The sequence below is a fragment of the Solea solea genome, chromosome 21 (assembly GCF_958295425.1).
Source record: "Solea solea chromosome 21, fSolSol10.1, whole genome shotgun sequence".
Taxonomy (NCBI): domain Eukaryota; kingdom Metazoa; phylum Chordata; class Actinopteri; order Pleuronectiformes; family Soleidae; genus Solea; species Solea solea.
In genome coordinates, this window is record NC_081154.1 from 18,343,873 (window position 1) to 18,415,685 (window position 71,813).

Sequence of the window (71,813 nt, forward strand, 5' to 3'; positions counted from 1 at the left end):
CACACTTTAGAGCGCTGCTGCCTCTGCGCCACGTTTGCTGCGCTTGAAAACCGGTTCCGAAGAAGAACCGGTTCTCGATTCCCATCCCTACTGCCAGGTCAATTCATTTTATAATTCATTTCTTGGACTGCCAGTCTGCTGATAACATGGGAAGGTTGTGTCAAGAAGGGCAGCCAAAAAAATCATCCACGTTGGTGAGAGGGAGTTTTTCTTTGTACTATTTTATTGTGTTTTACTTTCATTTTGCAAAATTTTTAAATGAATTACATCCACTTACATTCTGAGCTTTGAAAAAAAAAAAGTCTTTCTGCTAATGCTAATCTAATCACAACATCTGTAAGGAAATGTACAATTTGCCAATGTTTCCCCTCATCCTTCAGCACTGTTGGCGAGTGAAGTCACATACATACAAATATGTGATTGTGTTTCCTTTTAAAGGGCGTTTGAAGTCACTGATAGTCACTCCACAGGGAAACATGTTATAAAGCACTTTGCTAAATTTGAATGATTAAAAAGGTCAGTAAGTGTTTAAAAATTAGATTTTCTACACTAATGTAACATTCAGCAACATTCTCTGCTGTGAGATGTTGGGGGCGTGTCCACTGAAGGAGCCCAACAACACACACACACACTGTTCATCAGTGTTTGTACAGAATATAAATGAAAGGTCTGGGTACCAAAAACAAAGCAGTCTTAGCATAGACAATGTTATACAATATGCTAAATAAACTATTGTTAATTTAGCTTTCATTTCAAAATGTCAATTTTCTTAAGTCAGACACCGTTGTAAACAGAAAACACTGTCCTGCTCTCTGTCTCCCTCTTTCTCCATCAGTGGTACTGCAGGAGTCTGCTCTACTTCATTTCCTCATCTTTAGGAACTTTAAATAAAGTAGCAGAGCTTTTATTGTGAGGTAAGACAAAGACAATCTCATGATGAAGCTCATGGAGTTATGCTAACTACGGCTCTGGAGCCTCATTCAGCTGTTATCTTTAGACACACCTAAAGGCTAAAGACTTTACCCCATAATTTGCCCCTGACATAGTGAACAATGACATCAACACAACAGACAACAGGAGGACATCCAGCAGCTCTTTGTTTCTACTCTGTTTGTCTCAACAAGACACAGACTGTGTGTGTTTTGCCTGATTGTATCATCACATTAATCTGCTGACTGTTGTGGGTGAAGCCGGTCTAGCTCCCCCATGACCGTGCCGCACCATTTTACTCTGGTACCCCAAAAGAAGGGTGCCAAAGAGTTGGGGCAGGTTGTTTTGGTACAACTCCTCATGGAAACACCAAACCAAACCGTTGCACTTCATGTGTAAGGAGGAAAATCCTCTAAATGAACTGGTTTAATTTTAGTGCCAGGTCATACGTGTTTATACGGCATAAAATAATATTCTTCTTTTTCTTTTTTTTCCAAATAAAGCAGTTTTATTTGAAAAGTAATAACAGTTTCCAATGCAAATCAGTGTAAGTGCATGTCCTCCTAAATGACAGAAACGTGTGTGTGTGTGTGTGTTGTGATGGTGGGGGGATGCAGGAAGGAGGCGAAGCAGTCACATGCACAGCAGACTGTCAAAGAATGACTCCCCACTGCCTCTCTCTCTCTCTTTCTCTCTCTGTGTGTGTGTGTGTGTTCCTCTCCACTCTCTTTATCTTCCTCTGTCATGCCGCTCTCCTCTCTGCTCCCCATTTTCATCTCAACTTGAACTATCCGTGCATTTAATTTTTAATGATACACGTAGAGCTGGCTCTCTCTCTCTCTCCCTCTCTCTCTCTTTCTCTCTATACTCTGCTCCTCTCTTCACCACCTGTTAGTTAGTCTCCCTCTCCTCTCTGCGCTGGAATCCCCTCTTTTTTTATGAGGAGTTTCACTCTTGTGCCATCACTGAGGTAAGTTCAAATTTTATTCAGGTTGAATCTGTGAAGGTTTGAAATGCTGGGTTCTGTGTTTTCTTCTGTGTTATTCTGCTCATGTCACACTTTTTTTTATTTTTTTAAAAAAAATGTTTTGATGTTATTTCATTTCATCACATCCTCATTTTAATTGTGTGTGTGTGTGTTGTCAGCTTTGCCTGAGAGAGTGAAAACAAATGCAGTGAAACCCAGACGGACACATTTATTCTGCAGCATTCTCACGCTCTCTCACTCACACAAACACACACACACACACGCAGACATCAGGTGCAACATGTGGCAGTCTTTGTTTCTATCTTTCTACCTGATCTTTCACCTTTTCTTCGCACCTTTGCCCGCACACACACACGCACACACACTGGAGTTTACTCATCCTTGGCAGCCTGAAAATAACTTGGCTGTAATTGACAGGAGCTCACTGTCACTGTGGTTAACTCTGTGCTGACTATCAAGCTCTAATGAATGGCTACACTTTGCTCCACCACAGTGCTCCACCATCTGCCTGTCAGGCTGAAGCTTGTTATTTAAAGGTGAATGGAAGCCACTGCAGGGGCCCATTGTATGAAGGACACAAGAAGAAGCAGGAAACCAGGCAAGGGAGCGAGAGAAGGATCCTCACACACCTACAGGTGGAATAATGGTGTCAGAGAGAGACTGGCAGAGAGATAATGAAAGAGATAACGTCAGGAGGAGAGGAGAGCAGACCTGCATTACAGAGGTGGAGATGAGATGGTGGAGGTGGAGGGGGTTGAGGGATAGAGAGAGCCCCCATGTCTGTGCTGTGATATGACTCTAATGTAAAGTGAAGGGGCTAAAAGAGGAGGATGGGAGGAATGAGCTTGTCACTCCTCTGTATGTAACCTCACAAACACCAGGGCCACACGAGGGCATGAGATACTGTACTTATACTGTATATGGTTGCATAATATAACAGCCACAGGGTGGATGTATGTATGCAGTCGCAGCGCTGTGTTGTACCCTGTAGGAATTATGTAAAGTATAGTTGGAGCCATTTGCTCCCAGGCTGACACATCTGTACACATAGAAACCTGCAATTTCCATGACTTAATATGTTTGAGTGTGCACTGCCACACTCAACAACAGCAGCAGCAGCAGCAGCATGATGATGAAGATGATGATGATGATGATGAAAGGAGAAGATGAGAGAGATACTCCAGCTGGCAGCACGAGTGTGATCAGTCATGAGCTCCCTGTGAGCTTCTGCTTCCCTGTGCGCTGTGAGCCACCATGCCCCGGGCTGAACGTGTGCTGCTGCTGCTGCTGCTGCTGCTGCCGCTGCCAGGACCGGGAGGCGACTGACTGTGCACATTATATCAACAGACACCCGCTCACACATGTGCACACTGCGTATGTGTAAAGGGATGAGAAGGAAGATCGATCTATCTACCTATCTACCTATCTACCTATCTATCTATCTATCTATCTATCTATCTATCTATCTATCTATCTATCTATCTGCTTCCATTGTACTCATGAGAAAATGTTTGCCCCTGTGATCCCAGTCCTCTTCTGAAATGGTATCACCACCTCATGTGGTTTAGCCCACCTGCTGAACTGGTGTACATGTGAGAGATTATGGATGAGTGAGGTCCAGTGGTGCCTGTCCACCCAACTGATTGTCGGTCGGGTGCAGCAGACAGGCAACCAAGGGTGCAGACCAAGGTACGATGTGCAAACCCGAGGTACAGACCTCTACTTAGAGCCCCACTACACCCTTTTATTCACAAAGGGTAATAACATCTGCTATTTTTAGATTTAGATCCTACAAATCCCCATAAATTAAAAAAAAAATACATATAGGGCTTCTAGAATTCCGGACTGAACGGCAAGTCAATCTGGACCAATAAGCATCCAAAAGTCCTACAATAAACATACAAGGCTTGACTGTTCTTGCATTTTACTTAAGTCTTGCCTTCTTGTGCTTCTCCTTAAGCGTATCACAGACACATTCAGCAACAACATGTATCCAGCACTGTTCGCCTGTTGCACTCAACTGAAGAAAACTAGAAGATTAAGCTTGTGGAGGAGACAGAGTAGGAGAGTAGCACAGCGTGGATAGAGAACCAAGTGCTCACTCTAACGCTGTTTCCCAGAACCGAGAGCACTCACTTATAACTTATTTAACTTAATAACATCACCTGAAAGGAAGCACAGTAACATTTTCTATTTTGAAATACATTTTCTGTCTGACCCATGTGTGCTTCAGTTTCTATCTTCGACATAAGATTTGTTTGCCTGCTGGCCCAATCATAATCAACATTTAATCAAATATTGATTAAATATTAGTCTGTTATCATTCAGCTCTATAATAGCAAAAGTAAAGACAAATGATTATATCATCAAAATAGTGTGTTGTTCATATATTTGATATATTTGTAAGAATTTGTAAAGTGAAATAAACAAATAAAATTATAAGATAAGCTAACAAGCTAACTTGAGCTAGCTTGAGCTAACCTGAGCTAGCGCTAGCTTGCTTCAACAATTAAAGCAACTTGACCTAATTAAACATCTGAAATGTCAACAGTTCAATAATCACGCAGACAAAACCATACTGAACACAACTTTACCTCCTCGGTTGAAGTCCACGTGGACTGCTCTGGTTGGAATGATGACAAAGCTGTGTCTTTTCACAAAAAATGTGTAGCATGAGGAGTTTGATTAATAAAGAAGTGACTTATCATCAAGAAAGAAACATAAGCCCACAATCATCAGTAAGATGCAGATGGATTGTGACTGGACTTGTGAAGGGATGATAGGGGGCGGTAAAGTACAGAAAATACTGTTTTATGCTGTTTAAATTACAATTTTTTATTGTTAACAGAGCATTAACTGTTAATTTACATGCACAGGATGAATATTTAACAATATTATACAATTATCATAAAATACTGTTGTAATCCACTGTAAATTTACAGCAATTCATTACATGGTTTACCCTGTTAAATTACAGTTGTCTACTGTGATTAAGCGACCAATTTAACCGTTAATTTATATGCAAGGGATGAATTTTTAACAGTATTTTACAGTGAGATACTGTTGTAAATATGCTGGTCTACTGCTCACTTATTTTCTAGGTTTGTGTCAATTGGGTAAATCCAAATGAAGGATGTCAAACACAGGCGTCACAATATAATACATTGGATTTACTGATGGAGGCAGCAGTGGATCAACAACTCCTGTGTCCTGTGATGTAAAGACACACATAGTCATAGTAATATTATTATTATTACTTCTCCCTGTAGGGGCAGCCACAGCAGATCATCTGCCTCCATCTTGTCCTCTCTCGTGTGTCCTCACGTCCTCCTTCACAACATCCATGAACCTGCCAGGCAGCTCCATCTTCAACATCCTCTGTCCATAATCACGATTCCTGGTCACCCCCAACAAAAACCTCAGCATGTTCAGCTCTGTCTTTTCAACAGTGCTACTGTCTGCAAGCCACACATCACAGCAGGTCTCGCGACCATCTAATACCTCATACAACCACAATTCAAAGCCCTGAACTATCCCTTAAAATGGGGATTATTTCTCTCCCAGGGCAGCTTAGTGTGACATTTTTGTTGCGGCAGATTAAAACAAATTACCTGTGGTCCATGATAAGCACTGCTTTATCTTCTCACTCCTTTTATCAACCTGTTATTTGTCTTTGAAAAAGAATCACAGACTCTTCTCCAGCGGTGTGTCGAGACTGAAGAGTTATCTCTCTACTGCTTAATTAAACTGTCTTGACCCTTGACCAGTTCATCATTAATTGTACCATTGTGGTCCTTTGTGGGCTGCTGCTGGTTTTCGAAGGGCAGAATGTTTTTTTATTCCTGAGTTCAGTCAAAGTCCGATGAGTCACACACAAGTCTGAAGACTCACAGACTCACATCACAGCGTGTTCCAGACTTTTTGTTTCATCTCTAGCCAAGAAAAAGCTGGATGAGCTGCATCAGTCACCGCTCACAGCAGAGATGCTGGACCATACATGACAAATGACCCTCACTGCATGTAATTCAGCTGAAGGTTAACAGTTGGGGCAACAACCTTAGAACCACTTCCTGTCTGGCATCACTGGTCATGTTGACTCCATCCTGATTTCATTTTCTGCTTTTAATCCCACAAAGATGGGCAACCATGGCCAAGAGGAAAGGTAACTGGAGGTTTGCCAGTTTCAGTCCTCGCCGGGTCAAGGGAGGCACATCCAGTGTCCTCCGAGTGCTAGTCCCAAACCCGGCTAAAGGGCATGTTATTAACAGCATTAACGCAAACCTACAACACCACACTGGAGCTAGCTAGACCGGAAACAACACAACAGGCACGCTGCACACACTTGTTTGGGCCAGAGAGTAGTACGCTAACGTTCCATTTTGAAAATGTGGACACAAACCACCTTCATATGGGCAGCCCATGGTCAAATGGAAAGGAATTGGACTTGTAACAGGATTTCTGATTCTAATTGAAATGTGGTTTCTGTGATGGGATTTGAGGATGTACTGTAGGATTGGCTCACTCAGGATGGACGTTAATACCAGGTCTGAAAAGGTCTAAATAGGTCTTAATATGACAGTTTAGGGCAATGGTCAGCAACTGACCCCCCAGAATCAATATCTGGTCCAACATATAATTAAAAAATATATAAATATAAATAAATAAATAAATAAAAAAAGGTTCATCCAGCTTCACAAGAACAATTATTTCATCCAGAATTCAGAGCCTTTATTCTGAAAAAAATCTGTAATGGAAGTTCACGGAGTAAATTATAATATTAGCATATGTTAGGCTCAAAGAAGCAGTCAATCTCAAAATTTGAATGATGCACAATAACTATTAACAGTATGAAAAGGGAAATCTAGTTTAAGATACTTTTTGACTTTTTATTCTCCACAGCTCACACACATTTGCATCTTAAGAGTCTTTGTAACAAGTTGGTGATTAAAGACAACGTCCACATTATCACAGGACACTATTGTTTTTGTCTCTGACTGAAGACGTTTTACGACACTAGCAACAGTCAGTGGCAAATTTTCTTAATTTTTTTATACCAATATTTATTAAATGTGTCTTTATACAAGACAAGTTTTGCCTGATGAAGATACAATGTTTCAGCCCCATGTTCAATTGCTTAGAAAAACAACCTGGTTTAGGCTTTTTTTTGTGTGTGTGTGGTTTTATTAGGAACAAAGAATTTAAAGTTAAGTTACTAATATCAGTTTTTCCTTGTATCTGGTTGGTTACAGTCCATATTGTTCCATTCTTTGGCACCCTTCCCTTCAGGTAGCAGAGTAAAATGGTACGGTCAGGGTGAAGCTAGACCGGCTCCCCACAGTCTATTCTCATACAAAGCTTGACATTGTCTTGTTGAGACGAACAGCCACGAACTGAGAGCTGCTGGATGTCCTCCATTGTTGTCTGTTGTGCGTTCAATGTTGCCGCTCGGTGTCGTTGCTCCGGTACGACATCATCAGTTACCAAGTAAAGGAGGTGTTCTCAGTCTAAATGACAGTCGCAGGCTGAAACACAGCTTATGTCTCTGCATCTCATACTGCCACGCAAAGTAGAACTATCCCTTTAACCACGTCTTAATCCTGCCTCTGAAACTGTGCCCAACTTGACAGACGCTCAGCTAACAGACGCCACAGAAGAGCTAACGCTAATATTCACTCCTCGTTTGTAATCGATGAAAGCAGCTTTGGCAGAAGGGAAGGGGGTCTGGCGCCCCCTCGAGGCCGGCTGTCCTCAGAGATATCTCTCGTCTGTCATCCTCCTGTTTATTTTGGAACGAGAGTCGGCCTCCTGGTCAACTGCATTCTGCCGCCACAACTTTATATAATCATGAGGACTCTTCAGTCCATCTGAGCAGTGATCCTTCCTCCTGACTTCATCCCATTATTACCTCTCTGTCTACAGAGGACTGTGAAGCACTGGAGGGAGCATGTGTGCCTCAGTGGATCACTGCTGTTTCAGCAGGAATGATGTTCCTATTATCTGTGGCTCAGATGAATGCATTTACATCCTCATATATTGTTGTTGTTTTAAATCACAAATGGGCAGCACCTGCAACTTCACAGTTCAAGCAAAGCTTTCCAAATAGAATGAATTATATTACATTACTTTTATATTATATTGTATTATATTCAGTGTGGGAACAGTTTAAAATAAAAAAAATAATCTTCATAATTAAAGCAATTAATAATCCTCATGAATGTTGAGACGATTTTCTTCAACTCATTATCATGAAAGCTTTGTTTTATTTTTCAGTCGTTTAGAGGAAGGGAGTATTTCATGAAATACAAAAGAAAAGAACATTTTTGTTTAACAGTTCAACAGTATTACTGAAGTACCACCAGGGGAAGCTTGTGTGCCTAGATGACCGCTCAAAGCTGCTGCATGTGACAGTTTTGCCATTCACACACAAACTCATACAGTGCATCCCATTTACACGCTGGGTTAAGTGTTTAACAGTTAACGGGAATCGAACCCTCGATCTTCCAGTTGATAGATGACTTTCTCGATGTGCCTGTTGGTGTGGTCTAACTCATAAACTGCATGTATTTCTGTTATAAAGTGAAGGGATGGAATACTGCAACCTCCCTTTGTCACATTTCTTAGCCAATTTTTAAGTAGGGGGTGGGAAGCTGACACTTTTAGACACTTCACTTGTTTAAAACGTGTCATTACAATGCAGCAACTGTCTACACTTTGTTATGGTGACAGAAAAATGACACCATCCACATGAATATTCATCCTCTGCTGATGTACGGCACAAAGAAATGTGGGTGTTTGTTATGAAACAACACATATTCAGCTCCGAGGAAAAGTACTGCATTCCTACAGGCGTCGTTCATTACAGTGGTCCAACAGGAACCACAGGGACGACAAATGTCTGTAGCCACTTTAAAGTTCATGTTTTTGAAGAGGGGTGTTTGAGTTATTGACACATAATTAGTGCTGACTATGTGACCAGCCTGAGAAATGAACACTCACTCTCATTGAAAACATGGCTCCCACTGGGGAACATGAGGAAAACACATTTACCCACTGAAATAAATCGACACCGTTACCTTTAGCATAGTTATAGGAAGTGGAGAAAGAAGAAAAGTGAGGGGGAGAGATAGAGCAGGACATGACGCAAAGGATTTAAAATGGGATATAAGGCCTTTTTTGAGCTTCTACAGTTGCAAGAAAAAGTATGTGAACCCTTTGGAATTATCTGGATTTCTGTATAAATTGATCATAGATTGTGATCTGATCTTCATCTAAGTCACAACAATAGACCAACACTGTCTTATCAAACTAATACCTCACAAACAATTATATGATTTCATGCTTTTATTGAACACACAATGTAAACATTCACAGTGCAGGGTGGAAAAAGTATGTGAACCCTTGATTTAATAACTGATTGACCCTCCTTTAGCAGCAATAACCTCAACCAAACGTTTCCAGTCATTGCAGATCAGACCTGCACAACAGTCGGGAGGAATTTTGAACCATTCCTCTTTACAAAACTGCTTCAGTTCAGCAATATTCTTGGGATGTCTGGTGTGAATTGCTCTCTTGAGGTCATACCATAGCATCTCAATCGGGTTGAGGTCAGGACTCTGACTGGATCACTCCAGAAGGTGTATTTTCTTCTGTTGACGCCATTCTGTTTGAATGATTTACTTCTGTGCTTTGTGTCGTTGTCCTGTTGCTTCACCTATCCTCTGTCGAGCTTCCGTTGGTGGACAGGTGGCCTTAAGTTCTCCTGCAAAATGTCTTGCGTTCCTTCCAAAAAACTCGACTTTGGTTTCATTTGTCCACAGAATATTTTACCAGTAGTGCTGTGGAACATCCAGGTGCTCATTGCAAACTTCAAATGTGCAGCAATGGGGTTTTTTGGACAGGAGTGGCTTCCTCCGTGTTGTCCTCCCATGAACTCCATTCTTTTTCAATGTTTTACGTATTGTAGATTTGTCAACAGAGATGTTGGCATGTGCCAGAGATTTCTGTAAGTCTTTAGCTGACACTCTAGGATTCTTCTTCACGTCATGCACTTCTGCGCTGTGCTCTTACAGTCATTGTAACAGGAAGGCCACTCCTATAGGGAGAGTAGCGACAGTGCTGAACTTTCTCCATTTGTCTTACCGTGGACTGATGAACAGTCAACAATTTTGCCATCAGATATATGATGTTCATCAGAGCCATAATGCGTGACTGCTGAGATGACTTGTCTCATCCTGCTCAGACTCTCCCTCCCGTCTCTGTGTCTTCTGTCTCACCTGCAGCCTGAATCTGTCCCTCTGCTCCCACATCACCCTCATCAGAACAGAACTGCTACGCCCCCCTCTCTCTGGGATGTTTCTTACCTTACTCTAGATTGACGTTACTGTGTTGCACTTGTTTCAGCCTCATCATCACCTTTATTTTTGTAAAATCCCTCAAGCCTCTACTTTCCTCTTCTCTTCACATTTGAACATTTTAATCAACTCTTCAGTTCAGTGTCAGTGGCCAAACCATTTTCGTGTTGGAAGTGGGGACTGTTTTTATTTCACTCAAATATTGCTTATTTTTCACATATAAATGACTTAATGGTTGATCAGATAAGATTTTAAAGCATCTTCCCACTGAATGTGTATTTGTTGGCATTGGAAGTGATACGCATTCACTTTAGTCAATGTGTCAGCTTCCACCGACGCCGTCGATGCTGCATGCCGGCTCCGTTGTTGTCGTCGCTCCACATAACCACTTGGGACAGAAACAGGCACAGATGTCTGTTGTCCATTTTGTTTATTTTGTTTAGAGTGGACCAGGGCGTGGCCTGTAAGTATAGAAATCCATGTGCAAGACTCGACTAGACAATGTCAATATGGACACATGCAGATTGGATCTGATCACTTGCAATATAAATAATGTGAACTGTTGGTCAGGAGGATCAGATTCTGATCGGATATGCTTACGATCTGATTTGGGCTGCAGTCTAAACAAGGCCTCAGCTCAGCTTGTCCTGAAGAGAAACCAGAAACAGAAAATGGGACATTCTAACTGCTTCTTCTTTTTCTTCCTCCCTGTCTGCCTCTGTTCATCTAGCCCTATGACTGTGCGAAAAGGAAAAAGTCTAGCCATCTCCATCCAGGAGCACATGGCCATCGATGTCTGTCCGGGCCCCATCCGCCCAATCAGACAGATATCTGCTTACTTCCCTCGCCTCTCACCCACTTCTTCCTTTGCCGAGCCACTTTCGCCAAATCATGCAGCAGCTCCTGGATTGCTCAGCCCCGGCCACGCAGGTCAAGATGGAGGGGCCAGTGGAAGAGGAGGAGGAGGAGGGAGCAGTGGCCTGTTGTCCCCACTGTTACCAGGGGGAGCTGGCGGAGGGGGTTCGCTATCAGCCATGAGCAGCATGGACACCTCCATTGAGATTGACAGCTGTGACAGTGATGATAACAGTGAGTCACCTGTAACTAATGGCCTGGTTTCACTGAAGCTACAGGAGCAAGAGAGCAGGAGTGACCTCAGCATCTCCACTCACATTCTGAGACATGACTTTCTTATTTTTAGCCAATAATCAGCTACTGTTAGCACCTGTAAGTATGTTAAATCTTAAGAGTTGGTTAAAGACAAGATAAGATAATGGTGAATTTAGATAACCAGCCACAGTCTTTAAATCAGATTCATTACAGATCGGACTTGATGGTTGCATCTGAACGCAGCTGTCCTCCCAAACAGCAGACATGTGCAAATACTGGGAACACTAATCAACAGGTCATCAGTTGTCACTTATTGAAATGACACTGCTAGTAAACCATAAGTTTAAGTCAAAAGTGCCTGTTGACTATAAATACATGACACAATACAATATGTTATTAACCATCATTTAACTAGTTCTCTGTAGATTAGTTGATTAACTTCTGATTAGTCTGTCACTTGAAAGTTTACAGGATCATGTCAACATATGATCACAAGTATGGTCAATGCTTAGATGATTAATATGTTTATTGTCAGGTAAATAACCAAATCATAGATGAATAGTTTCTTATCTGCATAATAAACAAGTGTCAACTGATTATATGTTGACATGATACTGAATTCTAGTAGAGAGTCAACAATGGACTGAATAAAGTGTTACCCTAGTGCCTTTTTGCATGAGTCATCGTCAACAGCAGAAAATGTCATATTTGTGAAATCACTTAGTATTGCAGGGGAAAGGTCAGACAAGATCTTTTGGAAATGATAGAAAATGACATGGAAGGTTTGGGATTTTTGGGGTTTGGCTCTGTGTCCATTCTCATACATGTAGTTTGAGCACATATAGGCCCACATACTGAAACGACACAAATCTGAAGAGAAAATCAGAATTAATGATCGGATGTTTGTGACAAAAATCCCATCAACAAAAAATAAATCCCAGATGTGTTAAAGGCTCTGATGGCAGAGGAAGAGTTTGTGTATGTGTGCTGGCTGCAGCTGCAGAATTCACCAGTCCCCTCAGAGTAACACAAAGGTGTTTAACACACTTTGCCAGTTGTATCTCGTGCTGTGTGTAGGTTGTATTTCCACCTGAAATAGTTCTTATTTTCAGAATTTTCAGAATACAAATGCATCTTTCACATGTTTTATGAAATGCCTTCCAGCCTCCCTGGGGACTTTGGAGTTTGATCTTCTGTATGAGAGAACCACCAGCTCCTTACACTGCACAGTCCTGAAAGCCAAGGTAGGAGAAAAACTCCACCACAGCCACCACACAATTAACTTTAATCTGTCACAACAGAAAAAAATATCTCATTCTAATTCACCTCGTTTTTTTAGTGTTGCACATGTGACACAAACAGTTGTTTTCAATCCTGATGTTATTATTGTTATTATTATTATTGTTCTGTTTGCATCACTCCACCACCCTGGTGACTAAAGCCTTGTTTAGCTTGCAGGTCATATTGGATTTGTAAGCATACCTGATGAAATGTGTGTTTGAAACCACCTCTGTATGTGGTTTGAATCCACTTCAAAAAAAAATCAGATCTCATGTATGTGTCCAGACTGCCAAAAAATCAAGATGGATACAATCTGGATCATGCTTAACAATCTGATTTGGGCTGCAGTCTGAACAAGGCCTATCATTCATCTACCAACCAGCTTAGCCATTAGCCCTGAAAACCAGGCTATTTACATTAATGCATTTAGCAGACGCTTCTATGGATTAATGGAGTATTAACCTGTGAGCTTGCATTGCTAACTTTGTACAACCTGCCAGGGCTGGAGTTGAACTTGTGACCATGATGTCTCAGTATTTACAACAAAGTGAGCACATTTCATCAGTCAGATCAGTTGAAAGATTGATTGAAAGAGGGACCAAAGTTAAATATACAAAATATTAATGATTAGAACATCGTCACTGAGCTGGATCGTGTTGTTTTCTTCTTCTGACTCAATTTGTGTCTTGTTTGTGACATCATTGTGTACATACACATGTTTATTATTGTTACCATGATAACAAAGGGCCAGTGTTGCTGTTGCTGAGATGCTTCAATGTTACAGATTCCATTATCTAATATTTCCACAACTATTGAAAGAAAGATTTAGCACAGCAACATGCTACGAAATAAGCTACATTCCATTTGTGAGGGGGCAAAGTTGGCTGACATCTAAACAGACACTGCTACTTTTACTGTTTGTTAATCATGTCTGTTAATCAGTAAATCATAGTTCTGTCTAATTTTTGTTCATAGACTTGTGGCTACATCGACTAGGAGGCTATTGCTTACAATGGTTAGCCCAAAATACGTTATATGCTTCTCAGCTGTAACACAGTGAACCTGAATGCAACATCACTCCCAGTTCTATATACCTGGCATGACAGTTGATTCTTAGTCTTCTGTCTCTCACTTCATTTAAACGCTGATGAAAGCTTTTCACTCGTAGAATCCTGACATTTTTAAATTACATTTTATGTAAAAGCTTGTCTCTGCTCCAAGGGTTCCTTTTGTTGTTCAGTTGCAAAACTTGAAATTTGTCTTAGCTGTAAAGAAAATCCTTTTGTTTTTACTAAGGGAAATGTATGATCCTCCACAGAGATGATATTCATCCAGTCCTATTATTGCTTTTCAGATTTCAATCTTTGTATTTTTGGCACCGTTTGAGTCTGCACATCACGTCATCATATCTTCTGTGTGTGTGTGTGTGCGTGTGTGTTAGGGTCTGAAACCGATGGATTTCAATGGATTGGCTGATCCTTATGTCAAGCTGCACCTTCTACCTGGAGCTTGCAAGGTCTGATTCTATTCATTTGTTTTGTTTGAGAAACCAATTTCTGTGGCCTTGAGTGCATACTTTATTAATGTGATCATTTAGGAGTTGCATTATGAAAAAGAGGAAGGCGACCTTGCAGCCCAGTCAAACTAGTTTTTCATTGCGAGATGTTTTGCAGCTCTCAGAAAAGGCTTAGCGTTATATAATCATGGATTTTTTTTTTCCCCTTTCTACTGTGGCATACAGGCCAACAAACTGAAAACCAAGACTGTTCGCAACACGCTGAACCCTGTGTGGAACGAGACCCTCACCTACTGTGGGATCACAGAGGAGGACATGTACCGCAAAACACTCCGGTAAATTTCCATCCTCCTCACTCTCTTTATCCCTCTTCTTTCTTTATTCCTTCTTGTTAGGAAGCTGACGACTGCTTACAAAAGATTTCTTATCATCTATCTCAAGCACACAGTCCTTCATTCTTGATCTCTAGGCCTTTATCCTTAACTGTTTCACTAAGATTCCCCATCTCCTTCTACCTCTGCTGATCCTTTGATCCACCTTCAGTCCTGCCTCTCCTCACATTCCTCCTGTTCTCAAGGATCAGAATAGTACACTCCTTTTAAACCGCCTCGTCCTTTTTACTTGTTTCTCTTCCTCTCTCTCTCTCTCTCTCTGCCCGCCTCCTTGTCTTCCTTTCTCTCCAAGTCGCAGTGACAGATTGAGAGCACACTGAGCACCGCAGGTTGTTTTTAATTTCATTGACCCCCTCCAGAGGTGATGAAAGCTGTGCGTTTGTGTGTGCCGTTTGCTTGTGACTAAAACTTTTGCACACATGGTAGAGGGATTTAAACAAGATTGACTGCTGATTTCTTGAGGGAAATTAAAGAATGGCACTTAACTCAGCAGATGTGTGTGTGAAGATCAGGAGAGAGAAAGACTGACTGTTGAGACATTACTGTTTTACCAGCGTTCGGCCTTTCCTTCATTCCTTCTTATTGCAGTGATTAATGAGTTTCAGTTGCAATAATCTATCTAACCCTTATTGATGCAGCGAGTAGCTTCTTAAGATAAGAAGTGATCGAGTAAATGGCTTTACAACAATAGCAAACATAGATAACGCGCAAATACACATAAATGCAGTGAGTTTATCCCAAATGTGCATTAGACACAAGTAATGAAGAATATCTTCACATATACAACCACATTCACAGATTTGATAACAGGAAGAATATACAACAATCAGAGAGATTTCATTCATGTAACTAGGGGTGAAAAAAATCAATTTATGAAAATCAATATCCCGATATTTTTGGGGATTTTGCCGATAACGATAATTGGCGATATTTTGCAATCCTCAAACATGTGTTTATAAAAGCATGGAAGTCTTTGACGGGAACCGCTTTCCCACATAGTTTGCAGATTGGCATCTTGAGTGACATCAGTGTTTTCAAAGCCAAACCACCTCCATGTGAGCGAGGAGGATCCACGTTTAGCAATTAAATCCGAGGCTGGTAGAGTTTGTGTTTGTTCAATCATGTTTAACTTCTAGCTTGGTTTGTTGTTGTGAAGCATGGACACGGCATGTGTTCTCAATGCATATGCGCCGCAGTCTGTCCTACTAGGTTTGCAGTGTAGTGAATGTGTGGCCTCTCAATAAGGCGTGTTTTAATTGGTTCTTGAAAAATGATTCCGACACACTCGATATTGTGATTTCACACTTCGTTAAATTGACAATTAAGATACTATCGTAGACGAGATATATCGCACACCCCTAACTGTAACAGACTTTAATGTATGTATTTGATTGTTGGGGAGTTCTTGTTACCAAGGCTTTGGACAGGAGTTTATATGCGAGAGAATCATGCAAGTTAGATGCTTCTTTTTGTAAGGTTCCTCTACAATAATTGTAAGGTCTTGACCGTATCACATCAAGTGCCTTGAAATAATGCATGTTGTGAACTGGTGTTCTAAATAAAACTGAACTGAATAAAATAGCTTTCTCTTGAATAGAGCAGAGTTTCTGTGACTCATCGTCATCCCCCTTCAGTGAGAGTTTAGAAACAACTCATGTGAAACTAAGTGTGACTAACCCCTGAACTTAAAGTGGGCAAAATGAATAATATCAATATTTAAATCACAGAGAGATGGGTTTGGGTTAGTATGGAGTATAAATATGTGATCAGAAGACAAAGTGAAGACTATTCTGTTACCAAAAATTTCATAAAACTTCTTAAAGCTCTTATGGAAAAAAATAAAAGACATTTTAAATACTTTGGGACTTTGGAATTTAGCGCTATTGTTTTGTGAAGTCAGCATAAACTGTATTATTATTATTTTTTAAACACTTACTGTACTCACTCAGTCAGGATTGATATACATTGCTAATGTAGCACCCCAGTGCCCCTACAATAGGCATGAAACTTAAAATACACTTAACTTCAACGTGGGGTGCTCCCTGAGCTCTCTTAAAAATTATCAATTGTTATTAACCGATATGGTTTGGTTAGGATTTGTGTTATGTGAATGAACTATTTTACCCTAATAACCCTTACTGTACCCTGATCACCACTATGGTAAGTAGAATGAAATCACAGAATCTTTCATTTTTATAAAAAAAAATGTATTTACTTTATAGAACCTGAACTAAATATAGTTTTAATAAAATAAAAACGCTTCATCCTGTAAAGTGAATGAAATAAAACCATATAAAACCAATTAATGAAATGGGTTACAAATTGTACCTTTACACTTCTCTTAAAGAGGAAACAACTCAAATGTATCACATTTCTATCAGTGTCCAAACACACCAATAAACAGATCAGATATTAATTAAAAACAACCTTAAATGTCATATGCCAGCATTTACTAATAATGAACTTGTTGCAGGCCTGTTGTTGCTAAAATAAAACACCGTTTACCTGCGGAGTTGGAAGATCGGAAGGAGTAGATGAAAGCGAACGAAGCTCCGCGAATGCCTGCGTGGAGTCACACACACACACACACACACGTTGGCTCGTACAGGTGTTAATCCTCTGTGTTAATCCGCTTTGTCCAAACGAGCGGCAAAACTCGCCTCTGTCCCAGCGACTCGGCGCAGTCCGTGTGCGTGAAGAACAATGACACGCCGCCTCGCCCGTGAACTCTGTGCTAACTTAGCAGGAAGGGCTAGTCACCTGGTGAAGAGTCTCTTTACAGTCCAAACAACACAGCACCCATAATGTAGTTATCTGTCAACTTTTTTTGAACAACTTTATCAGTTCAAATCTTGTCTTAATAATAACCATGTGATGGAATAAAGGTCAAGCTCGGACTAGCCGGCCGCGCTATCCTCCTTCTTCTTCTTCTTCTTCTTCTTCGTTTCCGCTCCCTCTCCCGCTCTCTCCCGCGCGTGCGTCTTCCGTTCCGGTTCAGAGGTCACGTTTTTAAAACAGTTTGCAAAAACATATAATATTGAAAGAAAAATAATACAGGCCATTGGAAAATAAATGACATATTGGCATTATGCATTCAAACATTTTAAACATTTCTTCATAAGCATTTTCTTAATTTTTTAAACATAAACAGAATTAAAAGAAACATAGGTTACACTTAGTGTATTCAATTATTTTCCTCATTTATAGCCTCATCTATCCTCATCACTATCCTGTTTTTTCACATGTGAATTAAATGTATCACTGGGGCTGAAAAATTAATTGCCCTCAAATTAGAACAATTTAGAACAATGCAATTATCAAACCCCAAAAGCTGCAGTTTATTGCAAATGAATCCACAAGTCAAAGACAAAATTATTTCACTGCGACTGTTTATGGCAAAGTCTATTGTTTCCTTATAAAAAATGTAACACATAATTGTTCTGGTCCTTCTTTGAATGCCCAGTGAGGTTTTAAAACTGCAAACATTTAATAGAAGCTCGACTTAAGAAATAAAATAAGATAATCCTTTATTAGTCCCACAGCAGGGGAAATTTACAGCAGCAAAGACAGTCAAGGTAAAGGTATAATAAACATGCACTTTTACATCTATAAATGTACAATAATGAATTAAGATTATAGAAACATATGAACTTGAGTAAATGTAAATTACACAGGTCATATTTGAACATGGGATTTGATATTTTCTCCAAATCTTTCGAAACGTCTTAAATGTTAAATAAAACACATCATTTTTGTCTTCACTGAATTCTTCTATACCTTTACTCAAGCATCTGTCTTTTCTTCTCCTCCGCCCTCACATTCTCTGCCTCTCGGTCATGTCTGTTTTCTTCTTTCTTCTTTTTCCGTGTTTCATTGTGAAGACTTCAGGTCTCCCTGTGGCTAATAAGCTACTAGACTTCAAATTAACTCTGGAGATGTCAAGTCACATTTGGCGTCCTCAGACAAGTGGCCCCTTGCACCTTTCACATTTCTGCAATGCAGTGTTTTCATTTACTGAAAAATGATGTCTGCAGTGTTTTGCTGCGTTGGTTTGGAATAAAAAAAAAAAAGCGGTAACATGTTTCTAACTGTATTTCTCCTCTGCAACATTGTATCTTTCATTTTCCTCTCATTGCATTTCTTTCATCCACATTTACATAAAAGACAGAAAAACATCAATCCCATTGGATTCCAGTGTGTCGTTAGTGTAGAATGCCAGCTCTTCACTATAGACACGCACTTACACTTAAATGACTCCTTAAGCGCACAGAGATTTACATAAATTCTAGCTTTTATCGGCGCACCTCCCTCACCCTCGTCTCTCCATCCTTTGCTCAGTGGCGTCTGATTTCAAACATGTTCGCCTCCCTCCATTAATGCTCGGATGCTTCCACCCACTAACATATTTGACTTTTGACAGTGTAAACAGTGGAGACATTTTCAGTGCTCGAATTGTCTTAACTTTACTGAAAAGAAAGTGACAATTACTGATACAATGTATGTATACAGACTTGTGCCGTCAAACGATTCAAATATTTAAGCGTGATTAATCGCATTAATGTCATAGTTGACTCGCGAGTAAATGCAATTAATCGCACTTATTTGTTTTCATTTTAACGCTCTTATCAACATAGAAAAGTGGATCGGCTTGCTTTGTGCACATGTTTGTTTTTATTAGACAATATCTCTGTCACCTGCATGTTTTTCCACATGAATTATACATCAGCACTATAACACTGCAAGGAACGTATACATTTATTCTCCTTTCTGTGGGTGAACGTCATACGATGCTGCTCCTCGGAGTCCTAATCCAACTCTGGGTCCTTTTCTTGGCCCTAACCCTGACCTGAGTTCTATCCCGGTCCCTAATCCTAACCTCATACTCTGACTTTTATCTTACGCTGCTCTGCTCTGAGCCTCTAAATGCACCACCAGTGGGTTTACATGGGAGTCCATTTACAGCCCAGTGTGGAGGGGGGGGGGGGGGGGGGGGGCATGACATGACACTGACCCCTGTTGGACTTCTTGTAGAACCACCCGTGTTCAATCTGTCGCTCTCTCAGTAATGTCCATTAGTCATTTCATTTACTACTCAGCAATAATTAAATGACTCATTAAATGTGTGTAACTGCCTCCTGCTCACTTCACGTGTGTCTATTTAACATTGTTTAACTTTGCCACAAGACTCAACCTCTCTCTGCTTCTTTGTCTCTCGTTATCTCCCTCCTCCTCCTCGTCCTCGTCCTCCTCCTCGTCTCTGGCAGAGTGTCTGTGTGTGATGAGGACAAGCTGACACATAATGAGTTCATCGGGGAGTCGAGGGTGGCCCTGCGCCGTGTGAAGCCGGACCAGACCAAACACTTCAACATCTGTCTGGAGCACCCACCTCCTGTGAGACGAATAAAAAGAGGGACAGGGGAGAAAAGACGAAAAAGAAGGACAGATGAAAGTGAACGTGTATGAAAGAGATAAACGTCTGGAGGCTTCAGTAACAGCCAATATATTAGGACTGTCTGACTCACATCGCATCACATCGTTTCAAGTAGGGAGAACGCTGAAATGTCGATATTTAGGAAACATTGCAATCTTCTGGGATAATGGCTGCACACCTGAGTCTCATAATACAAACTGTTAGAAAAGGAAATAAACAAATGCTTCTCAAGCAAGAGGCTGCAGGAGCAGATGTCCCGCGGGTCAAGATGGACTATTGATATTTGAGAGTAAAAGCAAATCATTAAACGATTCTCCAGCCGCGTAAACACTAGTAAAGGTAAAGTGAGGACACCGCAGGTCTGTCAGCACATCTGCTTCCAGTTTACATTCAAACCACATGCTTTCATATTAAGGATGAAGCTCGTACCAGCCTACAGAACACTTGAAAATACCCTCATAAAGCTTTACAAATACTTTATATTTGGGTTATTTGAACGCTGATAAACAGACAATAAGGTGTTTAAATAAAAAAGGCAACAGTAATGCGATGAAGCCTCAGATCTTACAGGTTATGTAGCGCTCTCATCATATCCTTCTTCTTCTTCTTCTCTGATGGTGTTTTGTGATGTTACTCCAGCTTTTCTGCTTCCTTTATGCTTTTCCATCACCTGTCAGCAGCATCGCATATTCAACACGTTACTAGCATAACAACTATTGACTATCAGCAGATAGATTGTTATTTGAGGTGCTGACACACACACACACATGCTCACGCTCACAGAAAATATGCTTACCATATTATATTAAGACATTTTGCATCATCCATCCATTTTCTACCTCTTTATCCTCCACAAGAGAGTCACGGGGGTGTTGTGCCAGTCTCAACCAGACCTGAAGCTCCTGTTGCACTTGAGACTTTCTGTTCTTCAATTATTCATCATTTAACTTGTTCAGCAAATGCATTACAAGCATCCATTTCTGAACATTATGGTTAGCTTTACACGGCGACATTCATAGACATAAAACAAAAACAATGCAGACACGATGTGAGTGAGACTCCGTGGACATGGAGCAGATTCGTGTCTCTGCTAGAACAGCCTTCAAAGCCTCGCTGAGATTTTCAGCTCAGACTTCAGGGATTTGCTGTGACTCAGACGGTCGATGAAACCTGGCTCACAACATTACATTATGCACTTTTATCAGAGTTTTAGGATCAAATCTCATAAATAATATTTAATGTTAATATTTCATGTGAGTGACTTGGAAAATACTATTCAGCTCACCAACATACAGTCCCAGTGACTTATTTTGATGTGCTGCAAGGGAGAGCCTAGGTCTTTATACTCTTATATACAGTATGTATTCTATCTATGGCGCTGAATCTATCATTCATTTATTTCAGTGATATTTTAAATGGATATTTCTACCATTAAATAAATAACCAATCTTAACAACAACAACATTGCTCTCAGCGTCACAATTGTTACCATCGTGTCAAAGGATTCAGAATCCTTTGAAAGAACAAGACCAGATCAGGCTCGTTTGATCTTATTTTGAAATCCTGTCAATGCCAGGGTGCTTCACACAAGTCGTAAACAAACAAACAAACAAACAAACAAACAACAGTGCTTGGTAAAGTCACTTGAATTTTACACTCCTTCAACAACGCGTCAGAACTATTTACTGACATAACCATGACAGTGCTGGTTTGTGCATATTAGCATATTAGCAACTGCAGAAACACTTGCAAACGATACATCCCATAATAAGCCTAAGTCAGTGATGTAGTGTGGCATCCCCGCTGCTGTTTGCTCACAGACGTCGAGAACAACTTCCTCTGCTGTGGAAACAAATACCCACAACATAATGAGCTCAAGCTGTTACAGTGATATCTGTACGTACACACAACTCCTCTCAACTCACTGCAGATTCAGGCTGTTGAACATGATGACTTTTATCATATTTAATGACTTTTTAAATGAAATTGAGCAACGTCCTCACCTTTAATTTGCAAAAACAAATGACTTGAGTGACAGTTCTGTCAAAGAACATTGTTGCTACATATCACTGTGTGTTTTTAAGTGGTTATACAGGAATCCTGGCCCTTTTGTGAGTGGGTACCTGTGTATCATGTAGACCACACCACACGCCTAATTGGTCATTAAGGGACTTGTGTTTCCTCTGTGTCCGTGAGCTTTAAGAAGATGGATGACAACCAAACACACACACATCCCTGTGTCAGCTGGGATTGTGACCCTGCAACCTTCATGTGGAGGATAAAGTGGTAGACGATGAATGGATGAATCATCATAAAATAAATCTGGTTTCAACCTGTGAGGTTGCCCCCTACTTCCATCCTAATTCATGGGCCTCACATTTCCAGTCAGTTCCAGTGCATAGTCATATACAGTCCAGGGCAAACAGGAACATAGACACCTCTAAATGTACAAAGGTGCAAAGTCTACAGGATTCTATATACACGGTGCCATCAAATGCATCATAAAGGCAACATCAGCAAGTAATAAACAGGGTAATAACACGGTGAAAAGCCTGCAGGGAATCCTATCTTTTCATAAAGCACTACTACTGCAGCTTATTGTCAAAGACGTCACACATGGGAATAAAAGGTGAGCAGAAAGAGCAGCATCAATAGAGAGAGAGAGAGAGAGAGAGAGAGGGCAAGATGAGAAACAAATGGATTAAACAGAGTGGGGGGTGCATGTGCTTTTGTTCTGTATGAGCAGGAAAAGGCTGTTGCTATTAAATGGTCCCTCTGAGGCCAGTGACCGCTCTGGGATCAAACAGCCGAGCCCCTCTGTTATCCTGTGACGCCGGCCAAAGTCAGACCTGTCATTTTCAAAGTGGCCTCACCCTCGACACGACACCTCCCCCTCCTCTCTCTTCATCCCTTCATCTGTCACTCACTTCCCTCTTTATTTATCTCTGTGTCTCTCCAGCTGCCATCGCCCACCGCCATGAGCACGGCGCTGAGAGGAATCTCCTGTTACCTGAGAGAGGTGAACACATGACTGTTGTGTCTGTACCTGGTGATCACATGACTGTTGTGTCTGTACCTGTGAACACATGACTGTTGTGTCTGTACCTGGTGATCACATGACTGTTGTGTCTGTACCTGGTGAACACATAACACATGACTGTTGTGTCTGTACCTGGTGATCACATGACTGTTGTGCCTGTACCTGGTGAACACATAACACATGACTGTTGTGTCTGTACCTGGTGAACACATTACTGTTGTGTCTGTACCTGGTGATCACATGACTGTTGTGTCTGTACCTGGTGATCACATGACTGTTGTGTCTGTACCTGGTGAACACATGACTGTCGCGTCTGTACCTGGTGAACACATGATCCTCCCTCTACAGTATGTGAAAACATTATTTTTAGGTCAGTAAGGAAAGTCTTGTTTCTGGGAAATTGTTCCATCTATTTTTTTCAAATCAAACAAAGAAAAATCTATTTTTTTGTTTGACTTTGTTTCATTAAAATATAACAGCTAACATTAAGCTTTAATTACCAATAACAAGCGACAGTAAAACAATACTTAGCATAAAATCCCAAGTAAGAAACAGGATTTGTTTGATCTATCTTCTGATGGAGGACACTCTGCTCTACTCTCAGGGGCTAAATCCAGCATTTGCTTTGATCATTATTATTCTATTATTATAATAATTATTAGAGTTAAAGTAAAGTATACTCTCTTAATGAATCACCACGGCACGGCACGGCTGAAAGCCTGCGACCGTGAGCGGCTCATGGTGGAAGTGTTGAACCATTCGGTCAACAAGTCCTTTTAATGAACTGATTCTAATGATTCAGTTACACTAAAAACAACTAGTCACGAGTTGGTGTGTGTGTGTGTGTGTGTAGCGTGTAAAACAAAGTCACAGCCATGCAGGGATGACTCCGCCCACGCTGAGGAGATATTATTGTAATGGAAAACCAACCAAACTGTGCAGAGGCGAGGTGAACTGGGACCATGTAGTGGAAAAACATTTCTAACTTGCCTGTGTGAAGCACTGCTTTTAAGTTTGACCACTTTTGTCTAGTTTTAATGCACATTACAGTCGTACAGTTGTTCACATTTACAAGGACCTTTGAAGAATTCTTTTCCATCGCAATTTGTTTAGTAAAACAAATGAAAATGACAGGATATGAATTTCAGTTTGTTTTTTTTTTGCAGTGTAACAGCTGTCGGCCTGTCTGCGGGTTTATCTGTCTGTCTGTCTGTCTGTCTGTCTGTCTGTGAAGATCAGAGCTGTTTCATCAGCACATACCTGCTACAAACTCTCCTCACTGTGAGTCTGAGAGTCTCCCACTCATTACTGACAGATGGTGAAGTGGTTGTTGGCAATAATAAAAATTAAAAAACACACGGGGAGGAGCAGTGGAGAGAGGAGAGGGGACGCAGAATCAGATAAAGGAAGTGAGGCCAAGCTGTTGAGACAATCAGAAACAGGGATGGAGGAGCATGTGGCATATTGATTGTCTCGGCTGGATCCTCCTTTTGCCTGAAGATAAGACTTAATGAGAGATGGAGAGGAGAGACATTTAGCAGAGAATATAGTAAAGGAGCGATGGAGCTCATTGTCATATTAAATCACATGCAATAAAACGGAGCCTTTTCCGTTCTCCGTGGTGAAATGAGACTAAAAATAATCCGTCCCAAAATAGCACATGTGTGTTTCTCCTAACAATAACATAGAATGTTTCAGTGCTGTGGGCCATGAGGGTGACTCATGGTTCTGTGAGAACGTCGTCTTCCTCTCCTGGTTCCTCACTTCCTTTCATCTGTCACTTCTGATCGTCTCTGTTTTTTTGCACTTGTTGTCAAATGCTTTGGGGACAAGTGTCAGTGGACAACACGAGACATAACAAGACAACGCCGGAGCCTGGAGCAACAGAGGGACTTAAAGGCTGCGGCTGCTTCCGCTCTTCGAGGACAGGGACGAGTACACTCGTGTGTGTGTGTGTGTGTGTGTGTGTGTGAGCTGTGGCAGATGAGCTCCAGTGTTAGATGAGAGGCAGAGCGCTGCTTAGCTCAGCTCAGTGCACACATAAGAGGGACAGAAGAGTGATGAGCTGCATCACAATGAGCAACAATGGAGATTGTAAAATGACAGCATGGGAACAGCTGAATTCAAAAACAATGAATTTATTACAAAATAACTTGATCCAATACACACTGGAGTTTATGATATCTTAAGGATACGGTTGCCGACTGGAAACTGAGGGATTTTAATGCACTCACAGTCTCATACAGACGTCTGCTGCTCCACTGCTGCTCCACTGCTGCCTCGTGTGCTGAGTTTGTGTCATTTAGAGAAACCTGTACAAAGGATTTCAAACTCCAAAGTCACAAAATAGCACGTTTGAACGGCCCGATGAAGGCAGCAGTGGATCGACAACTCCTTTGCTGTTCTGCCTGTGCTCCTCTCTAAGCCAGGGATGTCCAAACCACGGCCCGCAGGCCAATCACGGCCCTCAGTGAGATTTTGTACGGCCCACAGCTTCAGTTTTATGATGTATTATTTATGGCCAGGGACGGACTTGGACCAAAAAACCGCCCCTGGTCCCGCGTGTCACCCGCAGTGACAGACCGCTACATGCACTCATCTCACGTTATGTTATTTGGCTCCAGATGTGGAGAGACAGACCATTTCTCTTTTCATTTTCACTCCTGCACGTCTTAGATTTGGTTACATTTCCATTTAAAAATGATAATTGTGTGTTTTTTTTTATAAAACAGTGCATTTGTATGTAAATGTTATTCAAAAACAGGGGAATTAGGACCATTGGCCCCTGGAAATCTTCATATGATCAAATATGGCCCTTGTTTGGTTATATGGTGTGTGTGTGTGTGTGTGTGTGTGTGTGACGCTCACTGTGTGGAGCAGAGAGGAACAGTTGGATGATGAGTCCCTGAGGGGTCGTCACCAACAAGATCCGCCCACTTTTACATCACACACACAGTCATTAATTCTACAAGCAATATAAAAACATTGATTACTGCAGCTTTAAAGAGTGAATATTGTTGGCTGTTACATCAGCAGGTCACAACCTGGTGTCTGATTTGTAATAATTTGGACAATGTCCACTTCCTCATTCTCCTCCTCCTCCTCCTCCTCCTCCTCCTCCTCCGTGGCTGTTCATTATTCTTATTTGGAATGAAAGCAGGAACAAAACCGAAATACATCATGTGACCACGCGTGGCGTAAGGGAATCGACTGAATGACGACCATCATAAAGCAGAGTTTTCAGATTAGCATATTTATGTAACATACTTTTATTCCAATCAGGCTTTAACTCTGATTACTTTGATTTATTTGAATAGGCTTGATTTGACTAATCACTTTAATCACTTTAACTTTAATCACTTTTGTAACTTTTGATGAGAAAAACTGCTTTTTTCACTTTTGGTGATTTTTGGTCTTCGTGAACAGACGCAATATAACATTTGTACCCTGCTGAGGGAGCATTTGTGTGTATACAGCAGCAGCACGGGGGCAGATAGGGACAAGAGACATATATCAATCTGTCAATCTACTGAAAATCTGAATTTTTGAGCATGAGATTCCCTTCTTTTTCCACACTTTTTGTGGGTGCTTGTTTGTGTTTTCAGTCCAACTGCAGTCATCACATCACCAAACACTGAAACTGTCCATTTAAGCTTCTCATATTTTATCCTGTCCTCTTTTCAGTGGGAGACAGAGCAGCAGAGGAGTCTAGAGGAGCGAGGCCGTTTGCTGCTCTGCCTGCAGTACCTGCCTCCAGCCAGTGATGGCGACGTGGCGGCTGAGCCCAAGGACAGGGCTCGTGGCGGGCTGTGTGTGGGCGTCAAACGCTGCGCCCACCTGGCAGCTATGGATGTCAATGGCTTCTCAGACCCCTACGTTAAAACGTAACGTATTTTAACGTATTTTATCTTAATTATATGCACATTGTCAGTGGATGGTTTTTATATATATATACACATGTATATATATGTACATATATATGTATGTCCTGCATGTGTATATATGTATATATACACATATATGTGTATATATATATACACATATATGTATATATGTATGTGCTGCATGTGTTGTGTCTTCTTCATTTAAATAGGTCCTATATATATATATACACATATACACATATACACATATATGTATATATATACACGTATATTCACATATATGTATATATGTGTATATACATATATACATATATACACGTATATTCACATATATGTATATATGTGTATATACATATATATACATATATACACATATATGTTTATATATGTATATACACATATATGTGTATATATATACACATATATGTATATATGTAAACACATATATGTATATATGTATGTGCTGCATGTGTTATATATACACATATACACATATATGTGTATATATATACACATATATGTGTATATGTATATATACATATATACAAATATATACACATATACGTATACATGCATTTAATTGGACACATTTAAATGAAGAAGACACAACACATGCAGCTCACACAGATACAGTGTCAGTTTACAATCCTCATTTCACAACAGTTTAACACGTGACCTGTGCAGCAACAGTCTCCTGCCACTCTATAGCACCTGTGTGTGTGTGTGTGTGTGTGTGTGTGGCCACTGGATTGTATTGACCCCATGAATCACCGTTTGTCACCACTCATCAATGATCTATGACTCGGGTTAAACCTGCATAAGTTAATGGTGACAGATGAGCGAAGTGTCCACACAAGTGGAGGCAGTGAAATATGTCGCTCATTAATCAACGGAATGACAACTCCCTCTCTGCTTGTCTGTGTGTGTGTGTTTGTGTGTGTGTCTGTCTGTGTGCGTGTGTGTGTGTGTCTGTGTGTGTGTGTGCGTGTGTGTGTGTGTGTGTGTGTGTGTAGACAGCCTTCTGAGTCTCATGCTATAGTTAGTGTCATAGTGGTCATCGTGAGTTCCATTACTCACTAATGAAAAAGCAATTATGTATGTGTGTGTGTGTGTGTGTGTGTGTGTACTTATACTGCGCAATAATGTCCCTGTGCATTATAGATAAAGACGTCCACTGTGTGGTTTTGCATATCATTTGCATATACATTCAGTACCAGTAGAGTTGCACATTTCAGCACCTACGACGTGTTTCCACCGACTCGACTCGGCTCGGCACAGCACTGCTCTGGCGAGGTTCTAAGCGAGCCGAGTCGTAACTGATTGGTCACAGTGTGTCGTCACAGGAAGTGACGTAACTGTAGATCAGTTAAACAGACTTAACAATCCTGGGTTCAAATGTGGGTTAATCTCCAACAATTACCAGGGAAATGTCTCAAATCTCAATATTGAACAGAGGAGTCTGGTGTATTTAGAGACAGCACTGCTGATCACAAACACACACACACACACACAGTTGTTTGACAGAGCAGGTACCAGGTACTACCACTGATGGAAAAGCAGGAAACGAAGAAACACGTTGAGCTGAGCTGAGCTGAGCTAGAACTGTATAATGGGAGTGTCCTCACTAAGACTGCTGTACAAGAATGTGTGTGTGTGTGTGTGTGTGTGTGTGTCTGTGTCTGTGTATGTGTGTGTGTGTGTGTGTGTGTGCCAGAGAGGACAGGAAAGACTCTTGAATGATGCACCGTGACAGAAACTGCACAAATGAGCTTTAACCCCCCCCCCCCCTCTTCTCTTCCCTTTCTTCTTCCGTGTCTCCAGTACCGAGTGCCAAGCCTGGCTTTGAGGTTGTTTCTGGAATGATAAGATATCACCTCCTATTACACAAACATCCATATATATATATATATATATATATACAGTACATATATATATACAGACAGCGCCGACTGCACACATATACCATCTCATCTCTCATCCATCATCCTCCTCACACTGAGCCTTCGCATACATCCCCTCACACGTCCACAGTCATGCATCATGCAGCTGGTTTCATACTCACAGTTTTGCCCTTCGGCGGCAGCTCTCGCAGCGATGCTTTGTTGTGTCTGAGAGTGTGTGGGAACATATGCTCTCTAAGCTGTGGGTGGCGGGTGGAAAGCAAATGTGCGTGGAGATTTGGGATTAAAAATATCCTGAATTTGAGGACGACATTTGGCAAAGCGATGCCGAGCGGCTTCAATCAGCAGAGGAGTGAAAGTGAGTTAGACTCACACACACATGGACATGGTTACAATTATTGTGGAATTTAGGAAATGCTGAAAATGAGATGAGGATTCTGACAGTGCTGTGTGACACTTTATACTTAGCCATGAGGCTCATTCAAGCAACTGGTTTCCATCATGGTGCAATTTGCTTTAAGTACAGTATGTAGATATATAATATATAGTAATTATAGTTATAGTTGTAATATTTGAGCTGTGGCGTTAAATCACTAGGTGGTTCATCACAAAATGAATGTTATTGTAATAGTATTTGCTCACAGCAGTCACGACATCCTTTATTCACTAGTTTCACTGCGTGTCATTGAATTGACATTTTAGAGCCACAAAATGTTGATGTAATATGAATTGATTTATTTATCACATTTATTTTATTTTCATATTTAAATGGAAATTGTGCGGATGCAAATCCTCCCTGCACTAAGAGCAGAGAGGGCTGCTGTAGCATCACTCTGTGTCTCCATAGACAAATAATTATGATCTCTACTGTTAATCAAGTACAAAATATGAGCCTTAATGTAAAGTATAAAATACGTCACCACTGTTAATACCAGGTTGAAAGCGCTAATAGTGCAGCACATGTATGAGCTTCTCTCATGACGTGTTAATAATAAGGAATATTGCTGCTTATGTGCTGCAAATGTCAAAGAAATCAATATTATTAAAACCTTAAAGTAATAAAGTGTGGTTGTATGAGGGAGTGACACATAGTCAATGCTGACCATGTGGTGTTTGCTCTCACTGAAAACATGGCTGGTAATGAGGTCACAAGGGACACTGAATCAAAGGCTGCCCACATAATAACCTGTTCAGTCCAGTGTTTCTCTAGCACGTGGAGACACAGGTCTAAGTTTGTGTCATTTAAGTGGATTTCAAAAAACACATTTGAACTCACTGATGGAGGCAGATTAATGATGGGGTTCCATCCATTCATCATCTACCACTTTATCCTCCACCAGAGGGTCGCGGGGGGGTGCTGTGCCAATCTCAGCTGATATGGGGCGACAGGCGGGGTACACCCTGGACAGTTTGTGAGGAAACACACGCACACACAGGGAGAACTCACACCAACCGTGCAGCCCTAATGATGGGGTTAATAAAGTGAAATAAATATATATATAAATAAATCAATGAATGAATGAAAAAAGCTGTCTAATGGTGAAGATAGCTGATACTTAAATTGATTAACTTCATTATGGTTTTATACATAGTTTTTTGTTAAGTGTCTTGATTTCTCCTTCTGCACGCAGCTGTTTGTCACCTCTGCTCTGAAATTTAGATTTAGATTTGTATTCTGTATTTTCTAACCCTAAAAAAATACATCCTATTATCATCTAATACAACCATTTCCGAATCAATTAAGCTACTTAAAAGCCAATAAATATGACACGATCAATTCCTTTGCAAGAAACACAGAATGTAAAGGAGATTTTAAAAAAGCACGGCCGTCCAGCCTTATGTTGACTCCCTTTAAGCCTTCATTTACAGTATATTATTATTATATTCCCTTTGCCAGCAGGACGTAGGTTTGCAGATAGATAACCTGGTATATTAAATTCACAGTGACAAACAACAGAGCAGCTAAATGAACAAAAAACGACTTCACAAGAGGAGGATTGTGTTAACTTAGTGACAAAAGCAGGTGAGAAAAAGAGATTAAAAAAAAGAGTGAACCTCTGACTCACTCTGTGACTGTGGGAGGTCACAGTGTTACTGTAACGTCTGCTCTCTTTCTACCAGATCAGTCAACACAACCATCCCACTTATTAACACAAACTCAGGCTGTTCAGTACATTTTATTCTGCACGCTTCCACTCTATTACCACCAGAGTCATGATGACAATTATAATTAGCCCATAATAAAAACCACTGCTGTGAAAAGAATCCACGTCACTCACACATCTCACTGCTGCTGCGTCTTCTACAGCCATGACCAAGCGATAATGTACCGACAAACACCAGTGGACTTTTCCACTGTGGTCCCAACGGTTCAGGTTAGTTCTTAAAAAAGGACCTAGTCAACGTGGGCGGAGTCATCACTGCACCGCTGCATGAAACTGCGGTGACTTTGTTTTACACACACACACACACACACACTTACGAGTGACTAGTGACTTGTAAATCTATAGCGTTCAAACATTATGCTCTGGTCGTGATTAATATTGTGACTTGGGTCACAATAGTTTGCCATCTTTAAAAAGAGAATGAATCATCCTCAGCTGACAAGTTATTTACACCAGTCAGAGGTCATGTGTTGGTTATCTGTTGCCCTGTGTTGACATTGATTCTGACTGTCACGTGACTTCTTCTTCGTCGAATGGTTCAAATGTTATTTCTTGTGCTAACCGTGACAGTGTGAGATGAACATGCACGAGGTTAATCAGACCGTAGGTGTGAATGAGAGAGTGTTTGTTGTTTGTTAAAAGCCGGCAGATGAACCGAGGACTGATGATAATATCAGGTTTGTCCATGACATCCCTGAATGTAATTTAACTCCTCTGGATAGAAACAAGCAACACTTCTTGCCTGTGTCTGTGGTAAGATAAAGTAGCTGCTGGTTCTGGTTAATAAACCCTACTCTTCACTTGATTTATAACTTCACTCGACCTTTTCCTGAAGGGTTTTTGGTCTTGGTCACTATAGTTTCAGGTCTTCTCAATACAACGTGACATCCATTTTGGAATTTATGGTCTCAATTATAGTCAGCTCGAGCATAAAGCAGGGAACAGTTATGGGCGGGGCTGTGCTGTGATTGACTGCCAGTGTCGCAGGTGCAGGTGGACGAGCAGTGTCAGGCTGCATGGTTACCTCTGTAAGGAAAACGATCAAATAAAAGAAGAGCACGATGCAAGAGATATATATATATATATATATATACATATATGTATATATGTATATATATACATATATACACATATATACATATATGTATATATGTATGTATATATACATGTATATGTATATATTAGGGCTGTCAAACGATTAATTTTTTTAATCGCGATTAATCGCATTTTTTCCATAGTTAACTCGCGATTAATCGCTATATTAAAAATATAGTTAGAATCAAATAAACACAAAGAAAAAATGTCTTTTATCTTTGATTTCTTCTTTCAAATAAAAAAGTGCATTGTAGACCCACTTGACATGTCTATGTCAAAAACACAGCACATAAAATGGGCCTAATGACAGTTAAATGAATGAAAAACTCAGAACTCTTTCTCCTATTTATTAAGGCAATTGCTAAGGCAGACCAGTCTAGTAACATTTTCAGTGGACAGTGCTGCTACCGCTGCAGTTAACTTAGCTTCACCAGTGTTCGACGATGACTCACACACTCAACCATAGAACTCTGACGAATCTGCTGCTTGCTATTAGCCTGGACTGCACTGCCGGTTTGTTTTGCTAGTAGGTGGTAGCTCAGACTGCTAGTACTTCGGAGATAGTGAAATTCTGTCGGACACAAGGCGCATATTACTTTTGTTTTGTCGACTGAGCCATCTTGAAGTTTTTTAAAGTGAAACGAACCATTCAGAAGCTCGGGGGTATTTTTTTCCATGACCACGGTTTGAATAGAAGAAGTATTGCTCTCATTCTTCTTCTTCGTCTCTGCGGGTGGCAAACAACTTGAAGGTGCCTTACCGCCACCTGGCCTGGAGGTCCCACACTACAGTCTAGTAGAGGACAAACGGTGCCGCGGTTAAACGCGATCAAAAATTTTTTTAATTAATCGCATCGCGATTAACGCGTTAACTATGACAGCCCTAGTATATATGTATACATATATGTATACATATATATATACACACATATATATACATATATATGTATATATATACACATACATATATACATACACACATATATGTGTGTATGTATACATATATGTATATATACACATATATGTATACATATATGTATATGTATATATACACATATATGTATATATATATATATAAACATATATACGTACATATATATATAAATACAGTATGTGGAGAGAGACAACACCGTCAAGGGGGCTCATAGTGTTTTACAAAATATAATACAGTATACAGTATATATACAATAGCAATATAATAGAATGAAACATACTATAAAATGAGAGAATATTCAGCTCCTTTCACTCATGTTTCATCCTCATTATTCACACACTGCCGACACGGCCGTCAGGAGCAGCATGGGGTTAAGCGTCTTGTCCATATGGACACATCAGCATGTGGAGTAATGGAGCTGGGAATCAAACCCACAACCTTCAAATCGAAAGACGACTCAATGTACCGCTGAACTAGCGTCGCCCCCTCTGCTTTGTTTCAAGTGTAGCTTTAAAAAGGGTCAGTGAGAGTGTGTGTTTAATGAGTTAGTGACATCTACAGAGGCGTCTTCCACTCGCTCGTCTCTGTGGAGACCACAGTGTGACAGACACTTCACCTGAAATTGATCCTGACGGTATGAAAAATGTCACGCCGCACATATATGTGCTGTATGAATGTGTGAGTGAGTGAGTGAGTGAGTGAGTGAGTGAGTGAGTGAGTAAATAGCCGTCGTGAGTGGTCATCAGGACTAGAAAAGTGCATTTACCCTCCTGTGGCCCTCACAGCCCAGAAAGGACGGAAACACTTTGTCTTCACTCAGCCACTCGTTTTTCCTTCTCTGTAAATGTGAATGCTCTGTACTGAGGAATGTAGAATAATATACCATAATAATACATTACAGTTACACACTGGACCTGTACTTATAATACCAGAAGTATTTTTTAAAAATGGTCAATTCCCTCCCTCACTTTTCCAATGAGTTTTTTCAGTTTTTCACTTTCCAATTTTCCAATCTTGAAAACGTCAGTTCAAGGTTTGAAACTACGACGACAGTTCTGAATGTAAACATGGTGTCCACCATCTTTGCTGACGCTAACCGGCTCTTGCTCTGCAGAGTCAACTGAGAACGAAAATGATGTTGAATGTAGTTTACAAACTGATGTGGCTGCAAGCTACAAAACTAGAACTAGAAGCCATGGCGAGCACCGGCCACTGTATTTTTGTATTTTAATATTTATTAAATATGTAATTCCTCACGGGATTTGTGTGTTTACACAACTATCGCTGTGTGCTTCGAAGCTTGAGACAGTGAGACTCTCGCGGGGCAGCGAGCACAGTGCATGCTGGGAGTTGATGTCGCAAGATGACACTTTTCTGCCTTTCTCGGTAAAATATTATTTCACATTTCTACTACAGAGACGACCCAGTTTTAATAGACACTCATCTTTCCAACGGTGAAGTGTGCCTTTAAATGAAGACTGACATGCCAGGGAATGATCACCAGAGTCAACATGGTTATAAAGACATAACCAGTCGTATTTGGACTTTAAGCATCACTGTTGTCTGTGAATGATAATGAGCCTCTCATCTCTCTCTCTCTCTCCCTCTCATCTCTCTCTCTCTCTCCCTCTCATCTCTCTCTCTCTCTCCCTCTCATCTCTCTCTCTTTCACCCTCTCATCTCTCTCTCAGGTACCTCAAGCCTGATGTTCACAAGAAATCCAAGCACAAAACAGCGGTCATTAAAAAGACTCTCAACCCAGAGTTCAATGAGGTATCTCTTTGTGTGTGTGTGTGTGTGTGTGTGTGTGTGTGTGTGTGCGTGTGTTGTGTACCTGGCATTCATTGTGTTGTGGGGACACCGTCACATTATGGGGACTTGTCTTCTTAATGGGGAAAAAATAAAGTACCCATACGTAATATCTAAATGACTGTATTCTAAGGTGAAGGTGAAGGTGAAGGTCAGGGTGAGACCAGGAGTGATGATGTTTCAGATTAGAGGACGTCTCCAGGAAATGAATGTCAGTCAATGTCATGTCCTCTGAAGTCATGGAATCCAGTGTCTCCTCTCTGGAATGAACACTGACCTTGTCTCCATGGAGACCAAAACCTGGTCCTAATGAGGCAGAACCTCACCTCAGCCTGAGCCACAGACACACACACACACAGAGCCACAGACAGACTGAGCCATAGACACACAGAGCCACAGACAGACTGCGCCACAGACACACAGAGCCAAAGACAACATTAAAGTGCACATATGCTTGTTTGGTGTTTTCAGAGTTGTCATTTACTGTGAAGTATACATTATTCCATATCCAAATAAACGCTTTTACTTTGAAAATCTGTGACACATCACCATGAACATATTAAAAGGAAAAACTGTTAAAGTACCGATGTAACCCTAACCCTAACTCGTGTCTCAATATGACTGGATGGTGTTTTTACAGACCTGTCTGTTCCACAGCTGACTGACATTTTTCATATTTGTGATGATGCATTAATTCATTGGTTATAATCGGGGTGTGAAGAGGATTTTAATCAAAATAGAAAATGATCTCCCTCCCTACCTTGAAATGCAATATCATGATGACATATTGCCTTATGATTGTGCGCTCATATTACCCACACGCTGCTTTGTTTCCCCCCACTGTTTTCTCTGTCGATCAGACTAGATGCTAAGGACACGTCAGTGCAGTGTCCTTAGAAGAATAGCTGTGCAAACTGTGTGTGTTTTAGGCGTGACCTCGTGACCTTGTCTTCACACAGGAGTTCTTCTACGAGATCTCTTTCTCGGAATTAGCTACCAAGACACTGGAGGTCACAGTGTGGGACTACGATCTGGGAAAGTCCAACGACTTCATAGGTGAGCTGACAGCACCAGCTAATCATTTCCTGCATCACATATGAGCTGGCTGCTGACTTTATGAGCAGTCTAATAACACTGTAGCCATGGCAGATGTTGCCCTAAGACATATTTAGGATTCTCTTCATTACTGTAGCAACTAACCTGTCTCTACAACTAAACTGACAGGTTAGTTGTATTTAGGGGAGAGAAATAAATATGCTTTTTATTACAGTGATCGTATGAATAAAATGTGATGTTTCGTGTCTGCACTTATTGGACAGAGCCGTTCAAAGAGATCCAGTAACAAGCTTACAGCAACACATTCATTCATCCATTTGAGTTTTTCCAAAGGACGTGAGGATGAGTAGAACATACAGTACATCAAAGGAGAAAGGGGATCATACTTATTTTGAAGTATTATGTTCAATAATGAATGACTGAGGTTTTTATGTTAGGTTTTGCAGGTTTTAATGTTATGGTCCAAAAACATTAGAAGTCAAAACATTCAAAGCTGTTGTTATTAAGTTTAAGATTAACTTTATTGCCCCACAAGTGCGAAATTTTGTGTTATTTGTCTTGTTATAGATTATAATAATAATGCTGCTGGAGGTAGAAGATGATACACTGTGATCATGGTCACTAACAGTACTCAGGTTCGCTGTTGTGTTTAATCCATGCTCTAATTATACTTTGGGGCCTAAAGTGTACCGAGAAAAAAGTCTCTGCACCTTTTCACATACACCAGCCTGAACTATTGATACAAGGCAGGAAGGATCAATACTATCATGTCCATCCACATGAGGGTCGCAGGTCACTGGAGCCAATCCCAGCTGACACAGGGTGAAAGGTGGGTGTGGTCACACCCTGGAGATTCACAAGTGCATTAACAAATAACCACCCACTGGATGGTATGTGGTTAGAGCGAGTCACCTTTCAATTTGAAGGTTTGATTCCCGGCTCTGATGCGTCCATGGGCAAGACACTTAACCCCAACGTTGCTGCTGGAATGTAAAGATGTGTGATAGAAAACATGCTGCACATAGATGCAGTCAAAAAAGTCTTCCAAAATCAGTCAAAAAAGTCATAGTATAGTCAGTCAGTCAGTCATCATCTACCGCTTTATCCTCCACCAGAGGGTCGCGGGGGGTGCTGTGCCAACCTCAGCTACATCGGGCGATAGGCGGGGTACACCCTGGACAGTTCGCCAGTCCATCGCAGGGCCACACACACAGATAGAGACAAACAACCATTCACTCTCACACTCACTCCTATGGTCAATTTGGAGTGTCCAATTTACCTATCCCCACATTGCATGTTTTTGGACTGTGGGAGGAAGCCGGAGTACCCGGAGAGAACCCACGCACACACGGGGAGAACATGCAAACTCCATGCAGAAAGGCCCTTGTTCCAACCGGGGCTCGAACCCGGGTCTTCTCGCTGCAAGGCGAGAGAAGTCATAGTATAGTATTTTGTCCAAAATCAGTCAAAAAAGTCATAGTATAGTATGTGGTCCAAAATCAGTTTTCAAATTGTTTATGATGTAAGGTCTCGATCTTACTTTGTAAAGTGCCTTGAGATAATATACTGTATGTTATGAATTGGCACGATACAAATACAACTGAATTCAACTGAATTAAATTTCTTGACATGATTTGTGTGTGTGTGTGTGTGTGTGTGTGTGTGTGTGTGTGTGTGTGTGTGTGTGTGTGTGTGTGTGTGCCGTTATGAGGTGGTGTGTCACTGGGTTGCCATTCGACGGGCGAGACCCTGCAGCACTGGATAGACTGTCTGAAAAACAAGGGCACGAAGGTGGAGCGCTGGCACACGCTGACCAACGAGCTGCCCGGCTCCACACAGCAGGAGTGAAGCCTCCCCTCCGCCACACTGAGCCTGGTGTGGAGACCCACGACGAGACGTGTCAGTGCATGCTCCGAGGACTTTCTGCATGAATACGACCGAGTCATATCCTTCTTACTTTGTGTCATAAATGAGTTCTTACTTCACAACATCATAACCAAGTGGTCTCCTATTCAGAGATCTACACTCTGTTCTTGGACCTGATTCAAATCTGCGGGAACCGTCACCACAAAGCTATGACTGGAGGAATTTTCATAATCATATTCATAGGGATCATGTCCCTTTGGTGCATTTCATGTTTATGTAAATGCTCCTCTGCACTGCTCCAGAGTGGTGAGGAAAATGGAATCCTCCGCTCATGTCAGGTTTGCTTCATTTGATTAAATGTGCCCTGTTCTTTTCATTAACTGCTGGCATTTAAATAACGACCACAGTGGACATACCTCTCCCTTGCAATAATGTTTTGCCTAATGCTTCCGAAGATTTCCAAGTGGTCTTACTACTTTCACATGTTTTGTATCCATTGATCTGACTGGCGGTGCATTTCCTGTGGGGACAGCACAGCCTAATAAGACCACTGGTTCTTCCACGTCGGTGGTTTGTGTCAGTTACTTGCATGTTTGTTGTCGATGGAGCAAATTAAAAAGACACGTTTGTGCCAGATTCTGCCACAGGATGAACCTGTGCATTGTTGTGTTGTTCTCAAACCTCCTGAGGTTTCTGTTTCTGTTTCTGTTTCGGTTTGATGTGTCGGGATGATAATACTGTGTCATGCTTTGGTGTTGACATGCTGACGTTAAGGTCATAGTTCAGCTTTTTAAGTGTATGAGGCGTGAAGACAAGAGAGTGAAGACAGAGTACCAAACAACAAATAAATCAAATTAAGTCAACACCGAATTAAATAAGGGAGATATTAAATGAATGATGAATAAATAAACAAAGATTGCAATGCAAGTAGTGGTAAAACTGGTAACTGTGTGTGTGTGGTCGAGGTAATGGGGGGTTATTGGGGGGGGGGGGGCATGTTGTATGTTGTGTATGTTCTCCTTAAAAAAGGTAGATAAGTGAGAATTGGTAAGATGATACTAAAAAGTATTGATGTTTTGTGTCTAAGTACTTGGAAATAATGAAGAAGAAACTATAAAAAAGGGAAAAACAAGTATTTTAATTAGACGTACCTTATGGAACCTTTTGCTTAGGTCTATGATATTTAAAGAAGTATTTTCACTGCTTCATCTCATTGTTAGACAAACTGACGTTTGTGTCATTTAGAGAGAAAAACAGCAGTTTGACATCACAGCACACATCAATGTTACGATTTACCAAAGTGACACAAACTTACCAAAGCACTAGACCAGCAGCTTCTGTCCCCCCCCCCCCCCCCAGAGTTACCAGTTTACTCCTATCAATTTTACACTCTCTACAGTATATGGACTTTGGTGTGGCAGAGTGAGTAGTTCACTAACTTCAGTGAGAGTTAGCCTAAGTGTTTCAGGCTGTCAGTGCTGTGTCGGTGCCTCGTTCAAAAAACCTGAACTATCCCTTTAACCTCGGTTTCTCCCTCCACAGTCACACAGACGGAGCTCACTGTTCACGCTCCTTAATAATGACAGTTTGATATCTGTGCGTCGCTGCTTCACTCTCAGTCACAGGTCTGACTTTGTACTTGTGCTCTTGTGGTAAAAGAGGCATGTTGAAAATGTAAATATATACTATATTGTTTGTACATTTGTCTTTCAGAGCATCACGTGTGCATGGATGTTGTTGGATTTTCTTTTCCATAAAAGATTGATATGAATAATTGCCTGCATCGCTTGGATTTCTTTGTATGTGCCGTCACACCGTGGCTCAAAGGGCCTGTGATATTCAACCTGTCACTCCAACCTCAGCAGCCTTGAGGAAGAAGAGCAGACTACACCAGACAGATGAGGAGACATGACAATTGCGTTGCGTGAAACTACAAAGGTATAATATCATCTTTGTCCTCGATGTACCGAATGTTCAAATTGTAAAGCTGCAGAAGCAGAGCCCCCTGCACGAGCCTCTGATTTGGGCTCTGCAGAGAGTTTCAAAAGGTCAGTGGGTCATGGTCAGTTAATACTGTGATTGGCATTCTAGAGTCTAGGTAGACAAAGATTAATGCCAGCGCTTCTTTTTCTATCACTGAATAATTCAACTGATAACGTCTTAGAATAGAAACTAAGTGGACGTTCACGCCCTCTTTTGTCAGCTTGAAGTACTGCACCTGCTCCAATATGAAGCTTGGACGGCTGATCCAACAGGACTGGAGGAGAGCACAATAGCACTTTAATGTCACAGAAAGCTTTTTAGTGGTGGGAACAGGAAATTCCACAGTAGCTGAAACCTTCTCATGAACGGGCTGCACTGTGGCAGGTCTGCTTAAAAAGCCTCCTGAGTTGTGTTCAGGTGTACTGCAGCAGCTCCAAACAAGGACAGTGCAACAAACACAGGCTGTTTCCAGTGTTTAAATGCAGGGTGTAAGGCTCAACACTGCCGCCTAGTGTCTCTCAAACAAGGTGACACGCAAGAAATGACCAGAAGTAAGAAGGAATAAAACAGTAGAGAATCTCTGTTCTGTGGAGTCACTGCAAACATTCATATAAAATAAAACTAAACAAAAGAGAGAAAAGATAAATATGTATTTAAAAAGTATAACTATGATCTAGAACTATAAACTTTCTGTGCACATTGCCTTGATGTTGCAGCTTGACTTGTACATGCTGAGATTAAGGTGAGGTAATGGTGCCACCTACTGGTTAAACTAAAATGTTCACACCTGGAATGTGGTGTATGATGACAGTGGCTTCATATTCCCTCCATCTACACTCACATGTCACCGTCAGTTTGAGCCTTTGAGCTCTGGGAGGCGTTGCAGAGTTCCTCTGTGCTGCATATAAGAAAATCATTGACTCCAAGTGCAATAAGTGTTCTTAACTTCACAAAGTGACCATAAAGCTTTTAAGCAGCAAATAGCAGTCATTAAACCCTGTCTGTTTTAATTTTTCTCATGTCTTTTACAATTGTCTCTGATTACTATCCCTTGTTTTCATGTCTATTACATATTATACAGTAATTATCTCTTGAGTATATACTGATATCAGTCTGGTGCAGTTGTTTTTTACACCTTTTAAACCATGAGGCTTAGTTTTAGACCAACACCAATACTAAGTATAACATCAGCTCATCCCTAGCTGTGTGTGTGTGTGTGTGTGTGTGTGCTGCAGTCACGGATAGAATCCTTTTTTAAGGAAGAAATCAGAGGTTCAGAGTGTATCTGCCTCGTCCTGTTGTGTTCCTATGTCAGCAGGGTCTACTTATCTTCTCACTCGTACCATCACACACATCACACACATGTGCAGACAGCTGATCAGCTGATGGACTACGTGACTCACGAGCCAAATAATAACAGAGCAGAGGTCGTGCTGGTGTTTGCAGCCGGAGGTAAAACTTTGTGATTATTGTGCAGTTTCTCATGTGTCCTGAGAGGGAAGGAAATCAGAGAAGACGACTACTGTTTCCTCTCCATCACTGCTGCTCTCTGGATGTCTGACCTCTGCACATGTTGTCTAGTGAAAAAACTGAACCAATGGAATAAGTTCCTTATGATACAGTGCTGCCCTCCAGAAGTATTAGAACAGTGAGGTTTAGTTATAGTTTCATCGTAGACTGAAAACATTTGGGTTTGACATCAACAGATAAAAATGAGATAAGAGTTCAACATTTCAGCTTTTACTTCCAGGTATTTACATCTGGATCGGATTCACAGTTTAGAAGATAGCATTATTTGTTATACAAACATTTTTATGTGAGCAAAAGTATTGGAACAGATTTAGACTTAAAAAGGATTAAAACTGCATCAAGCCTGTGATTCACTGACGTCACCAAACCTTTGCATTGTTCTGCTGTGACTGTATCAGGACACATCTGGGCCACACAACACACCTGACAGTCACATGTTCACATACTTTTGCTCACATGAAAAATGGGTTCAAACAAAAGGTGATATCTTCTATGTCGTGTATCAGATGCAGATGTAAAGACCTGGAAGTAAAAGCTGAAATGTTCATCTTTTGATGTCAAACCCAAATGTTTTCAGTCTACGGCAAAAAAAAAGAAGAGGAATTGGCGTCACTGTTGCTATACTATAGGAGGGCAGTGTATATCATCCATGTTTTTCTCTCTGATTGTATTGAATGTCTTTTACTGTCTCTTTCATTATTTACTGCAAAGAAACTCCAATAAAGGGTTAGAAAAATGATGGATTTTAAAAAACCTGTGGATGAAACAAATGTAATCTGATTAAGATTCTGTAGGTGGGGAGCAACAGTCAAAGCTGGGAAACTGCCTTTGAATGAATTGTGTTGAATGTACCTTTAGTTAAGAGAAAAGTCCAATGGTTTGGGGGGAAATCAGCTGTTCAGTCGTGGTGGGTGATTTGAGCTCCAGATTCTATCCTGATATTCCATCATGATAGTTCAATACAAATATTCATGATGACATTACACACCATTACAAAACAACAGTGTTTGCTTCTTTATAAAATGATAAATAGTTCATAAAAACATATATTTATGGTGCAAATTTATGAATTGAAACTGTTAAATAACTGCAATTATTTAATTAGGATGTAAACAAATAGACTATAACATCAATAACATTCCCCGCAACAAGATACATTCTCAACATTAACCGCAAAACTGGAGACCATTATGGCTACATAATTGAAATTAAATAAACATACTCAGTGCAAACAAAGCCAAAATCTGGAAATATAAAATGAGGTCACCCTGTGACGTTGCTGACACGAGGCTCATTTCATCACCATGGACAGTAAAAACACAGAGCACAACAAACCATACACACATCAACAAAAATTTTTTTTAAGATACAGTGAAGGGCTGTGCGTTTCTTTTAATTACAGTTCTGGAGTTGGACTTTTTTTATAACTTGAAGTTTTTCTGTGAAAGGCCGCCGTGACAAAGGCGATGCTATCAAGCTAGCCGCTACACCGCTCTCTCAACTCTGGGGGGCGTGGTCTGCAGTTAGACCTGCGCTGTTAGGACTTCACGAAGGCCGAGGATCTTTTGTTTTTGGCCCGCCCACTTAAAATCAAACCGTCAATTTGACAATCACTCTCCAAACCAAGACACACAGCTTGGTTTTCTCCGGGATTGTAGTGAGTCTCTGTCTGCTATAGTGAGTCTCTCTCTGTCTGCTATAGTGAGTCCGTCTGCTATAGTGAGTCTCTGTCTGCTATAGTGAGTCTCTGTCTGCTATAGTGAGTCTCTGTCTGCTATAGTGAGTCTGTCTGCTATAGTGAGTCTATGTCTTCTATAGTGAGTCTCTGTCTGCTATAGTGAGTCTGTCTGCTATAGTGAGTCTATCTGCTATTGTGAGTCTCTGTCTGCTATAGTGAGTCTGTCTGCTATAGTGAGTCTCTATCTGCTATTGTGAGTCTCTATCTGCTATAGTGAGTCTCTGTCTGCTATAGTGAGTCTGTCTGATATAGTGAGTCTCTGTCTGCTATAGTGAGTCTGTCTGCTATAGTGAGTCTCTGTCTGCTATAGTGAGTCTGTCTGCTATAGTGAGTCTGTCTGCTATAGTGAGTCTATGTCTTCTATAGTGAGTCTCTGTCTGCTATAGTGAGTCTGTCTGCTATAGTGAGTCTATCTGCTATTGTGAGTCTCTGTCTGCTATAGTGAGTCTGTCTGCTATAGTGAGTCTCTATCTGCTATTGTGAGTCTCTATCTGCTATAGTGAGTCTCTGTCTGCTATAGTGAGTCTGTCTGCTATAGTGAGTCTCTGTCTGCTATAGTGAGTCTCTGTCTGCTATAGTGAGTCCGTCTGCTATAGTGATTCTCTGTCTGCTATAGTGAGTCCGTCTGCTATAGTGAGTCTCTGTCTGCTATAGTGAGTCTCTGTCTGCTATAGTGAGTCTCTGTCTGCTATAGTGAGTCTGTCTGCTATAGTGAGTCTGTCTGCTATAGTGAGTCTCTGTCTGCTATAGTGAGTCCGTCTGCTATAGTGAGTCTCTGTCTGCTATAGTGAGTCTCTGTCTGCTATAGTGAGTCCGTCTGCTATAGTGAGTCTCTGTCTGCTATAGTGAGTCTCTGTCTGCTATAGTGAGTCCGTCTACTATAGTGAGTATCTGTGTGCTATAGTGAGTCTGTCTACTATAGTGAGTCTGTCTGCTATAGTGAGTCTGTCTACTATAGTGAGTCTCTGTCTGCTATAGTGAGTCTGTCTACTATAGTGAGTCTCTGTCTGCTATAGTGAGTCTGTCTGCTATAGTGAGTCTGTCTGCTATAGTGAGTCTCTGTCTGCTATAGTGAGTCTGTCTGATATAGTGAGTCTCTGTCTGCTATAGTGAGTCTGTCTGCTATAGTGAGTCTCTGTCTGCTATAGTGAGTCTGTCTGCTATAGTGAGTCTGTCTGCTATAGTGAGTCTATGTCTTCTATAGTGAGTCTCTGTCTGCTATAGTGAGTCTGTCTGCTATAGTGAGTCTATCTGCTATTGTGAGTCTCTGTCTGCTATAGTGAGTCTGTCTGCTATAGTGAGTCTCTATCTGCTATTGTGAGTCTCTATCTGCTATAGTGAGTCTCTGTCTGCTATAGTGAGTCTGTCTGCTATAGTGAGTCTCTGTCTGCTATAGTGAGTCTCTGTCTGCTATAGTGAGTCCGTCTGCTATAGTGATTCTCTGTCTGCTATAGTGAGTCCGTCTGCTATAGTGAGTCTCTGTCTGCTATAGTGAGTCTCTGTCTGCTATAGTGAGTCTCTGTCTGCTATAGTGAGTCTGTCTGCTATAGTGAGTCTGTCTGCTATAGTGAGTCTCTGTCTGCTATAGTGAGTCCGTCTGCTATAGTGAGTCTCTGTCTGCTATAGTGAGTCTCTGTCTGCTATAGTGAGTCCGTCTGCTATAGTGAGTCTCTGTCTGCTATAGTGAGTCTCTGTCTGCTATAGTGAGTCCGTCTACTATAGTGAGTATCTGTGTGCTATAGTGAGTCTGTCTACTATAGTGAGTCTGTCTGCTATAGTGAGTCTGTCTACTATAGTGAGTCTCTGTCTGCTATAGTGAGTCTGTCTACTATAGTGAGTCTCTGTCTGCTATAGTGAGTCTGTCTGCTATAGTGAGTCTGTCTGCTATAGTGAGTCTTTGTCTGCTATAGTGAGTCTGTCTGCTATAGTGAGTCTGTCTGCTATAGTGAGTCTCTGTCTGCTATAGTGAGTATGTCTGCTATAGTGAGTCTGTGTCTGCTATAATGAGTCTGTCTGCTATAGTGAGTCTCTGTCTGCTATAGTGAGTCTGTCTGCTATAGTGAGTCTTTGTCTGCTATAATGAGTCTGTCTGCTATAGTGAGTCTCTGTCTGCTATAGTGAGTCTCTGTCTGCTATAGTGAGTCTGTCTGCTATAGTGAGTCTCTGTCTGCTATAGTGAGTCTGTCTGCTATAGTGAGTCTGTCTGCTATAGTGAGTCTATGTCTTCTATAGTGAGTCTCTGTCTGCTATAGTGAGTCTGTCTGCTATAGTGAGTCTATCTGCTATTGTGAGTCTCTGTCTGCTATAGTGAGTCTGTCTGCTATAGTGAGTCTCTATCTGCTATTGTGAGTCTCTATCTGCTATAGTGAGTCTCTGTCTGCTATAGTGAGTCTGTCTGCTATAGTGAGTCTGTCTGCTATAGTGAGTCTTTGTCTGCTATAATGAGTCTGTCTGCTATAGTGAGTCTCTGTCTGCTATAGTGAGTCTGTCTGCTATAGTGAGTCTGTCTGCTATAGTGAGTCTCTGTCTGCTATAGTGAGTCTGTCTGCTATAATGAGTCTGTCTGATATAGTGAGTCTCTGTCTGCTATAGTGAGTCTGTCTGCTATAGTGAGTCTCTGTCTGCTATAGTGAGTCTGTCTGCTATAGTGAGTCTCTGTCTGCTATAGTGAGTCTGTATGCTATAGTGAGTCTCTGTCTGCTATAGTGAGTCTGTCTGCTATAGTGAGTGTCTGTCTGCTATAGTGAGTCTGTCTGCTATAGTGAGTCTCTGTCTGCTATAGTGAGTCTGTCTGCTATAGTGAGTCTGTCTGCTATAGTGAGTCTCTGTCTGCTATAGTGAGTATCTGTCTGCTATAGTGAGTCTCTGTCTGCTATAGTGAGTCTGTGCCTGCTATAGTGAGTCTCTGTCTGCTATAGTGAGTCTCTGTCTGCTATAGTGAGTCTGTCTGCTATAGTGAGTCTCTGTCTTCTATAGTGAGTCTGTCTGCTATAGTGAGTCTGTCTGCTATAGTGAGTCTCTGTCTGCTATAGTGAGTCTGTCTGCTATAATGAGTCTGTCTGCTATAGTGAGTCTCTGTCTGCTATAGTGAGTCTCTGTCTGCTATAGTGAGTCTGTCTGCTATAGTGAGTCTGTCTGCTATAGTGAGTCTCTGTCTGCTATAGTGAGTCTGTCTGCTATAGTGAGTCTCTGTCTGCTATAGTGAGTCTGTGCCTGCTATAGTGAGTCTCTGTCTGCTATAGTGAGTCTCTGTCTGCTATAGTGAGTATGTCTGCTATAGTGAGTCTCTGTCTTCTATAGTGAGTCTGTCTGCTATAGTGAGTCTGTCTGCTATAGTGAGTCTCTGTATGCTATAGTGAGTCTGTCTGCTATAGTGAGTCTCTGTCTGCTATAGCGAGTCTGTCTGCTATAGTGAGTCTGTCTGCTATAGTGAGTCTCTGTCTGCTATAGTGAGTATCTGTCTGCTATAGTGAGTCTCTGTCTGCTATAGTGAGTCTGTGCCTGCTATAGTGAGTCTCTGTCTGCTATAGTGAGTCTCTGTCTGCTATAGTGAGTCTGTCTGCTATAGTGAGTCTGTCTGCTATAGTGAGTCTCTGTATGCTATAGTGAGTCTGTCTGCTATAGTGAGTCTCTTTCTGCTATAGCGAGTCTGTCTGCTATAGTGAGTCTGTCTGCTATAGTGAGTCTGTCTGCTATAGTGAGTCTGTCTGCTATAGTGAGTCTCTGTCTGCTATAGTGAGTCTGTCTGCTATAGTGAGTCTATGTCTTCTATAGTGAGTCTCTGTCTGCTATAGTGAGTCTGTCTGCTATAGTGAGTCTATCTGCTATTGTGAGTCTCTGTCTGCTATAGTGAGTCTGTCTGCTATAGTGAGTCTCTATCTGCTATTGTGAGTCTCTATCTGCTATAGTGAGTCTCTGTCTGCTATAGTGAGTCTGTCTGCTATAGTGAGTCTCTGTCTGCCATTGTGAGTCTGTCTGCTATAGTGAGTCTTTTTCTGCTATAGTGAGTCTGTCTGCTATAGTGAGTCTGTCTGCTATAGTGAGTCCGTCTGCTATAGTGATTCTCTGTCTGCTATAGTGAGTCCGTCTGCTATAGTGAGTCTCTGTCTGCTATAGTGAGTCTGTCTGCTATAGTGAGTCTCTGTCTGCTATAGTGAGTCTGTCTGCTATAGTGAGTCTGTCTGCTATAGTGAGTCTCTGTCTGCTATAGTGAGTCTGTCTGCTATAGTGAGTCTATGTCTTCTATAGTGAGTCTCTGTCTGCTATAGTGAGTCTGTCTGCTATAGTGAGTCTATCTGCTATTGTGAGTCTATGTCTGCTATAGTGAGTCTGTCTGCTATAGTGAGTCTCTATCTGCTATTGTGAGTCTCTATCTGCTATAGTGAGTCTGTCTGCTATAGTGAGTCTGTCTGCTATAGTGAGTCTCTGTCTGCTATAGTGAGTCTGTCTGCTATAGTGAGTCTTTTTCTGCTATAATGAGTCTGTCTGCTATAGTGAGTCTCTGTCTGCTATAGTGAGTCTGTCTGCTATAGTGAGTCTCTGTCTGCTATAGTGAGTCTGTCTGCTATAGTGAGTCTCTGTCTGCTATAGTGAGTCTGTCTGCTATAGTGAGTCTCTGTCTGCTATAGTGAGTCTGTCTGCTATAGTGAGTCTATCTGCTATAGTGAGTCTGTCTGCTATAGTGAGTCTGTCTGCTATAGTGAGTCTGTCTACTATAGTGAGTCTCTGTGTGCTATAGTGAGTCTGTCTACTATAGTGAGTCTGTCTGCTATAGTGAGTCTGTCTACTATAGTGAGTCTCTGTCTGCTATAGTGAGTCTGTCTGCTATAGTGAGTCTCTGTCTGCTATAGTGAGTCTGTCTGCTATAGTGAGTCTATCTGCTATAGTGAGTCTGTCTGCTATAGTGAGTCTGTCTGCTATAGTGAGTCTGTCTACTATAGTGAGTCTCTGTGTGCTATAGTGAGTCTGTCTACTATAGTGAGTCTGTCTGCTATAGTGAGTCTGTCTACTATAGTGAGTCTCTGTCTGCTATAGTGAGTCTGTCTACTATAGTGAGTCTCTGTCTGCTATAGTGAGTATGTCTGCTATAGTGAGTCTGTCTGCTATAGTGAGTCTTTGTCTGCTATAGTGAGTCTGTCTGCTATAGTGAGTCTCTGTCTGCTATAGTGAGTATGTCTGCTATAGTGAGTCTGTCTGCTATAGTGAGTCTTTGTCTGCTATAATGAGTCTGTCTGCTATAGTGAGTCTCTGTCTGCTATAGTGAGTCTGTCTGCTATAGTGAGTCTTTGTCTGCTATAATGAGTCTGTCTGCTATAGTGAGTCTCTGTCTGCTATAGTGAGTCTCTGTCTGCTATAGTGAGTCTCTGTCTGCTATAGTGAGTCTGTCTGCTATAGTGAGTCTCTGTCTGCTATAGTGAGTCTGTCTGCTATAGTGAGTCTGTCTGCTATAGTGAGTCTATGTCTTCTATAGTGAGTCTCTGTGTGCTATAGTGAGTCTGTCTACTATAGTGAGTCTGTCTGCTATAGTGAGTCTGTCTGCTATAGTGAGTCCGTCTGCTATAGTGATTCTCTGTCTGCTATAGTGAGTCCGTCTGCTATAGTGAGTCTCTGTCTGCTATAGTGAGTCTGCCTGCTATAGTGAGTCTCTGTCTGCTATAGTGAGTCTGTCTGCTATAGTGAGTCTCTGTCTGCTATAGTGAGTCTGTCTGCTATAGTGAGTCTGTCTGCTATAGTGAGTCTCTGTCTGCTATAGTGAGTCTGTCTGCTATAGTGAGTCTATGTCTTCTATAGTGAGTCTCTGTCTGCTATAGTGAGTCTGTCTGCTATAGTGAGTCTATCTGCTATTGTGAGTCTATGTCTGCTATAGTGAGTCTGTCTGCTATAGTGAGTCTCTATCTGCTATTGTGAGTCTCTATCTGCTATAGTGAGTCTGTCTGCTATAGTGAGTCTGTCTGCTATAGTGAGTCTCTGTCTGCTATAGTGAGTCTGTCTGCTATAGTGAGTCTTTTTCTGCTATAATGAGTCTGTCTGCTATAGTGAGTCTCTGTCTGCTATAGTGAGTCTGTCTGCTATAGTGAGTCTCTGTCTGCTATAGTGAGTCTGTCTGCTATAGTGAGTCTCTGTCTGCTATAGTGAGTCTGTCTGCTATAGTGAGTCTCTGTCTGCTATAGTGAGTCTGTCTGCTATAGTGAGTCTATCTGCTATAGTGAGTCTGTCTGCTATAGTGAGTCTGTCTGCTATAGTGAGTCTGTCTACTATAGTGAGTCTCTGTGTGCTATAGTGAGTCTGTCTACTATAGTGAGTCTGTCTGCTATAGTGAGTCTGTCTACTATAGTGAGTCTCTGTCTGCTATAGTGAGTCTGTCTACTATAGTGAGTCTCTGTCTGCTATAGTGAGTATGTCTGCTATAGTGAGTCTGTCTGCTATAGTGAGTCTTTGTCTGCTATAGTGAGTCTGTCTGCTATAGTGAGTCTCTGTCTGCTATAGTGAGTATGTCTGCTATAGTGAGTCTGTCTGCTATAGTGAGTCTTTGTCTGCTATAATGAGTCTGTCTGCTATAGTGAGTCTCTGTCTGCTATAGTGAGTCTGTCTGCTATAGTGAGTCTTTGTCTGCTATAATGAGTCTGTCTGCTATAGTGAGTCTCTGTCTGCTATAGTGAGTCTCTGTCTGCTATAGTGAGTCTCTGTCTGCTATAGTGAGTCTGTCTGCTATAGTGAGTCTCTGTCTGCTATAGTGAGTCTGTCTGCTATAGTGAGTCTGTCTGCTATAGTGAGTCTATGTCTTCTATAGTGAGTCTCTGTCTGCTATAGTGAGTCTGTCTGCTATAGTGAGTCTATCTGCTATTGTGAGTCTCTGTCTGCTATAGTGAGTCTGTCTGCTATAGTGAGTCTCTATCTGCTATTGTGAGTCTCTATCTGCTATAGTGAGTCTCTGTCTGCTATAGTGAGTCTGTCTGCTATAGTGAGTCTGTCTGCTATAGTGAGTCTTTGTCTGCTATAATGAGTCTGTCTGCTATAGTGAGTCTCTGTCTGCTATAGTGAGTCTGTCTGCTATAGTGAGTCTGTCTGCTATAGTGAGTCTCTGTCTGCTATAGTGAGTCTGTCTGCTATAGTGAGTCTATGTCTTCTATAGTGAGTCTCTGTCTGCTATAGTGAGTCTGTCTGCTATAGTGAGTCTATCTGCTATTGTGAGTCTGTCTGCTATAGTGAGTCTGTCTGCTATAGTGAGTCTCTGTCTGCTATAGTGAGTCTGTCTGCTATAGTGAGTCTCTGTCTGCTATAGTGAGTCTGTCTGCTATAGTGAGTCTCTGTCTGCTATAGTGAGTCTGTCTGCTATAGTGAGTCTCTGTCTGCTATAGTGAGTCTGTCTGCTATAGTGAGTCTCTGTCTGCTATAGTGAGTCTGTCTGCTATAGTGAGTCTATCTGCTATAGTGAGTCTGTCTGCTATAGTGAGTCTGTCTGCTATAGTGAGTCTGTCTACTATAGTGAGTCTCTGTGTGCTATAGTGAGTCTGTCTACTATAGTGAGTCTGTCTGCTATAGTGAGTCTGTCTACTATAGTGAGTCTCTGTCTGCTATAGTGAGTCTGTCTACTATAGTGAGTCTCTGTCTGCTATAGTGAGTCTGTCTGCTATAGTGAGTCTGTCTGCTATAGTGAGTCCGTCTGCTATAGTGATTCTCTGTCTGCTATAGTGAGTCCGTCTGCTATAGTGAGTCTCTGTCTGCTATAGTGAGTCTGTCTGCTATAGTGAGTCTGTCTGCTATAGTGAGTCTGTCTGCTATAGTGAGTCTCTGTCTGCTATAGTGAGTCTGTCTGCTATAGTGAGTCTCTGTCTGCTATAGTGAGTCTGTCTGCTATAGTGAGTCTGTCTGCTATAGTGAGTCTCTGTCTGCTATAGTGAGTCTGTCTGCTATAGTGAGTCTATGTCTTCTATAGTGAGTCTCTGTCTGCTATAGTGAGTCTGTCTGCTATAGTGAGTCTATCTGCTATTGTGAGTCTCTGTCTGCTATAGTGAGTCTGTCTGCTATAGTGAGTCTCTATCTGCTATTGTGAGTCTCTATCTGCTATAGTGAGTCTCTGTCTGCTATAGTGAGTCTGTCTGCTATAGTGAGTCTCTGTCTGCTATAGTGAGTCTCTGTCTGCTATAGTGAGTCTCTGTCTGCTATAGTGAGTCCGTCTGCTATAGTGATTCTCTGTCTGCTATAGTGAGTCCGTCTGCTATAGTGAGTCTCTGTCTGCTATAGTGAGTCTGTCTGCTATAGTGAGTCTCTGTCTGCTATAGTGAGTCTGTCTGCTATAGTGAGTCTCTGTCTGCTATAGTGAGTCTGTCTGCTATAGTGAGTCTATCTGCTATAGTGAGTCTGTCTGCTATAGTGAGTCTGTCTGCTATAGTGAGTCTGTCTACTATAGTGAGTCTCTGTGTGCTATAGTGAGTCTGTCTACTATAGTGAGTCTGTCTGCTATAGTGAGTTTGTCTACTATAGTGAGTCTCTGTCTGCTATAGTGAGTCTGTCTACTATAGTGAGTCTCTGTCTGCTATAGTGAGTCTGTCTGCTATAGTGAGTCTGTCTGCTATAGTGAGTCTTTGTCTGCTATAGTGAGTCTCTGTCTGCTATAGTGAGTCTGTCTGCTATAGTGAGTCTCTGTCTGCTATAGTGAGTATGTCTGCTATAGTGAGTCTGTGTCTGCTATAATGAGTCTGTCTGCTATAGTGAGTCTCTGTCTGCTATAGTGAGTCTGTCTGCTATAGTGAGTCTTTGTCTGCTATAATGAGTCTGTCTGCTATAGTGAGTCTCTGTCTGCTATAGTGAGTCTCTGTCTGCTATAGTGAGTCTGTCTGCTATAGTGAGTCTCTGTCTGCTATAGTGAGTCTGTCTGCTATAGTGAGTCTGTCTGCTATAGTGAGTCTATGTCTTCTATAGTGAGTCTCTGTCTGCTATAGTGAGTCTGTCTGCTATAGTGAGTCTATCTGCTATTGTGAGTCTCTGTCTGCTATAGTGAGTCTATGTCTTCTATAGTGAGTCTCTGTCTGCTATAGTGAGTCTGTCTGCTATAGTGAGTCTCTGTCTTCTATAGTGAGTCTGTCTGCTATAGTGAGTCTGTCTGCTATAGTGAGTCTCTGTCTGCTATAGTGAGTCTGTCTGCTATAATGAGTCTGTCTGCTATAGTGAGTCTCTGTCTGCTATAGTGAGTCTCTGTCTGCTATAGTGAGTCTCTGTCTGCTATAGTGAGTCTGTCTGCTATAGTGAGTCTGTCTGCTATAGTGAGTCTCTGTCTGCTATAGTGAGTCTGTCTGCTATAGTGAGTCTCTGTCTGCTATAGTGAGTCTGTGCCTGCTATAGTGAGTCTCTGTCTGCTATAGTGAGTCTCTGTCTGCTATAGTGAGTATGTCTGCTATAGTGAGTCTCTGTCTTCTATAGTGAGTCTGTCTGCTATAGTGAGTCTGTCTGCTATAGTGAGTCTCTGTATGCTATAGTGAGTCTGTCTGCTATAGTGAGTCTCTGTCTGCTATAGCGAGTCTGTCTGCTATAGTGAGTCTGTCTGCTATAGTGAGTCTCTGTCTGCTATAGTGAGTATCTGTCTGCTATAGTGAGTCTCTGTCTGCTATAGTGAGTCTGTGCCTGCTATAGTGAGTCTCTGTCTGCTATAGTGAGTCTCTGTCTGCTATAGTGAGTCTGTCTGCTATAGTGAGTCTGTCTGCTATAGTGAGTCTCTGTATGCTATAGTGAGTCTGTCTGCTATAGTGAGTCTCTTTCTGCTATAGCGAGTCTGTCTGCTATAGTGAGTCTGTCTGCTATAGTGAGTCTGTCTGCTATAGTGAGTCTGTCTGCTATAGTGAGTCTCTGTCTGCTATAGTGAGTCTGTCTGCTATAGTGAGTCTATGTCTTCTATAGTGAGTCTCTGTCTGCTATAGTGAGTCTGTCTGCTATAGTGAGTCTATCTGCTATTGTGAGTCTCTGTCTGCTATAGTGAGTCTGTCTGCTATAGTGAGTCTCTATCTGCTATTGTGAGTCTCTATCTGCTATAGTGAGTCTCTGTCTGCTATAGTGAGTCTGTCTGCTATAGTGAGTCTCTGTCTGCTATAGTGAGTCTGTCTGCTATAGTGAGTCTTTTTCTGCTATAGTGAGTCTGTCTGCTATAGTGAGTCTGTCTGCTATAGTGAGTCCGTCTGCTATAGTGATTCTCTGTCTGCTATAGTGAGTCCGTCTGCTATAGTGAGTCTCTGTCTGCTATAGTGAGTCTGCCTGCTATAGTGAGTCTCTGTCTGCTATAGTGAGTCTGTCTGCTATAGTGAGTCTCTGTCTGCTATAGTGAGTCTGTCTGCTATAGTGAGTCTGTCTGCTATAGTGAGTCTCTGTCTGCTATAGTGAGTCTGTCTGCTATAGTGAGTCTATGTCTTCTATAGTGAGTCTCTGTCTGCTATAGTGAGTCTGTCTGCTATAGTGAGTCTATCTGCTATTGTGAGTCTATGTCTGCTATAGTGAGTCTGTCTGCTATAGTGAGTCTCTATCTGCTATTGTGAGTCTCTATCTGCTATAGTGAGTCTGTCTGCTATAGTGAGTCTGTCTGCTATAGTGAGTCTCTGTCTGCTATAGTGAGTCTGTCTGCTATAGTGAGTCTTTTTCTGCTATAATGAGTCTGTCTGCTAAAGTGAGTCTCTGTCTGCTATAGTGAGTCTGTCTGCTATAGTGAGTCTGTCTGCTATAGTGAGTCTGTCTGCTATAGTGAGTCTCTGTCTGCTATAGTGAGTCTGTCTGCTATAGTGAGTCTCTGTCTGCTATAGTGAGTCTGTCTGCTATAGTGAGTCTCTGTCTGCTATAGTGAGTCTGTCTGCTATAGTGAGTCTCTGTCTGCTATAGTGAGTCTGTCTGCTATAGTGAGTCTATCTGCTATAGTGAGTCTGTCTGCTATAGTGAGTCTGTCTGCTATAGTGAGTCTGTCTACTATAGTGAGTCTCTGTGTGCTATAGTGAGTCTGTCTACTATAGTGAGTCTGTCTGCTATAGTGAGTCTGTCTACTATAGTGAGTCTCTGTCTGCTATAGTGAGTCTGTCTACTATAGTGAGTCTCTGTCTGCTATAGTGAGTATGTCTGCTATAGTGAGTCTGTCTGCTATAGTGAGTCTTTGTCTGCTATAGTGAGTCTGTCTGCTATAGTGAGTCTCTGTCTGCTATAGTGAGTATGTCTGCTATAGTGAGTCTGTCTGCTATAGTGAGTCTTTGTCTGCTATAATGAGTCTGTCTGCTATAGTGAGTCTCTGTCTGCTATAGTGAGTCTGTCTGCTATAGTGAGTCTTTGTCTGCTATAATGAGTCTGTCTGCTATAGTGAGTCTCTGTCTGCTATAGTGAGTCTCTGTCTGCTATAGTGAGTCTCTGTCTGCTATAGTGAGTCTGTCTGCTATAGTGAGTCTCTGTCTGCTATAGTGAGTCTGTCTGCTATAGTGAGTCTGTCTGCTATAGTGAGTCTATGTCTTCTATAGTGAGTCTCTGTCTGCTATAGTGAGTCTGTCTGCTATAGTGAGTCTATCTGCTATTGTGAGTCTCTGTCTGCTATAGTGAGTCTGTCTGCTATAGTGAGTCTCTATCTGCTATTGTGAGTCTCTATCTGCTATAGTGAGTCTCTGTCTGCTATAGTGAGTCTGTCTGCTATAGTGAGTCTGTCTGCTATAGTGAGTCTTTGTCTGCTATAATGAGTCTGTCTGCTATAGTGAGTCTCTGTCTGCTATAGTGAGTCTGTCTGCTATAGTGAGTCTGTCTGCTATAGTGAGTCTCTGTCTGCTATAGTGAGTCTGTCTGCTATAGTGAGTCTATGTCTTCTATAGTGAGTCTCTGTCTGCTATAGTGAGTCTGTCTGCTATAGTGAGTCTATCTGCTATTGTGAGTCTCTGTCTGCTATAGTGAGTCTGTCTGCTATAGTGAGTCTCTGTCTGCTATAGTGAGTCTGTCTGCTATAGTGAGTCTCTGTCTGCTATAGTGAGTCTGTCTGCTATAGTGAGTCTCTGTCTGCTATAGTGAGTCTGTCTGCTATAGTGAGTCTGTCTGCTATAGTGAGTCTCTGTCTGCTATAGTGAGTCTGTCTGCTATAGTGAGTCTATCTGCTATAGTGAGTCTGTCTGCTATAGTGAGTCTGTCTGCTATAGTGAGTCTGTCTACTATAGTGAGTCTCTGTGTGCTATAGTGAGTCTGTCTACTATAGTGAGTCTGTCTGCTATAGTGAGTCTGTCTACTATAGTGAGTCTCTGTCTGCTATAGTGAGTCTGTCTACTATAGTGAGTCTCTGTCTGCTATAGTGAGTCTGTCTGCTATAGTGAGTCTGTCTGCTATAGTGAGTCTTTGTCTGCTATAGTGAGTCTGTCTGCTATAGTGAGTCTGTCTGCTATAGTGAGTCTCTGTCTGCTATAGTGAGTATGTCTGATATAGTGAGTCTGTCTGCTATAGTGAGTCTTTGTCTGCTATAATGAGTCTGTCTGCTATAGTGAGTCTCTGTCTGCTATAGTGAGTCTGTCTGCTATAGTGAGTCTTTGTCTGCTATAATGAGTCTGTCTGCTATAGTGAGTCTGTCTGCTATAGTGAGTCTCTGTCTGCTATAGTGAGTCTCTGTCTGCTATAGTGAGTCTGTCTGCTATAGTGAGTCTCTGTCTGCTATAGTGAGTCTGTCTGCTATAGTGAGTCTATGTCTTCTATAGTGAGTCTCTGTCTGCTATAGTGAGTCTGTCTGCTATAGTGAGTCTATCTGCTATTGTGAGTCTCTGTCTGCTATAGTGAGTCTGTCTGCTATAGTGAGTCTCTGTCTGCTATAGTGAGTCTGTCTGCTATAATGAGTCTGTCTGCTATAGTGAGTCTCTGTCTGCTATAGTGAGTCTCTGTCTGCTATAGTGAGTCTGTCTGCTATAGTGAGTCTCTGTCTGCTATAGTGAGTCTGTATGCTATAGTGAGTCTCTGTCTGCTATAGTGAGTCTGTCTGCTATAGTGAGTGTCTGTCTGCTATAGTGAGTCTGTCTGCTATAGTGAGTCTCTGTCTGCTATAGTGAGTCTGTCTGCTATAGTGAGTCTGTCTGCTATAGTGAGTCTCTGTCTACTATAGTGAGTCTGTCTACTATAGTGAGTCTCTGTCTACTATAGTGAGTCTGTCTGCTATAGTGAGTCTGTCTGCTATAGTGAGTCTCTGTCTGCTATAGTGAGTCTGTCTGCTATAGTGAGTCTCTGTCTGCTATAGTGAGTCTCTGTCTGCTATAGTGAGTCTCTGTCTGCTATAGTGAGTCTGTCTGCTATAGTGAGTCTCTGTCTTCTATAGTGAGTCTGTCTGCTATAGTGAGTCTGTCTGCTATAGTGAGTCTCTGTCTGCTATAGTGAGTCTGTCTGCTATAGTGAGTGTCTGTCTGCTATAGTGAGTCTGTCTGCTATAGTGAGTGTCTGTCTGCTATAGTGAGTCTCTGTCTGCTATAGTGAGTCTGTCTGCTATAGTGAGTCTGTCTGCTATAGTGAGTCTGTCTGCTATAGTGAGTCTCTGTCTGCTATAGTGAGTCTGTCTGCTATAGTGAGTCTCTGTCTTCTATAGTGAGTCTGTCTGCTATAGTGAGTCTGTCTGCTATAGTGAGTCTCTGTATGCTATAGTGAGTCTGTCTGCTATAGTGAGTCTCTGTCTGCTATAGCGAGTCTGTCTGCTATAGTGAGTCTGTCTGCTATAGTGAGTCTGTCTGCTATAGTGAGTCTCTGTCTGCTATAGTGAGTCTGTGCCTGCTATAGTGAGTCTCTGTCTGCTATAGTGAGTCTCTGTCTGCTATAGTGAGTCTGTCTGCTATAGTGAGTCTGTCTGCTATAGTGAGTCTCTGTGTGCTATAGTGAGTCTGTCTACTATAGTGAGTCTGTCTGCTATAGTGAGTCTTTGTCTGCTATAGTGAGTCTGTCTGCTATAGTGAGTCTGTCTGCTATAGTGAGTCTCTGTCTGCTATAGTGAGTCTGTCTGCTATAGTGAGTCTGTCTGCTATAGTGAGTCTCTGTATGCTATAGTGAGTCTGTCTGCTATAGTGAGTCTCTGTCTGCTATAGCGAGTCTGTCTGCTATAGTGAGTCTGTCTGCTATAGTGAGTCTGTCTGCTGTAGTGTCTCTGTCTTCTATAGTGAGTCTGTCTGCTATAGTGAGTCTCTGTCTGCTATAGTGAGTCTGTCTGCTATAGTGAGTCTGTCTGCTATAGTGAGTCTCTGTCTGCTATAGTGAGTCTGTCTGCTATAGTGAGTCTGTCTGCTATAGTGAGACTAGAATATTGTGTGTATTGTATGTACATGTTTATTTTGTGTTCAAACAGGGCAGCGTACAATAATAAGGATTATTTTCATTACAGGTTAATCTGCTGATTGTTGCCTTCATTGCATTGTTTGTCTTTTAAAGCTGTTGTGCAAATGTCCTCCACATGCAAACTATTGTCACATGATATTGCTTCACACGACTCTTTGGGTGTTTCACGGTACAGCAGTGTTCAGATCTCACGTCACATGCTGAGATGTGACCAAATACAGGCAGAATATTCAGCAACAACAACAAATCCCTCAAAGTTACACACTGCAGCTTTAAAACTGATAACCTTTTATCTATGATAGACAAACGACTGCATTTCTACATTTAAAGTGATTCCCTATGAGCCTTGCTTTCACTGTGTTCTTTCCTCTTGGCCACCAGAGTGAGGTTTTGTGGACAAACGACTCATTGATTTATTTGCATGCAGAGAATATGGTTCCTCTGATATCCACACAAACAACACCAGCTCTGAGGAAAAGTACTTACGGGCCACAGTAACCACTAAAGACACATGCTCGTGCTGCCACTTTAAACATAACAGTGTACAAACCCAGCTCCTTTCAATCTGTTGTTATGGCTTTAAATGTACAGTGTGTAAAACATGTTGCAGCTGAATATCTCTCACCTCATCCTTCTCTGCAGCCGTCACTGAGCATCACAACTCAGAAGATGTTACGTTTGTCCGTTATGGTTGACTGCAATAACACGGTGGTCAGCTGATCAGTATCAAAGTAAAACAAATATATTTATTTCATACACTTAAAATAATAATTATTTTATCTTCAACTTCTGACAAATGAATATAATTTGACCTAAATGTCACACACTGGACCTTTCAGTGAAACGTGTTCTCCATCAGGAGATAATATATTCATTATCTTCTATAAGTTTATTTTTATTTTGCTATATAAATGCTGCAATAAAGATTTATTTTCATAACTGAGTAATATTTTCTCATTTAATCAAGCACTTGTTTTGGTCAATAAAATGTCTGTTTCTTTGTTATATGGAGCAAAGAAACTAAAGAATCCTTTATCACAACAGATGGCGATTCATTTAATCATCAATCAATCATCTAATTTAATCATTTCTGCCTTAATCGATCGAGTTATCCAAGTTTTCTGTGTATTCCTGAGTTTTTTATGGTCCATTAACAGCTCAGCGCCTGCTCGGTCACTTTGACTAAGTCATGTGTGAGGCTTTAGACGAGCAGCTCAGAGAGTGTGTGTGCAGCAGCAGCACAGTGTGCCTGGCGTCTCCCGCTGTCAGCAGCAGGTGTTCTGCAGCTTTACAGTTGATGCACTTCCATCATGCAGAGAATTACACCAACACTGTGTCGCTGTCTTTCCTCTCTCATTTATGACACTCGTGTCTTCAACAACAACAACACGGCACAAGAATCCATGCATTGTGTCTTTATTAGGAACGTGTAATATTCCAAGTAATATTCCAACTTTTTTCTGCTTCTATCATCATATATTGATAATTATAATAATAATAATTTTAAAAAAAGATATCCACAACATGCCAATAATCAGAAAGATGTTAGACGCCCCGTGGCAACAGTCTCTGTGCCGACGTTCGATTATAACTCATTCATGTTACTAACTGTTTATCTGCAGAATACAATATCAAGTGTTTCTTACACTGAACTCTACATATGTAGCACTAGACCAGAGGGGGACAGGGCACATTAGTCATCACAGTGTTTCTGTACATGATTGTAAATCCAGGAAACGTTATCTGTTAGTGTTTGAGATCAATGATCACAGGTTAGGAAAGAATACACAGCAGATATTACAATAAAGATAATATGAATAACAACTGGGATGTAAATGCTACTTTCTCCACTCTACTGCTATGACACTGCTACTCTGCTAAATGGACTTACTCTAAAGAGATGGCTCAGGTTTGTGTGGTTGTGTGAGGCACTGACACAGAAGCAGCCTGAAAACATGGCCGCCAACAGGCGCATGAGAGAAAAACACCATTTCAAACACGAAACAAAAAGATCCTCCTGATAAAAGAGATGCCTGATGAAGTCTACGACATCTTCAAAAATAGATTTGCTGTGTTATCTCATCATTAGACGGCATTGTCGCCCGGAAACGCACGACCGTAAACCGCTTCCTCTCCCACACCCCTCACAAGTCCAGACAGGAAATCAATGTTTTCAGCTTGTGAGAAGACTGTGTCACTTAGAGATGAATCCAAACACACGACTTCAGATGCTGAAATCACAGAATTACACACTTGTGATGTCACATCCCTTCTTTTCGAGAGACGGTGTTTGAAGCGTGTCTAACAGCAGCAGACACATTCTTACCTGTTCACGGAGTTAAACACCTCTGTGTCTGCACCTCATACAACCACAGGAGAGGGGAACTATTTCTTTCAGGCGCTGACAAGTCAAATTCACCTGTGCCATTAGTCTGGTCAGTGGAGACATGTGACCCTAACACAGCCACCGTCTGCTGACACATTACAAATCACTTCTTTACAAAACGTTATCAAAAGGAGCCAAAGTTAGCGTTCGTGTAAAATCAATATGTGAGTATGTTGCTACAGTGACTCAGGTCACAGTGCTCAGTGGTGTACTGAGGGAACACTTACACTTACAGCAGGTGTGTGTGTGTGTGTGTGTGTGTGAGATCAGGTCTTAGCAAAGCAAGAAACTTCCCCACGTCTTTATTTTTTTGGCACATACTGTATTTTCCTTGCAGCGATGACTGTGCCTCAGACGCAAAGACTTCATGATCGTGTCCACGTCAGCAGCCGCAGCTCGTCCTTGGTGAGCCTCTTTACAGCAGAGGTCACGAGAGTGTTTTCACCGTCCTCGCAGTGGTGCAGTCGGTGAAAGGTGGATTTCACTGGACATTTTGAAGCTGGGAAGAATTCCTTTTGTTTGGTTTGTTCCGTGTTCTGCAGCCTCCTCCATCTGCTTCCTGTCCACCATGTTTGAGTCAGCCGTGCAGCGTTATGAGGAGGCTGATTGGTAGCACTGCCTCCTCCTCCATCTATCATCAGCAGGACAAACCCCACCCCCAACCCCACCCCCACCCCCACCCCCAACCCCGAATCACAACAGCAGCATTTGCGTGTCATTGTCTTCTATGAGCAAAAAAAGGGACTTGTATAGGTTACAGAAATATAAGAAAGCACTGTGTGTTGGGTGCACATGTTGTCACACATCCAGGTAATGACTAAAGGTGGTAAAGATGGTGGTGCAGGTGCAGGCCAGACGGTCAGTTGTCTTATCCAGTTTCACCCTGGGATGAAACTCAGGTTTTCACATTTACTAAAAAAAGAAAAGGAAGTGTATTAGTGGAGGAGCTGTATATTCTGCAACCCAATATGGATGCATACACGTTCACTGACCACAGAGGACATTCACATGATGACAAAACAAGCTTTATTGGGTCCCAGAGACCTTACACTCAAGTGTGTGTGTGTGTGTGTGTGTGCGCTCTTGTGGCACTAAAGTTAATTAGGACATGTGTGAGCTTAACGAGACCCAGCAGAAAACAAACTGTGTGCACTGTGAAAAACACAAGTAAGTATCTGACACAAGTGACTGAGCCTTCATCAAAATGATGCTTCTGCTGAGTCATCATCGGGAATCATCATCATCATTCGCTCACTCTCCCACACCAAACTCCACAGAGAAGAACAGGAGTGGTTGATCCACTGCTGCCTCCATCAGTGAGTCCACATACCCGACTGATACAAACATATTAAAACAGGCAGCAGGAGACTAGAGCGCCTGAAATCCCACACTGTTCCCACGGACTTTGGTGTGAGAGAGTGAGTATTTTTCAAACGTCCCTTTCCCGTCTGTCTCACAGCGAGATAAAGTGGCTGCAGACAGACAGGCTCTGACTCACCATCAAGTACATTTAAAAAAAAAAACTAAATATAAAATAACAACAAAAGAGACAAATACTTGTCACTTTGTTACGTAATAATCACTGATGTGTTTATTAGCCGTTGACTTACTAACATACATCAGACACGTGTATATACATGTGGTACAGTGACGACAACACTTCACATTTTGTACAAGCAAACAGGGCAAGGCGTACAACACACAGCAGACTATACATCAGCTAACACACACACACACACACACACACACACACATGCAGTCAGTTACAGCTGGAGGCCATGAGTGAATATATGGATATCAAGTGTAGATTGTAAAGTGGGTCTTTGTGCAGAGTTCCTACATTCAGCCATATCTCCAACACCAGAAAACATTCTGATGCAATAAAAAGGTTGGGAAACGTCTGCAAATCAGTTTAAGGACCCAATAAGTATCACCTCCAGCCCATCTGTGGGTCCTGAGCCAGTCTTTGGGAACCGCTAAAGTGGGCTAAAGTCATGCAGACTTGGAAACTAGTGCAATATTGTGCAAAGATAAATGTCATGAGTGTCAGTGGATACAGTCAGATCGTGCTACCAGAGCAACTGTTATACTGTGAGGGTATAAAAGGTGAGAGAAGCCAGGAGGAGAAGAGCCACCCGAGGAAAGGTGGGGTGGGGGGGGGGGCAAATTCAGGGGGCAGAAGGAAAGGTGAAAGTTTAAAGGTCAGATTTGGGACACTCACTCGCCAGGTTGACAATGCAGGCGATGATAATGACCGTCCCTCCAACTAGTGACACCACGGAGAGCATTTTGGCCACGCGGCCCAGGCGCACGGCTCCATCCAGGTTTCCCTGCTCCAGACTGTTCTTGGACTGCAGGAGAAGACGGAAGCATGTGTTCACTCAGGTTTATTATGAATGCATTAACCTTCACACAGAATAACCCTTAGTCACATAGATTGTGTATAAACATGGTTTAAAAAGTGAGGCCCAGAGAAGCAGCAGTGAGCCACCAGGGGGCGACGCGTTTGAATATGAGCTTCTACTTGTGATTTATGTTGTCAGTAAAGCTTTTCCACATCCGTGTGACTGACTGATGTTCATATACAGACTCTTTTAGCATCACTGTCGATGGCACGTTCTTTTAAAAGCAAACATAATTCATCTAAAAGTATTAAAACTCCAGTGTTGTTCAACGTAATGTCTCTATAATGTTATAATGTTATAAACATTTTAACACAGCAAACACACAAAAATAAAAACCTACGAATCAACAAATTAAAGTAGAAAACAAAGCAGATTGTGTTCTTACCATGATGGAGTAAACAAATCCCACGATGTTTATGGGCCACACGGGGCAGAAGCAGGCCAGCACGGACAGGAGGAGGTAGTCCTTCACCATGGTGCGGTCCAGCGGGGGGTTGGTGGCGATGCTGGAGTGGCGCGAAATGGACGGCCTGGGCGAGAAGGCGGTGTACCCGATGGATCCGGCCCTGCTGCCCTTCCTGGTCTTGCCATGGTGAGGGTACGAGATGGAGTGTTGTCTTCTGGGGGGAGAGGAGATGACTGGAGAGGTGCTCTCTGCGGACGCCGGGTGCATCCCATTACCTACACATGAAGGGCGAAAAGGACAAGCAGGTGTTTGAAACATGGGGAAACCAAGCGTGCGTGTGCACGTGCTGGGGGAGGTGACTCTCCTCGGGGGTGGAGCTGAGTGAGCAGATACACGAGCCACACATGCTGCAGTAACATCACGTCACTTACTGTTCTTCAGCTTCTCGTTGATGACTATGACCAGCTCTCCTCTGGATTTGCTGCGGGGTCGCCGCGCGTTGGCCGGACTGCTGCCGACGCTGCTGCTGCAGCTGTGGACGTGAGGGTCACCCGCGGCCGCCGGGCACGGCACAGGGACGGAGACGTGGTTTGACGGCGAGGCGTCCGGGTCCAGCAGCGACGGCTGTCCCTCGCCGGGCCAGACGGCTGGAGCTGGCGTCATGTTCGCGGCCATGCTGAGCCCACAGATCAGTCCTGAGTCTGCGGAAAAAAGATCAAAAAGCTCCTGTGTTTAAAACTCTCGACTGAAGACGGGGTCAGAGGTCAATAGGCCTGGGCAGTATATAGAGATTATATCTGCGTCATGATATGAGACAATATCCACTCTGAGATTTTGGATATTGTCATTGTGAGTGTCTGTTGCACTGATATTCATTTATTTAAAGGATATACAGAATAAAAAAATGATATTTTAAAAAGTCACTTCAATGTTCATTTGTGTCACAGCAGAATTTGACCATATTTACAGTCGATGTCATTGTTTCTAACACACATCAATATCCTTCATTGAACATGAAAAAGGTATTATCTGAAATGAAAGGTAATTATACGTGTATTTTAAGATTGTGTTTACAGTGTATCGTCACTCTGCTTTGAGAAAACGACCTGTGTGCAGCTTTATATCCACACATATCTCTCGTATACAAATATTATTAATAAGCCATGTGGCTCAGCCGTACACAAATGTAAAATCTCTCAGGACTTTACAAAGGTCAGTTTCCTGTTGTAAAAGTCTGTCGAACACTGAGTGACTCAGATATTATGAAGATCATAGACTTCATAATACAGGACTAGATGTTTCCGGCTGCTTCTGAACAGCAGCTTCCTTCATTAATCATCAGTTTGTTCCATGTGAGTATTCCCAGGTTTCTTTGCTCCATGTAACAAAGACCAACACATTTCAGAACATCATTCATCATTCAGACAAAACTCAATGATCACTTTGTGGAGTGATGACACAGGATTCATGAAGTCTGGGACATGGAGGCTCACTTCAGACTGTAGGTGTGGGGACAAGAGGGCCTCGCTCACAGCGGCCATTTTGACATGTTTTAAGCAGGAAAAGCACAAGTGTTGCTTGGGACAGAGTGATCCAGCCACACACACACACACACACACACACACACACACACACACACAGAAAGTGAGAAAGCTAAATGGAACTCAGCCGTCGTTAACACAGCTGTTTACATGATAATTGACTGATTATTGTGAGTGTGACAATGTTACCTCATCTACAATGTTGTGTTATTATTTACAATCAAACAATACATGTTCTATTACTGGAACAACACAATTTATAATAACATTTACTGCAATTCTTCTGCATGACCTTATTTTCACTTTTTAGGTCCAGACATTTGAGAGCCGTTGTTGTTGTTCCACTTTAATGTAAACAAAGGTCACCCCTCAGCGACCTCTCTGGTATAAACACTCACGATGAATGGATTATTTATCCATAACTAAATTGACAGTGAAATACTTTGACTTTGCTCCAGATTACAAAGAAATCATTCAAACTGAATCATTGTGTGGACAAAACTAAACATTTGAGAACATTTCCAGGTTTGACAAACACTGATCAACATTTGCTGAAAATCATCAACAGATAAACCGATTATACTAATAACTGTTAGATGCAGCCCTATTATGATTATTATAATAATCAATAATACTATTATTGTTGTTAGTGTCACATAATTGTGACACTAACAATAATAGTAGTAGTAGTAGTACACACTTAGCTGATGTTAATTGTGTAAATTCAGCTTCTCTGTGAATCTCAGGTCATAAAGAGCTGAGCAGCACAAAGACACCACGCTCTGTGAGTGTGTGCGCGCGCGCGCGCGTGCAGGTGTGTACATAGCATTATTCCATCATGTGTACACAGAAGCTCAGTGGTACAGTATATGGAGGCTGACTGTGTTGTTGGCCATAGAACAAAAGACACACACACACACACGCGGGGCAGTAAAAATGATGGCACAGAGGACAAACACAGGCAGTGACAGTGATACAGTGATGGAGGAGGAGAGAGAAGCTGCTCAGTGATTCTCCTCCTGCTGCTGATTTCAATTCAGAGGGTGTGAGCAGCTCCCTCCGCTGCAGTGATAACACACACACACACACACACACTAATGCAAATACAGGACTTATCCATGTAAATCCATCGCTGTGCATTCATTTAACAATAACAATAAATGACACTGACCGTTTCCTGTTCTTCTGGTGTTTTTACTCCAGCCTCGGCGCGTGAGCCTCTGAAATCGCGCTGACGTTTGTTTCACGCGGGATTAAAAACAGCAGATCACTCAGTTATTTATCTTCATCTTCATCGTCATCATTTCCAACACATGCAGTGGACGTAGAGACGTGACGCGAGTCCACGGATCACACACCACCTTTGTTTATATGAGCGCGAGAGACAGAGATGGAGGCGCAGTCAGCAGAGGAGGAGGGCCCGCGTGTGTGTGCGCGTGAGTGCGAGTGTGAAATCAACCAGACGACGTGTTGTAAAGACGGTGAGGAGGGGTGAGTGTGCGCGCGCGTGCGTGGTTTGTTCTGGGAATAAAATCTAAACTGAAACATAGATTAAATACATGATTCATCATTTTTAACAACGCTACAGAGTTATGTTTGTGTCTTTAACACGCACATTTACTATCATCTTCATTCGTTTGATTAGTCAGTGTTACTACACACTACTACTGGTAGTACTAATACTATCACTACGACTATTAATGAAGCATCCGTTTGTTTTTTAGATTTATTCAATGAATCGTTTTTCCATAAAATATCCATCTTATTTCTTCATGATCACAACCAAAGTATAACTGAATACATCAGGTAGTAATTAAAACACATGCAGACATCCCATGATGATTTAGAATAAGATGGCAGATAGAGTCCTTGTTTTAAATGCTATATAAATAAAGGTTGAACAATTCCACACCGTTTACACACTCAAAGCATCACTTTTTACGAGGACAGACTGTAGTGTTTTGCTTCAGTGCTCACTCTCAAACAAACACAGTAGTGCTGGATAGACAATAATACACAGACAATAGAAAAGTAAATACACACATTCTGTGACAAGTGTGACGTTTATTAAAAGCAATGGCACTCCATCCACTGGAACACAGTAGTAACTACAAAACACATTTAAAACTTTAAAACCTTAAAGAATTAAAGACACGATATAAGCTTCAGAGATAAAACATTATATACAAGTTACATTAAAGTCATAAAATTTTAAAAAGCATTAAAAAAAAAAAAAAATCATTTCCCCATCGCACTCAGGATGTTTGCCTGAAAAGAAAAGAGGAAAATAACATAAGCACAAGCATAATAACAGAAGCAGCCATTTTAGCCTCTTTTGAAACACAATAAACAGTGTTCCCACACCTTGGTTGACATTAAATTCAAAGATTTTCAAGACATTTTCACGACCAATTTCCTCAAATTCAAGGTCCGATTGTGCCAACACAGCTTAAGATGGAGGGCGACTGGTAAGAACCACCTTAACCATCTGGACAGTTGACTGTCTTTGGGATTAAAGTCAGTCTTGGAGTCACACTCTTAACGTCACTCATTATTCTGCATGGAATCTCACGTCCACAGTGTCTACAACACAACTTCACTTCCATCTTGCTCAAAAAAACACTTTCAATGACCCATGTCCATTTAGAGGGATTTAAAAAAACAACAACTTTCAAGGGCCTTGAATTTTTTTTATCAAACTCAAACCATCAAGGATTTTAAGGACCCGTGGGAACCCTTTGTCTTTATTATCTTATTCTTCTGTGAATGAGTCAGGGTGGAAAGTTGGGAACTATTCACATTTGTGATTATGTTTCCATGTATTTTAGGTCAGGCTTTAGTTGGACCAACAATCATTTGTGTTTTTCTGAGTCATGTTAACAAAACTGCTACACACCAGGTTACGTTAATGTTTAGTAACATTTTCAGCCATTAAGTCATAAATCCAAGGATTTTTGTAACTGATGATGGCAGTAGATGAAAAGTTGGTGGGTATTTGAACTGTAGATCAAGGCAGACAATCCAATACAGCTTATGACACTTGTGCACCAGAGTCAGGCTGACACCACCATCATGGCCACAACAAACATGTAGGGCTCTACTTACCTTCATAAAGGAGGAAAACCGCTTCTCCGTCATACTCTCTACTTTTCCCAGATCTTCCAACTGCAAAACAACAAAGGTCAAAGTCAGAAGCGTGACTAAGAGACAAGGTGTTATTGAGCGAGCTGAGTCATAAACAGGATTCAGACCTGTGTGAAGTCACCGTGGATCTCCCTCCAGCCCAGGATGAGCTTTGCCTTCTTGTCACCGATCTGCTGCAGACTTTTCAGCTCTTTGAGGGAGCTGCTGTTGAGGAGCTGCAGGATCTTTTTTCTAGACTGTTCCAGCACAGATGTGTCCAGCTGAGACTCCCAGCTGCTCTCCATGATATTCTCCTTACCATCTGGAAGCTGAGAGACAAAACGAGACAAAACTTCAGTCATTTAAAAAGAAAACTATTGAGACAACATTTCATTAAAATCACATGCATGAAAACCTGTCTGCGTTGGCTTAAAACAAAGAAGTCAAACGCCGATTGAAGAGAATGTGCTGGTTCAGACTGGATGTGATGCTCACAGCTCTGTACTGACCTCAACATGGCCTGAAAGCTTCTTCTTCTTGACACAGACAGACTGTTTCTTGACCACAGCAAGCTGCTGAAGAGGCTGAAGCTGGGACACTGATGGGGAAGGAAATATATCACCAGTTATTAATTAATAACAAATAGTGCATACATTCTTGTAGATTTAGTTTTAGCAAAACAAACAAACAGAACAATGATCCTGCCCACACTCCTATATGCTGAGGTCAGTAAAAATAATGGATACTCATCTCATACATTTCTGGCTCATACTGAAAACTGAGCACTTACCTCATGTGACTCAACATCACAGAAACTAGCAAAGTATTTTTTCTCTAATCGCATCTTATATTACAGTACACAAGTGCCGAGTCATCTTTGAATATTCAGGTTTCCTGAATAATTGTATGTGAACTGGAGAATTCAGAGTTCTAACTGACCTTGAAGAGGCTGAACCACCGCCTGCTGTTTCTTGGGTTTCGAGGCATTTGACTGTTTTCTTTGCAGAGGCGCCGTGTTGTTTTTGAAGTCAGGCTCTTGTTTTGTGCTCAACTTCTCTCCGGCCAGGCGACTCAGTAGAAGAGCTTTGTTCTCAAACTCCCTCTGCTTCTCTTTGAGCTCCTGCAAACACAAGAGTATTTAGAAGCAGCTGTCAGTGATGTTGTCGTCAGGCCTCTGTCTGTTGCTGCCAATACACTTCCATACCACATGTTAATTTATTTGTAACCACCACCATAAAGTTAACACTGATCAACACATGATTTATTTTTCAACGCAAAGACACATCTGTACAGTAAGACAGGTTAAAAATAGACATGACATCCGTGCAGATTAATTGTAGGCATGCATGTATTACAGTATAGCACAGGGAAAAGAGATCTGATCAAAGTGGTCACAGGAGACACAGTCTAAGGTCACACAGAGCTCGTCAGGCATGGTTAATCAGCAGAATCGCTCATCATTGCAGTGTCTCTCTTGTCATTTTATATATATATATATATATATATATATATATATATATATATATATATATATATATATATATATATATATATATATATATATATATATATATATACATACATATATATACAGTATGTGTGTGTGTGTATATATATATATATATATATATATATATATAAAGTTGAGGTAAATATTAACTCAGTGAAAAACAGTTGGAGGTACAGACTGAACATTTCAGTCAGCACGGCTCTGTCTTAGCCACTATTTGCTACATATTTTCCCACTTTTTTAATGAAGCTTAAATAGAAGAAAATACAGGTATAAAGCCGAGCATCATTACCTATATCCTTAGTTAATTCTGTATTAAACCCCTGCTATTAGAGGTTTTTTTAACGGCTTTACACAGAAATAGGCCTTGTTACTTCCCTGCCATTTATGCAAAAACAAGTAAATAATCAAAAGACTTAATTGTGGATGATCAGCGTTTCCCCTCGGTTTACAGTTTTTTGGGGGGGCCCACAGACCGACACCAACACAAACAATTAAAGGAGTCATAGCATTCATGTTTCTCTATGAAACATCGATTCATGCACACATCCACATACGTATGTATAGTTAGTGCCGAGTGGTTATGACCAAAAAACTACATCACTGAGAGTGGTGCAGTAAAGTGAGTGTGTGTGTGCACGCTTGAGGGATGTAGTTCTGTGTGTGTGCTTGAGGGATGTAGCTCTGTGTGTGATTATGGGATGTAGTTCTGTGTGTGTGCTTGAGGGATGTAGCTCTCAGGACAGACGTAAATAACAGATCTGAGACTAGTGTCACTGAGCAAACACTACATCAGTAAGTGAGAACTACAATGATCCAAAATTAATCAGCATTTGGTGAATAACAGCAACACATTCTCACAAAAACAGAAAGAGCTGAAGAACACACATTGAATTAAACACATTGAGTGGAGACACTAGGTTTATAAGGAGGGTTTGCGTGTTCACCTGGATCTCCTTACGAGACTGAGCCACATCCTTTAACATGCTGCTTCTGTCTTTATCTTGGCAGCTCATCATTAGCTTCTCCAGAGCTATTAGTCTGTCCATCACTGACGGTTCTGACAGACTGGAGGAAACAGAAAGACAGAGATGCAATCAGAAATCACAGGAGCAACTGGGCTGAAGGTACATGCTGACGAGTTTTCACTCTCTTGCACAACTGGTAATTTAGCAAGAAACCGTACATGCTCAGCTACTGGAGCAGAGGCATCAAGAAACGTGTGTTGTGCCTGTTTTTAATATTCATAGATTCGTTTTACCCTATCGGTGTTTGTGTCGTCAATTTAATATCATTCCATATCAAAACTTTTATGTGGACATTCTGTGAAATATGAATGCCGTTATCTTGATAATCATGATGGAATATAGTGATATCTTTTCAATCTCATATTGGCCACCCCTACAGAACACTTGTCTTTTCCCCAGAATGTCTGACTTTTTCAATAAAGACCGCCCCCCCCCGACCAGACTAGACGCTCAATGGCCTCCAGGTCATCAGAGTTTGAGACCCCTGCTCTGTAGACTCCAGGAGAGACAAGTGACACTTGTTAAAACTGCTGTTATATGGACACACGGAGGAAATTAAAATTGTAAATTTGGGCAATGCATCAGCTCCTACATGCGATTAACCTGTTCAAATGTGCAGGGTGTGAGGAATCGGTCATCTCTCTTCCCTTCTCCTTTTGCTTTTTCTTGTGTGGCTCACTGTCGGACCCTCCGGCCTCACGATCGTCTCTGGCTCGCTTCACTGGAGGAAGATGGAAATGAATGGTTTAGTATTCAGTGCAGTCAGGCAACTGTGTTTGTGAGCTTCTCTAGAGTGTAGAGCAATTTAGATGATGGTACTACAAAGTCAGGGCTTTACTGCAGCGCAGTGACTTAATGCCATGTTAAAAACTGGATTATTCAATCTTCATCTACTGGTGGGACGCACTGTTGGATTAAATTAAAGCTACGGTCAAATAATGTTATACTTTCCCCGAGTCATTTGTTGAATCACTGTCACATCCTGATCCTGTCATTAGTAATTAAACTGAGAAAAACTGTACATGCCAGAGTCAGTTGTGATTTTTCTGATTTAGGTTTCCGATACATTTTTTTTTAAGTCAATCAAGACTCAGAACAATGTTTAGAGTTAAAAGACGCAGCATGACTACTTAAGATGCCACTACAACATCACCTACAATACATATCATCTCATGATTAAAGTAACAATGAGAACTCAAAGATATGAATCACTATTTAATAGAGCTGAATCGATTATTAATTAATTGGCAACTACTTTGATAATGGAATAATCGGTATGATGCTTTTTTCATGATTAAAACAAGATTTCCGATTATTTAAGCTTCTGCAACGTGAATATTTTCTTCATGCGTTTGCTCTGGATAACAAAGAAATCATTAAAAGTGAATCATTTCGATTTGTGGACAAAACAAGACATTTGAGAACATCATTTCCCGGTTTGACGAACATCGATCAACATTTAAGGTTTTCTGATATTTGGAACACCAAGCGGTTCGATTCATCGACTATGAAAATAATGGTTAGTTGCAGCTCTAGTATTTAACATTTCGATGTTGTACAGCACAGTGACGTGACAGAATATATTACACGTGTATGTGAATGACTGAATTAAAAACCTGTGGTGTAAAGAACAGACAGAACAGCAGTTACACACCGTTACAGACCGTTTTCCTCACTCACCTGGCAGCACAGGCACAGCAACAGTTTCTCTGGTGAAAGGTTTGTTCACAATGAGCTTGGACTTTGCTGCAAAGTTGAGGGCAGTGAAAGTGTCAAAGTAATATTTGTACTCTGGTGCGATGTTGGTGATCATGACGGAGTGAGCAGAGCCACCCAGAGAGTCCTGCAACAGCCGCGTCAGTTTACTGTCTCTGTACGGAACACGGACGGCAGTGGCCGAGTTCAGAGAATCCACCACTTTGCTGAGTGTGAACAGTGAGAGGTTGATGGCACCGCTTTCCTTCAGACGGATGCCCTGGTTGCCCGTGCGGCGGTTGTCCTCAGACCCAGCCAGGTCGACCAAGTACAGTTTGCCCGTCTGTTGTCTGTGGGATAAGGCTCGCTGAGTTCGTACAACCTATATCACAGATAAGATTTAGATTCCAGAAAGGGAAAAAGAG

At 41.5% G+C, this 71,813-nt stretch overlaps 3 protein-coding genes across 6 annotated transcripts in view; 1 reads left to right on the forward strand and 2 right to left on the reverse strand.

Annotated features, from left to right (window-relative positions):
• The first annotated feature begins 1,635 nt into the window (after positions 1-1,635).
• Positions 1,636-39,097, forward strand: LOC131448264 (double C2-like domain-containing protein alpha). Its single transcript, XM_058620564.1, has 11 exons — positions 1,636-1,900; positions 11,000-11,358; positions 12,544-12,623; positions 14,102-14,176; positions 14,402-14,511; positions 19,833-19,959; positions 22,959-23,018; positions 26,724-26,923; positions 34,709-34,790; positions 35,786-35,882; positions 37,594-39,097. The coding sequence occupies exons 1-11, from the start codon at positions 1,869-1,871 to the stop codon at positions 37,728-37,730; spliced, it is 1,359 nt and encodes a 452-aa protein (XP_058476547.1). The 5' UTR covers positions 1,636-1,868; the 3' UTR covers positions 37,731-39,097.
• Positions 39,098-60,368: 21,271 nt separating this feature from the next.
• On the reverse strand, positions 60,369-65,486 carry prrt2 (proline-rich transmembrane protein 2). Its single transcript, XM_058620584.1, has 5 exons — positions 65,204-65,486; positions 62,923-63,192; positions 62,471-62,766; positions 61,902-62,031; positions 60,369-60,592 (listed from the first exon to the last, which is right to left on the reverse strand). The coding sequence occupies exons 2-5, from the start codon at positions 63,164-63,166 to the stop codon at positions 60,576-60,578; spliced, it is 687 nt and encodes a 228-aa protein (XP_058476567.1). The 5' UTR covers positions 63,167-63,192; positions 65,204-65,486; the 3' UTR covers positions 60,369-60,575.
• A 590-nt stretch (positions 65,487-66,076) lies between these two features.
• The window catches only part of kif22 (kinesin family member 22), an 8,355-nt gene continuing 2,618 nt past the window's right edge, over positions 66,077-71,813 (reverse strand). For all 4 annotated transcript variants that reach the window (XM_058620553.1, XM_058620552.1, XM_058620555.1 and 1 more), the window contains exons 6-13: positions 71,374-71,770; positions 70,297-70,414; positions 69,613-69,733; positions 68,095-68,275; positions 67,665-67,753; positions 67,284-67,484; positions 67,138-67,197; positions 66,077-66,300 (exon numbers count right to left, since the gene is read on the reverse strand). In XM_058620553.1, the coding sequence (XP_058476536.1) occupies positions 66,271-66,300; positions 67,138-67,197; positions 67,284-67,484; positions 67,665-67,753; positions 68,095-68,275; positions 69,613-69,733; positions 70,297-70,414; positions 71,374-71,770 (1,197 nt within the window). In that variant the 3' untranslated portion in view covers positions 66,077-66,270. The remainder of the gene's footprint in view (positions 66,301-67,137; positions 67,198-67,283; positions 67,485-67,664; positions 67,754-68,094; positions 68,276-69,612; positions 69,734-70,296; positions 70,415-71,373; positions 71,771-71,813) is intronic.

Excerpts from the sequence above, each read along its gene's own strand:
- LOC131448264 (XM_058620564.1), top strand. The coding sequence starts at position 1,869 with ATGAGGAGTTTCACTCTTGTGCCATCACTGAG. Across the intron at positions 12,624-14,101 it reads GCACAGTCCTGAAAGCCAAG|GGTCTGAAACCGATGGATTT; the intron begins GTAGGAGAAAAA and ends CGTGTGTGTTAG. Across the intron at positions 14,177-14,401 it reads TTCTACCTGGAGCTTGCAAG|GCCAACAAACTGAAAACCAA; the intron begins GTCTGATTCTAT and ends TGTGGCATACAG.
- prrt2 (XM_058620584.1), bottom strand. The coding sequence starts at position 63,166 with ATGGCCGCGAACATGACGCCAGCTCCAGCCGTCTGGCCCGGCGAGGGA. Across the intron at positions 62,767-62,922 it reads CAACGAGAAGCTGAAGAACA|GTAATGGGATGCACCCGGCG; the intron begins GTAAGTGACGTG and ends CTTCATGTGTAG. Across the intron at positions 62,032-62,470 it reads GATTTGTTTACTCCATCATG|TCCAAGAACAGTCTGGAGCA; the intron begins GTAAGAACACAA and ends CTTCTCCTGCAG.